This window comes from Peromyscus eremicus, chromosome 1, assembly GCF_949786415.1.
Source record: "Peromyscus eremicus chromosome 1, PerEre_H2_v1, whole genome shotgun sequence".
In the NCBI taxonomy this organism is placed as follows: domain Eukaryota; kingdom Metazoa; phylum Chordata; class Mammalia; order Rodentia; family Cricetidae; genus Peromyscus; species Peromyscus eremicus.
Genome location: NC_081416.1, coordinates 183,642,101 through 183,714,189, shown reverse-complemented (window position 1 = coordinate 183,714,189; position 72,089 = coordinate 183,642,101). Strand labels below are relative to the sequence as shown.

General features: G+C 43.6%; 1 protein-coding gene, 1 non-coding gene and 6 pseudogenes across 2 annotated transcripts; 7 read left to right on the top strand and 1 right to left on the bottom strand.

Moving 5' to 3' along the window:
- Positions 1-9,966: 9,966 nt before the first annotated feature.
- LOC131903285 (phosphopantothenate--cysteine ligase-like) lies at positions 9,967-17,170 on the top strand (annotated as a pseudogene).
- Positions 17,171-21,526: 4,356 nt separating this feature from the next.
- LOC131902637 (small integral membrane protein 30-like) lies at positions 21,527-22,040 on the bottom strand. The gene has a single exon (XM_059253642.1). It carries the CDS (start codon positions 21,894-21,896, stop codon positions 21,717-21,719), a length of 180 nt encoding a protein of 59 aa, XP_059109625.1. The 5' UTR covers positions 21,897-22,040; the 3' UTR covers positions 21,527-21,716.
- Positions 22,041-24,070: 2,030 nt separating this feature from the next.
- LOC131902999 (U1 spliceosomal RNA) lies at positions 24,071-24,234 on the top strand. Its single transcript, XR_009377263.1, has one exon. It is a non-coding gene; the product is annotated as a U1 spliceosomal RNA (small nuclear RNA).
- Positions 24,235-34,226: 9,992 nt separating this feature from the next.
- LOC131903269 (small ribosomal subunit protein uS2B-like) lies at positions 34,227-36,305 on the top strand (annotated as a pseudogene).
- Positions 36,306-39,746: 3,441 nt separating this feature from the next.
- Positions 39,747-41,997, top strand: LOC131903253 (small ribosomal subunit protein uS2B-like; annotated as a pseudogene).
- Positions 41,998-45,147: 3,150 nt separating this feature from the next.
- On the top strand, positions 45,148-50,048 carry LOC131903237 (small ribosomal subunit protein uS2B-like; annotated as a pseudogene).
- Positions 50,049-50,858: 810 nt separating this feature from the next.
- LOC131903221 (small ribosomal subunit protein uS2B-like) lies at positions 50,859-54,907 on the top strand (annotated as a pseudogene).
- An 8,540-nt stretch (positions 54,908-63,447) lies between these two features.
- On the top strand, positions 63,448-70,659 carry LOC131903205 (small ribosomal subunit protein uS2B-like; annotated as a pseudogene).
- Positions 70,660-72,089: the final 1,430 nt, after the last annotated feature.

Below are 72,089 nucleotides of genomic sequence, written 5' to 3'. Positions count from 1 at the left end.
TTTTGGTTTTACTCAATTACTGGGTAAGCCTCAATAAAACATTTTACTATTAGGATAAGAATTTATACTGGCCAGGCGGTGGTGGCACACGCCTTTAATCCCAGCACTCGGGAGGCAGAGCCAGGTGGATCTCTGTGAGTTCGAGGCCAGCCTGGGCTATCAAGTGAGTTCCAGGAAAGGCGCAAAGCTACACAGAGAAACCCTGTCTCGAAAAACCAAAAAAAAAAAAAAAAAAAGAATTTATACTGTATCAAGCTGATAATAGAAAAATAAATAAAAAAATAAATAAATAAGAAAAAAAGGTGTGTTACTTTTGTTTATGTTGCATTTGTTTAACTCTGTGAAGCTGTGTTACTGTGCCTGTGTAAAACACCTGATGGTCTAATAAAGAACTGAATGGCCAATAGCAGGGCAGGAGAAAGGTAGGTGGGGCTGGCAGGCAGAGAGTATGTAAAGAAGGAGAAAACCGGGAAGAGGCAATGTAGCAGCCAGAGAAGGAGGACTTCAGGGGTCAGCCACCAGCTACACAGCAAGTCATGGAGTAAGAATTACAGAAAAGAGAATGGGAAAAGCCCAGAGGTAGATGAAATAATTTAAGTTAAGGAAAGCTGACTAGAAACTAAGCCAAGCTAAGGCTGGGCATTCATAAGTAATAACAAGCCTCCATGTACAATTTACTTGGGAGCTGGGTGGTGGGCCCCCAAAAGAATAAAAACCCCCAACAACACTCTGCCGCTGAGCTACATACCCAAGTGTGGCATATAGCCAAGAATGAACTTGACCACATAATCATCATGCCTCTTAGGATTATGGGTGTATGACACCATGCATTGGGAATTAAAACTAGGCTTCCTATATGTATCCTAGGATGCTGTCCTCTGAGTATAAGAGTTGTTACCATTTTAATCATAGGAGACTCTATTTAGGTAATGATGTTTGTTCCCTCCTAGAACCATGGGATGAGTAAGATCATCTAACCTGACTCCAGCCAATCTAGCCTGTGCCTACCTCCCTGCCAGGTGTGTGTAATTCTTCCCCAGCTGCACCTGATCTTATGGTTGGTACAGAGTTGGTAGAGAATTTAGAGCGTAGAAGGGGCACTCCACCTATAAAGCTATGAGGATGTCTTCGATGTTAAATTGATGCTTTCTGATATGTCTGTGTGGTGGTTTGACTAGGAATGGCCTCCATAGGTTCACACATTTGAATGTTTGGTCATTAGAGAGTGGCACTATTAGAAGGTGTGGCCTTGTTTGAGTAGATGTGGGCTTGTTAGAGAAACTGTCACTCAGGGTGGGCTTTGAGGTTTCAAATGCACAAGTCTGACCCGGTGTCACTCTCTCTTCCTGTTGCCTGCCAATCCAGATGTGGAACTCTCCATTACCAAGTCCATCTGTATGTCACCATGCTTCCTGACATGATGATAATGGACTAAACCTCTGAAACTGTAAGCAAACCCCAATATTTTTTTTAAGAGTTGCCATAGCCTGGTGGTAGTGGTGGTGCAGGCCTTTAATCCCAGCACTCTGGAAGCATAGCCAGGCAGATCTCTGAGTTTGAGATCAGCCTGGTCTACGGAATAAGTTCCAGGACACCCAAGACTACATAGAGAAACCCTTAAAAAACAAAAACAGGGGGTTGGGGATTTAGCTCAGTGGTAGAGCGCTTGCCTAGCAAGCACAAGGCCCTGGGTTCGGTCCTCAGCTCCAGCTCCAAAAAAAAAAAAAAAAGCTGGTCATGGTGACATACACCTTTAATCCTAGCACTCAGAGGCAGGCACATCTCTATGAGTTCAGTGGCAGCCTTGTCTACAAAGAGAGTTCCAGGACAGCCAGGGCTGTTTGTTACACTGAGAAACTCTGTCTTGAAAAATCAAAAAAAAAAAAAAAAAAAGTTGCTTGTGGTGCTATATTGGGTACCCTAATAAAATTTGCCTGAAGATCAGAGAGGAGAACAAACCAGGAGATTAAACATAGAGTCCAGGCAGTTCCTTTGTCTCTCTGACATTTCAGCATTTACCCCAACATCTGGTTCTGGTTTTTTTATTGTAAGACCTATTAGATTTCTAACAACAGTTGTCATGGTCATGGTGTTTCATCATAGCAATAGAGCATTGACCAAGATACACTGTTTTGGGGTTACCTATGATCTGTCAGTAAGCCCAATAAACTCACTGATTTATCAGGTTTGACTTCAGTGTAATCCTTACTCTGGTTCATCATTGGTGTCCTATCTGGGGAATATAGACACCTGTTTCCTTCTCCCTGGGAGAAGTTGAGGCCGGCCATGCTAGCCAAGCACTCAACTAACTTGAGCTACATCTCCACCCCAAACACACACACACACAGCCTTTTGTTTTGGTTCTGGGTGCCTGTTGGTTAGACAGAATCAAACTATATATATATAGTCTTGGAGAGCCTCGAACTTGCTCTGTGCCCAGGCTGGCCTTACACCCATGGCAATCTTTGAGCAGCTGGCTCCCCAGTGCTGGGATTACAAATGCACACCACGAAGCCCAGCATGTGTGCTTTAGTTTTTGGTTTTCTCTTAGAGCAGTGCTGAAGGTCAAACCCAGGGCATTGTTCACGCTGAGCAAACTCTCTCTGCCACTGAGCAGCATACACACCCCCCGCACAGTAAGAACACTGTTTATATGTACAAGCACATGTAGTATGTATGTGTATCTCACATATGTATGTGTAACTCCAGCTCTGATGCCTCTGAGGGCATCTGTATTCATGTGCACAAGCACAAATGGAAACATGATTGGAAAATACAGTATTTAATATATATTAATATAGCATATGTCTCAATCTATTAAAAGAAAGAAAAGAACAGGTGGGAGGGCTGGCAAGATGGTTCAGCAGGTGGGGGCGATTTGGCTACGAAGCTTGACAACCAGAGTTCAATCTCTTGGATGCACACAATGGAAGAGGTGAACCAATCCCACAAGCGACCCTTGGCCTCCACACTCATGCCACACCATGCGCATGCTCACACATACACACGAAATAAATATTTTAGAGGACTGGAGAGCTGGCTTAGTTAAGAGTAATGGCTTGCCCTTCTAGAGGACCAAGGTTCAATTCCCAGGACCAACATGATTGCTCACGACCACCTGTAACTCAAGTTCTAGGAGATCCAACACCCTCTTCTGGCCTTAGCAAGTACCAGGCATGCAAACGGTACACAGGCCAACATGCAGACAAAATATCCAAACACATTAAAAAATGTTAATAAAATTAGAAATAAGAAGAGGCCAGGCAGTGGTGGAGCACGCCTTTAATCCCAGCACTCAGGAGGCAGAGGCAGGAGGATCTCTGTGAGTTTGAGGCCAGCCTGGACTACACAGTAATTTCCAGGACAGGCTTGAAAGCTACACAGAGAAACCCTGTCACGAGAGAGAGAGAGAGAGAGAGAGAGAGAGAGAGAGAGAGAGAGAGAGAGAACCAGATCACTTGTGAGACAGAGGCAGGCATATTTCTGTGAGTTCAAGGCCACCCTGGTCTAAAGAGCAAGTTCTAGGACAGCCAAGTCTGAATAGAGAAACCCTATCTCAAATCCAAAAATAAAAAGACAGAAAAGAAAACTGAAGAGAGGCAGGGAGACAGAAACGGAGAAAAAGCCGGAGCTTACCAGGCGGCGGTGGCACATGCCTTTAATCCCCGCACTCAGGAGGCAGAAGAGCCAAGCTGATCTCTGCAAGTTCGAGGCAGCCTGGTCTACAGAGCAAGATCCAGGACAGGCACCAAGACTACACAGAGAAACCCTGTCTCGAAAAAAAAAAAAAAAAAAAAAACCATAAAAAGCAGTAGATGTATAGGTAAGGCTTCTTCCAGCTGCTTTGAAAGAAAAGCGTCCCGAGTCCTAAGTCCTGTCTTCTCTCTCCCCGCCTGTGGGCTCAGGGCTTTTACCAAATTGATGATTATAAAAACCATCACGTGCTGTTAAGTGCAGACTGATAGCCTAGAATGGGGGTGGGGGGGTGGGGGGCAGGTCCCAGAAAGGAGATTTAACCCAGGTTGTATTTCCTCAAAGGTCACAGCCCAGAAAGCATCGCAAAAGCTCCGTGGCTGCCCGGGTTCCCCCGTTCTCTTACAGACGCCAGAAAGCAGAAATGACCAGAGACCATCTCCAAGGTGAGCCTCAGTGGGGTGGGGCGTGGCAGGTGGTGGTGCTGGGGAAGGGACAGCAGGTTAGACAGAAGATGTATGAGCGTGAGTCTGCACCACCACCACCAGGGTGTAGCTGGAAGTTCCCCCCCTGCTCTTGTGGCCTTGTGGCCCCGCACCTCAGACCCAAAGGAACACACAGAGGCTTATATTAATTACAAACTCTATGTCCTACTATAGGCTCAGGCTCCTTGCTAGCTACATCTTACATCTTAAATTCACCCACTTCTTTTCTTTGACCACAGGTTAATTTTATTTAATCAAACAAATGTAGTATGTCTTTGCATTGTTAACAAAAGCAGTAGAAAAAATATGTAAGACACCCTTAAAATAATACTCCACAACATCAGGCCTTTTGGTTGGACAGGTGGTGTAGGCCAAACACACAAAACTAAAGGCAGCTCCTGGGCTTTCTTCCCTCCCTCCATTTTTCCCCTCCCTCCTTCCTTCCCTGAGTCTCCTATAGCTGAGATCTATGACCTTGATCCTCCTGCCTCCACACTCACGTGTTGTGTTAACTGTCCGGTGCCACCACACCCAGGCTTCTGGCATGTTAGTCAAGCACCAACCAACTCGTGGATGTTTAGGTCTGGCTTTCAAAAGTAGAAGGAATCTGGCAAAGCGTATGCAGAAATTCTAAGGACGGTGAGGCTCCGTAGGAGATGGCTTTTCCTGGGTTCTCACCACTGAACGGTGTGCCGACTGTGTACCACCTCGTCATTTAAAAAAGTAACCAACTAGAGGTGACAAAAATACGCTAAGGTGTTACCAGTTGGCTGAAGGTTCTTTTTTTTCTGAACATAAAAACAGGAAACTAACCCATTTCTATAAATCCATACTTTGCCACATGGCTCGTGGCTTACCGGAATCTTGACATCTTGTTTCTCGTGGCAGCCATCTTGCTTGTCATGGCTTCGACTGGCAGCGTCCACTCTGCTCTGCCTTTCTCCTCCCTTCTCTCTAGTTAGAATGTCCCTCCTAACCCTGTTCTGCCTCACCATTGGCCAAACAGCTTTATTTATCAACCAATCAGAGCAACACATTCACAGCATACAAAAAGGCATTCTCCCATAACCAGGGCTCAGTGTTAGGCAGCCCAGAGCGCAGGTCCCAACCTGCCTCTGTGGAAGCAGAAGGCTGAGCCCTTCATACCTAAGTTGTAATTTCATCGCTGGCAGAACAGAAATTATGGTGCATGTCTTGGGGGGGTCCTTGCCAAGTCCCTGTGTTGTTATTGTTCAGTGAGATTTGCTCTCAGTGTAACCCAGTGAAGACTCCAGCTCACTGTGCAATTGCAACTCTCCATCCTGCTGCCTCTACCCCCTAAGTGCTGGAATCCACAAGCACTCTAGATTTTTGTTTTGTTTGCCTTTGAGACAGGATCTCACTAACTAGCTGATGCTGGCCTGGAATTCACAATGTAGACAAAGCTGGCCTGAAAGTTAGATCACATGGCTCTGCCTTCAGAGACCTGGGATTAAAGGTATGTGTCATCACACTTGACACTGTGTGTGTGTTTTTGAGTCAGGGTCTCTCTTTTCTTGCCTCTGCCTCCAGAATGCTGAGATTCTTGAGGTTATTCTACAATACCCAGATTCCTGTGTTGTTGTTTTCAAAAGTACTGAGCATTGAACTTGGGATCTCTTGGATGCTACTGGTAATCGACAGTTAATTGACAATTAAAGCAGGCCCACGGTGGCACAAACCTGTACCCCAGCACTCAAGGCTGAGGCAGGAGTCACAGGCCAGCCTGGGCTATATAGTGAGGCCCTGTGTCAAAAAGCAAGATGAGGGGCTGGAGAGATGACTCAGCATTTAATAGAGCTTGCAGGGTTTGATTCCCAGCACACACCCATATGGAGGCTCATAACCCTCTGTAAATCCAAGTTCAGGAGATCCACCACCTTTGATGGCCTCCGGAGGCACTCATATACACTCACATATATATAATATATTTTTGGATTTGTATGTGTGTGTTCACATATATATTTATATTATGTGCAAAATATAAATGCACATAAAATAAAAATCTTATCTTTAAAAAGCAAAATGATTACCGTTGGTGGTGGTGGTGGCAGTGGTGGCACACACCTTTAATCCCAGCACTCAGGAGGCAGAGGCAGGCAGATCTCTGTGAGTTTGAGGCCAGCCTGCTTTTACAGAGTGAGTTCCAGGACAGGATCCAAAGCTACACAAAGAATCCCGGTCTCGAAAAAAAAATAAAAAGCAAAATTATAACTGGATGTCAATATGTAAAAGATTACAAATAGATCCATATCTGTCACCATGCACAAAACTCAAGTCCAAGTGGATCAAAGACCTCAACATAAATCCAGTTACTCTGACCCTGATAGAAGAGAAAGTAGGAAGTATTCTTGAACGCATTGGCACAGGAGATCACTTCCTAAATATAACACCAGTAGCACAGACACTGAGAGAAATAATAAATGGGACCTCCTGAAACTGAGAAGCTTTTGCAGAGCAAAGGACACAGTCAGTAAGACAAAAAGACAGCCTACAGAATGGGAAAAGACCTTCATTAACCCCACGTCTGACAGAGGACTGATCTCCAAAGTATATAAAGAACTCAAGAAACTAGACATCAAAATACCGAACAATCTAATTAAAAAATGGGCTAAAGAGCTAAACAGAGAATTCTCAAAAGAAGAATCTCAAATGGCTGAAAGACATTTAAGGAATTGCTCAACATCTTTAGTCATCAGAGAAATGCAAATCAAAACGACTCTGAGATACCACCTTACACCTGTTAGAATGGCTATGATCAAAAACACTAATGACAGTATATGTTGGAGAGGATACAGAGCAAAGGGAACACTCCTCCACTGTTGGTGGGAATGCAAACTTGTACAACCACTGTGGAAATCAATATGGCGGTTTCTCAGAAAATTGGGAATCGATCTACCTCAAGACCCAGCCATACCACTCTTGGGCATATACCCAAGGAATGCCCAATCATACCACAAAGATATATGTTCAACTATGTTCATAGCAGCACTATTCATAATAGCCAAAACCTGGAAACAACCTAGATGCCCATGAACTGAAGAATGGATTAAGAAAATGTGGTACATATACACAATGGAGTACTACTCAGCAGAGAAAAACAATGACAGCATGAAATTTGCAGGCAAATGGATGGAACTAGAAAATATCCTGAGTGAGGTAACCCAGACCCAGAAGGACAAACATGGTATGTACTCACTCATAAGTGGATACTCGATATAAAGCAAAGAACAATCAGACTGCAACCCACAGAACCAGGGAGGCTACATAGCAGGGGGGACCCTAGGATGACTGTGGCTTATAGTAAGTTTTGGTTTTACTCAATTACTGGGCAAGCCTCAATAAAACATTTCACTATTAGGATAAGAATTTATACTGTATCAAGCTGATGATAGAAAAATAAATAAATGAAAATGAAAAAAAAAGAAAAGAAAAGAAACAGACCTGAGAGGCTGGAGAGATGGCTCCATTGTTCAAAGGATCAGAGGTCAATTCCCAGCCCCACATGGTGGCTCACAATCAATACTACAGTTCCAGAGGATCCAACACCCTTTTCTGTCCCACACTCCCAAGCCACATTATGCATGTGCTGACCAGACATATATGCCGGCAAGCAAAACACAGAATACTCTTACCATAAAGTATTCTTTTAAAAAATTTTAAAGCTATTACAAAAAAAAAAAAAAAGATTTGAGTAAAACCAAGTACCCCCGTTGTGTGTGTGTATGTGTGTGTTATTTGTTTGTTTTTGAGACAATCTCATGTAGCCCAAGCCAGTTCCATGCCATCTAAATGAGGATAGCCTTTTAAAAAAAAGTTTTTGTTGTTGTTGGAGAGTTTTGTTCTTTTGTTGTTGTTTTGTTTTTAGAATATTTATTTTTTCAGGCTTTTTTTAAAGGTGGGTTTTTATTCTTGTTGTTCCTGTTTTTCATATAATATGTATGAGTGTTCTGCCTATGTGAGTGTGCAACATATATGCTGTACAACACATATGCAGCACAGGTGGAAATAAGCAGAGGGCTTGGGATCCCCTAGCACTGGAATTGTGAGCCACCATGTGAGTGCTGGAAATCTAACCCTGGTCCTCTGGAAGAGCAGCCAATGGCTCTTAACCTCTAAGCCATCACTCCAGTCCCCCCCCCCCTTTTTTTGTTTTTGTTTGGTTTTTTAAGACAGGGATTCTCTGCATAGTTTAGGTGCCTTTCCTGGATCTCGCTCTACGGACCAGGCTAGCCTCGAACACACAGAGATACACCTGGCTCTGCCTCCCAAGTGCTGGGATTAAAGGCGTGTGCCACCATCGCCTGGCTCCAGTCCCATTTTTTTTTTCACAGTTTTCCTTTAATTAGGACATAGGCACAGAGTGGGATTTTTCTTTTTAATCCCGAATGCGTTTATTGAAGGAGGGAGGAGGTCTTAAATACAGGCTTACAGCACAATGGGAGAACCCCCTCTCGCTACCGATGTTTTACAACAAAATCCTCCTGCCTCTGCCTCCCAAGTGCTGGGATTAAAGCAGTATGCCACCACCGCCCGGCAACTTGGACCACTTTTAAATGGATCTTCTGTAATAATTGTTCCACTGGGTCTCTGGGCACGGCACATAGTACACTTGATTGCTGACGGCCAATTTTCGTATATACAGTATTCACAGGCCCACCTAATCCCATGTTCTGACCTTGTGTACTTCTTGAAGTGAGTTATGTCAGGCAGGAAGCTGGCGGCCTCCTCTTCCCAGTCTGACTCGCGGCACCCTGCGGTGGCGGTGGCGGCAGGGGTAACTCCCACACGGCGCGGCAACCCGCCGACCCCGGCCCCTCTCCACCTCCCTTGGTGCCGCTGCCCACCCTCCGGCCCTCCGGCCTCAGTCAGGACGCGGTATCCAAGGCCGACGCTCGGCTCCCTGCGGCCGGAGGGGCGGAGAGGGGCCGCGGAGGCCGAGGGCAGAGGGCGGCCTCCAGCGCTGAGGACTCCGAATCGATGCCAACAATTCTAACCCTTCAAGTCATGATCCTCCTGTCTCAGCCTCTCAAACAAAGTGTAGTGATATCTTCCTAGAATTCCAGCAGGCTGGAGGCTAAGGCAGGAAGATCAAGAATTTTATTCCCAAAGGCATATAAAGGTGCACACCTTTAAACCCGGGAAGCAAGGGCAAAGGGATCTCTGAGTTCAAGGTCACCCCCTGGTCTTCCAGGACAGTCAGGGCTGTTACACAGAGAAACCTTGTCTGGGAAAAGAAAACAACCCCCTAAAAAACCAAACCAAAACAACAAAAAAAAGTGTACCTGACCAATGCACACTATCATGTCCAAACTCTATTAAACTCAAGGAATGAACCCCCTTTCCCATGAGCTTCTTAAACACATCTGGAAAACATTTTGATTTTGTGCTCTCAATTATTAGACTGTGTTTCGTCTAAACGAACCTTTGCACCACCGTTGGGGGGTTGTTGCTTCTAAGCCATTTTTTGCTTATTTTTCCTATGGATCTTTAGAATTGGCTAAAGCAAAACCCTCCCCGAGCAATAAAGACGACGTGTCTTTCCACTAAACTTTTTCTCCAGCTCAAGAACTAGTCAAACTTGGATTTTCTGAAACCATTTCAGCTGAGGAACCATTATGAACATTATGATACCTTTCCGACGACCATCACCTACCATTTTTGGCCCCCGTGACATCGAGTCTCCCCAGCTGCGCCTCGAGATCTGAGTTTACCTCCAGCTCCTGAAGCGCTCTAGAGAGATGCAAGAGTCGAACAGGTCCTTCGCGCCATGAGCCCTCAAGATCTGGGCACTCAGATGAACACTGCCTCCCAGCTCTTAGGAGAACCCTTCTTGTCCAGTGGCAACAACAACAACAAAAAATTCTCTCTTTTCCACACTTGCTGAAGGAACTGTCATCTGTCTGGTCATAGCCATTACCAAAAGGAACCTCTTTCCCACAAGGCACTGGGGGGGGGGGGGGGACACGACGACTCTCACTGACAGGCTATCTGTACCTTTGCTATGGCACATGCGCATTGAGCAACCCGCAAAGAAGGATAGTTCCTGACTGCTGCCGGAAAGGAAATTAAAAATCAAAGGAAAATCCTCATGTTTCCACAGGTTCTTTGGTTGCCTATGAGACTAGCTGGCATCCCCTGAAAGATACAGATGAAGAGTCTGGCAGCCAGTGGACGCACTGGAACGCACTGGAACTAGGATCACGGAATTCCAAAAGACGTTCTGGGACCCTTACAACAGGGATGTGGAAACCCCCACCCCACCTCCGTCTTTTTAATTGCGGACTAAGAGCCTCAAGTCTGGACTGGTTTTGGTGTGACTGAGCCTGGAGGGCCGCTCCCCCCAGAGCACATCAGACAGTCACTGTTTTTGGAACTTTGTTGGTTGTCTCTTGGGGCAAAGTTCATTTTGGTGTGCCCTTGGTCTTGCGTGTGGCATGTTAATTGTTCTTAGTATTGAGTAAGACGGACGCTATGGGGCAGTCTCCCTTTTCTCCCCTAGACCTTTGCCTAGCATGAGGCACACGCTGGAAGGATGTGTGCAAGCCTCTGCTCACAACAGAATGATTGATTCACAAAAGGATTCAGTGCAGAATGAGCCTCTAACAATGTTTACTTAGCCTCCGGAGGGAACCTCTGATGTTGACCGTGGAAGAATTCCCTGCGGTTCCTGCAGACCCTAGTGTGAGAACCCGGCTGCGAAGGGTATGCGGAGGCTGAGAAGGAAAACAAAACAAAAACAAAAACCCACTTCCACAGATGCTTATCTGTCTGTCTGATGATTGTCCGTGGGCCAGAGAGGCACCAGCGTTGACACTGGGGACTTACAAGGAAAATACACTTGTTATTATTACAACCAATATAATGTTGACAAGTCAAAATACACATCCTTCTGTAACACCACAATGTAGGTATCAGAAGCACTTACAGAGACCAAGCTTTATGTCCTGGGCCACCCTAGAGGCAGTTTGAGAAACCCACCACTATCCATCTTGCCTTATGATGACCACAAATGCTCATCCATTATAGTCACAGAATGAAAGATGAAATCCAGCTACGTTGGAGCTGCAGTAGTTACTTTAACTGGAATGATTTGGGTCTTGAAAAAAAAAAATGAGCGAGAGACACAGAGAGAGAGAGGTGATTCTGGCCTTTGGAAAGTGGAAAACCTGGTGAATCCGACTCTATGCCACAGGAAGGCCCTGATATCTACAAAACTAAGTAGACCATTTGATCAGGACCTAGAGGTGTTAAAAGTTTCCATTTCTGAATTAAAGCAGCAGTGAGATGCCCTTGCAGACATGGTCTTGCAAAATTGAAGAGGCTTAGACAAACTTGTCCTGAGATAGGAAAGTATGTATGACTTTTGGGAGAACCTGTTGTTTCTATGTTAATTGAGCAATAATAATTAGAAAAAAATCTAGCCATGGTTGGAGAAAACCTTATAAAAAATGAGTAAGACAAAGATGTAAATAATAATTAAACCAGTCTCTGTTCTCTTGGTCCCCCTGTCTACTATTCTGCTATCAGCACTGACTGGGCCCTTATTCCTCATTCTGAATTGATTAACTGTGAGGACACTGCATCTTAAAGTATATAAATGAACTATATATATGAACTGATACAATTATGTATCAGTTCAGTAAAATTAATAGTCCTTAGGACCAACGGAACCTTTTAAAGCATGAGTCCAAGATTTGTATCATTCACTAAGACCAGTGGTGAATGTGTCAGGCCCCAGTTCTTAGCACAACTGGCTACATGATGGAAGTACATTCAGGCTGTAAAACTCAGCACATAGACAGTACTACCTACCAAAATGAAAACAAAGACCTAATCCATTAAAGTCCATAGATCTGGGAAATTTTCTAAATGTTCTAATCTTGCTTTGGGGTACTGTAGTTTTGCTTCTAGCTAACTGTTCATGTTAACTAAAGTAGGTCAACCCAGAATATGGTTTTTGTGCTTAAAAGCTCATCCTGAGAAAGGCTTGGTGCTCTACTAGAATCCTGAATACTGGGTGTAGTCATCGCACATCTAATAAACACTTTCCATGTGCTTAAACCCATGTCCAAGCAGAATTCTCTAGTAGATACCACACAGCAGAACCACCATGCCCAGCTCTGATTTTTTTTTTTCTTTTTGAGACATGGTCTCAATGTATAACCCTAGCTGGCCTGAAACTTGCTATGTAGACTCTTGTATAATATTAGAGGGATCAGCCTTAATATTATACATCCCAGGGGCTCAGGAGAGAGAACTACTAACGGCGAGGACTATTTTCAGGAAACAGAATCTCAGCACACCGAGCTCTATAGTCCACTTGCTTTAATTCCTCTGGCATAACATCCTTTATACCCAGCTTCAGTTCTGTTCTCATGTCTAGCTCCTTTCTTGGCTGATTTCTCTCTATATTTGTCTACTGTCCCCTCTAGGTTCTATCTTAATTCCTTCATCTAGTTCTGTCCCTTCTAGGTTCTCATCTATCTAGTTCTTTCCCCTATCAGCTCCTTCCCTGTCTCCTTCTCTCTCATCTGGCTCTTCTTATCTTGTTCTTCCCCATCTGGCTCTTCCTCATCTTCCATCTCGTTCCTCTAGTCCTCTCTTCTAGCCCTTCAATCTAGTTCTTCCCCATCTCAGTTTGTTCCTCTCAAGTTCTTACCCATCTAGTTCTTCCATTCTCTTTTTTCTTCTCCCCCCTGTGCCCTGGAAGTCCCAGTATATAAAGGGAGGGTCCCAGCTAAATTGTGTAAAGCTATTTAATTAATGTCCACCTCACCTGGGCGGTGTCTCCTTGTGGAATTTACCTTAAGTCAGGAGACTTGCCTGTGGGTTATTATCACTGTTAGTCCTCGGAAATTGGGCGACCACCTGGGTGGTGTCTCCTTTAGTCCTTGAAAGTGGCTAGGGGAGATATCTGATTCCAGAGAAAGCCTTTCCTGAGGCTGTTCTCCAAATGCCTGGAATGTGTGTGTCTAGAGAGTGATCAGTCCACATTGTTAGCCCTTCTTAGGGAAAAGTCAATTGGGAAAACTATGAAGGCACACATGATTTTCATAACAGAAGACAGCTGATATATAACAAGCCAAGTAACACCAAAAACTCCTTGGGATTTGGCTTCCTCTGGAGGAATTTCCTGATTCCTCCAGGTAGTGACTTTGCCATAACCAGCTGAGTTCTTATGATATATTCCTGCGGCCCGAAGCAGTAGACCAAGGTTGGCCTCTCACTGACAGATAAATGCCTGCCACTACTTCCCAAGTGCCAGGCTTAAAGGTTTGCCACTACCAAGCCTGGTTCAGAAAAAAAAATTATTATAATTATTTACTAATTGTGTGTATATGTGCTGGTGGTGGAGAGTGCGTACATGGTGTGAGCTCATATGGAAATCTGATAACAACTTGTGGGAGTCCTGGGGGTGGAAATCAGATTATTAGGCTTCGGAGATACTTTTACCTGCTAAGCCTTTACCAGGAGGATCTTTGTGTGTGTGTGTGTATGTCCCAGACCAACCACCACTTCCTCTGTGTCAGAATGGTGCCTTATTACCTGTGTCACCACACCTGGCTTTTCTGGGGTTGGTTGGTTTGTATGTCTGTTTGTTTTCCTTATGGGGGTACTTTTTGGCAAGAGGTTTGAGGAGTCTCATGTAGCTCAGACTGGCTTAGAGTTCCCTATGGAATCCAAGATGACCCTGACATCCTGATCTTCTAAATGTGGGGACACCTAGCCTTCCCAGCTTTCAATTCTTTTGGCTGTACACATAGAAGTGAGCTGGAATTTCTTTTTTTTTCCTAGCTTCTTTGTTTTATTATTTTTTAAAGTGTCTTAATTTATTTATTGAACAAATACAAGTGCCAACCTTGTACAAAGCACTGTTCTACATATTTGAGTATCCTATCACTGAACAAAATAAACTGTAAAAAATGCTTCTCTTATTATAGGAGGTAGGCAGAAAACACACAAAACCAGTATATCATACAGACTTTTTTGTTTTGTTTTGTTTTGTTTTGTTTCTTGACAGGGTTTCTCTGTGTAACTTTGGTGCCTGTTCTGGATCTCGCTCTATAGACCAGGCTGGCCTCGAACTCACAAAGATCCACCTGCCTCTGCCTCCCAAGTGCTGGGATTAAAGGCATGCACCACCACAGCCTGGCAGAATTTTTTTTTAACATAAAAACAGGTTATAATTCAAAAGTCCAGGGTTAATACAGAAGAAACCTATCTTCGTCTGTTCAGAGAGTTATGTTTTACTCAAGTTGTGTAAGTGAGATTCCTATTCATCTTGCCTTCACTGTTTGATTTACGGCAGATATTTTTCTATAGGCTAATCCATGATCTAAAAAGATTTTAGCCTCCCCTCTTGGAAGTACAGCCAACATTTTCTTGCATCAACTTGATACAGTACAAATTCTTATCTTAATAGTGAAATGTTTCACTAAAGCTTGTCCAGTGATTGGGCAAAACCAAAAGTTATTATAAACCACAGTCATCCTATGGGTGAGCTGGAATTTCTTGTTCATTTAGCAATTCTCTTTACCACCTTCTGTGTTTATTTTGTGTGTGTGTGTGTGTGTGTGTGTGTGTGTGTGAGAGAGAGAGAGAGAGAGAGAGAGAGAGAGAGAGAGAGAGAGAGAGAGAGAGAGATTCGAGCATGTGCATGTGCCCAAGTACTTAAAATGGCATGCCTAAAATGGCCTATCTGTGGAGGTCAGAGAACAACTTGCAGATCCTGAGAGGCAGGTATGCTAGGAATAAAGGAGTGGTCTCAGCTTCCTGAGTGCTGGGATTAAAGGTGATAGCCACACTACCTGCTTAGATAAGGGTTACTTTTTTTTTTTTTTTTTTGAGCTGAGGATTGAACCCAGGGCCTTGTACTTGCTAGGCAAGTGCTCCACAACTGAGGTAAATCCCCAACCCCGATAAGGTTTACTTTTTAGAGGAACCACTGATGTGGATAATGGCCCTTCAATCATGTAAATGAAGGCATTTAGTTCAGAAGAGCCCTTTAAGGGTTTAACACAGCTAGATTAAGCTGATGGATATCCAAGGACCTTAGGTAGTTAGTAATAGTTATTTAAAAAGAATGTTCCTGGGTTATGGTGGCACACAATTTAATTCCGGCACTCAGGAGGCAGAGTCAGCCGGATCTCTCTGGCCCCAAGGCCAGCCTGGTCTACAGAGGGAGATCCAGGACAGGCACCAAGACTACACAGAGAAACCCTGTCTCGAAAAAACAAAAACAGAAACAAAATAAAAAAAAATGTCCTATCCCCAATAGACCTCTATTTTGCCTATTACCTTGGCTAAATATTTGTTTCTGTTCCCTTTTGAGACTTGCATTCAATTAGCCCTGGATGGGTTCAAATTCACTGAGTAACCCAGGCTGGCCTTGAACTGTCTCCCAAATGCAGAGATTAGAGATATGTATACCATACCTAGCTCTTTCAGGCATCGCTGTTGGGGGCGGTGGTGGCGCACGCCTTTAATCCCAGCACTCAGAGGCAGAGCCAGGCAGATCGCTGAGTTCAAGGCCAGCCTGGTCTACAGAGCAAGATCCAGGACAGGCACCAAAGCTACACACAGAAATCCTGTCCTAAAAAAAAAAAAAGTCTCCACAGAGTAAGCAATTCTTGAACTTCCGTTCAGGTTCTGCGGCTTGCTTTGCTGCCAGGCTGGGCGCGCGGGGCCAGCAGTTGGTGCTTGTCATGTCAGGAGGCACCAAGGTCCTTTTGGAAGTGCAAGCCGTGCCCTTTCTAGACAACTTCAGCAGTGGGCAAAGCGGGACAGCGCTGGCCAAGGTCTTCCTGGCTCTTGTACCAAGCGCACTCGGCCTTCCCCTATGCCCACCACTTCCCGCCCCAGACATGGCGGTCGGCCCTTCGGCCTTCTGGCCCAACCCAGTCGGGTAAACTGAGTCTAGAGGCCAAAGAGAATGCACTCCCCGGCTTTGCTGCAGCGTTGCAGAGCTACCAAGAGGCAGCTGCTGCCGGCACCTTCCTGGCAGCAGAATTTACCACTTTGACAGCAGGGTGCAGCTCTGGCTCTCAACCCACTAGACTCTTCTGCAATGTTACACCTGGCTTCAGCAGTATCAGCTTTCTATATTCCTGTCTCTGAAATGCCTGAACACAAGATCCACTCATCTGGTGGCCCACTGCAGGTGATGGGCTCTGTTCCAGAGATCTGACCCCCCCATAACCAGTCTTGGGTTGCTTTCCTCTTGATCTGGAGACGGCCTTTCTGCATTCTGTATGAGCTAGGCACTGGGAATACAGAGATAAATAAGTCACTGCCTTCTGTCAAGGACCTCACAATCTAGCAAGGGCCTGGATACAAGCCATAATCACAAATCAGAATGATAAATACTGTAGTGGAGATAAAAAAGCTTTCTCCTCCAGTTAAAGATTGGGCTCCCAAAGCATTTATAGTTTCCTTTAAGCTGGAAACTGACCCCACCATCATAATTAATCATGCTCGGAATGCTTCGGGGGGGGGGGGGTTAATAAGCATCAAGCGGTGGTGTCCAATATATTTGAGTCAATACAGTCCTTTGTGGTTATTGTCACCTGTTGGGCCCCATAAGGCCCCCAGCATGCCGCCCGGTGTAACTTCCTGAGCCTAGCTTGAGTTTGGCGACCTGTCCTGGGACATACCCCAATCTATATAAGTTCACTCCTTATGCAATAAAGTGAGTTTCTGCTTCAACAAGACTCCTGGCCCAGTGTGTTTCTCTCCGGTGGACAGCGGGGTTCTGGGCCACCGACACTCACCATCCAGCTCAGCCCCTGGGAGAGACCGGCTGGACCGATCCTGCCTCCACCCTACCTGTCAGTCAGACCGACAGTCACCAAGACTCAGAAACCAAGTTACTGCTGTCAGAGGATGAAATAGCAAAAGGCATGATGATAGAGGACAAGACAGTAGAAGACCTTTGGCCGCGACACACAGTTTTTATATGTGACAAACACTGAAGGAAATGCCCGTCTCGCATCCAAAACCAGGGTTCTTACCTTGTGGGATGACTCATCCCTAACCGGCTTGAGGGCCAGACAATGGCTCAAACAAGTAAAAAAGATACTTTTCTGAGAGCCAGCCTGGGGCTGCCTGATGGTCTTAGCAACAGCAGCTGAAATATGATCTGGAGATGACCCGGACCAATGAGAGACAGCCATGTCACACCAACTGATGTAAATTCATTAGACCTCCTCCCAGGGTGGGGTGGAGGGTATATAAGGCTTGCTTCTTCGTGCATAAACTGAGCTTGTTGTTTCGACATTCTCCCAGAGTCTGTGTGGTTTGACTCTGCGCCTACTTGGCCCCCGCCCTCAAAGGGAACAACAACAAGGACCCTGCTACATCTGATGCCCTTTGGGGTCTCAATGTAACAGCAGAATAGCAAGACAAAGAAATCTGAAACATGGTTTTTTTTGTGTGTTTTTTTTATATATCTCAAGTCATTTTTTATAAAAACATTATATTTTATCTTAACCAACAATAATTTGAAACCAATTCTCTTAAATGATGGCAAGTATTTGTAACCCACTGAACTCAAATGACCAAAACCCATTGTTATGCCCAGTTCGCCCCCAAAGAAGCCATTGGGAGACTTAGGTACAGAATGCAAAAAGCAAGGTTTATTCAGATGAAGTCAAAGTTCACAAGCCGCGGCAGGGGGCTCGTTCCAAATCTCTCACACACAGCAGGGAGATTGGAAGGAGCGCACCCTTTCTTTGTGAGGCTAGTTCTTAAAGGCACAGACCACATAATTCATCTCTCACAGCCTGCCTCCCTTCTTTCTGGTTCACAACAGTAATTTTTCATGTTATCTTTATTTCTTGTTTGTTAAACAACCATGTCTAGTTTTACGAGCTGTCTCTGGGGTTCGAGAAGTTTGGGATGTTTTATGACCACTTAGCCTCTGCCAAATGGTCATATATTCTGACTCTGTGTTTTTCTAAGTTTCTGTAGCTGATAAAGCCACCTGGAAAAAAGGGGTCTAACTTCTTATCTACACTTAGGAATCCTGGTTTAGGCTCCTCTTTGTCTGTAGGGGATAGAGGAAGGGGGGTTATTGAGGTTTCACACCATGTAAATTTTTATTTTTCCTGTGGAAACAAAAGCATAATTTTCCCAGTATCTTGAACTGGTAATTTAACATTTCTTTTTAAGCAATATCAGGACAGAGAAGGGTTAACAAGAGAAGCTGCTGGCCGGCAGAAGAGACTTTGAAGTTATCACAGTAAAGGAAGGGAGGGGGAGCAGTGGGCATAGAGCATGTCCTTGGCTGCCAGTGTTTCTGAAAAAAAAAGTTTTTGTTAACTCCTCTGACTAAAGTCAGATTCTCTGTTCAGTGTTCACACAGTTTTTGTCAATTGCAGGCAGTCCCCGTTGCCCTGTCCAGAGCTCCTGTCTTTGCCCACCTGTACGGAGAGCACGCACCCCCACCCTCGTGAGAGCAGCCAGCTGGCTGCAGTCCTGATAGCAAGAGAGTTAGGGAGGGACGGAGGTGGCCTTTGTTATGCCTCTCTTTCCTCCTCTTCCTCTAGGAAAATAAGGGAGGTTAGTAGACAAAAACAAATAACATTTACACAGACAATCCAAGAACCGGAACATCAGCACTGAGACGGCCTCATTCACAGCCAGCAAGTTCCTCTTGCAGTATGCAAGCCCCATCTGGCAGGAGCTACCTGTTTATCTCAGTTCAATTGGGGAGTGGGGGGTGGGGAACCCAGTTCCCTCTATTGTGGCTCACACATCCTTCCAGGGGGCTAGGCAAAGTTCTAGTAGAGAAGAAGGGAACTGTCCCATAGTGTCCGTCACAGTCAAGTCAACAATGAGAACAATTAATACATTACACACAAGACCAAGGGCACACGAAAAAACTTTGCCCCAACAAAACAACCAACAAAGCTCCAAGAACAATGACAGCCTGATGTGCTGGGGGGGGGGGGTAACCCTCCAGGCTCAATCACACCAAAAACAATCCAGACTCGAGGATCTCTGTCCTTGATCAAACAGACATCAGGGGGCTTCCACATCCCTGTCAGACATGTACCTTTTTTCTTGTAAGAGAAGAAGAGAGTAGAGTAACAATGATCACAACAAAACATACAAAAAAACCCACAAAATGGCTCTGACAAATTCCCAGGACAAAATACAAAGTGGCACTTCCTCCCACCGTGGGGGAAGATACCCAAAGATGCTCCTAAACCGAATCGTCACCTCTGAGGTGGCTTTAGGGCTCTGGGACGTCTCCCTTCGCCGCCAGGTTCACTGTCCGGACACGTCTGTCCCAGTGAGCCTGCAAAGTACAAATCGATTGACTGGTACAAAACAAAAGTAACAAGACAGAGAGACACAGACAAGACAGAGAGTGCTCTTACTGGTAGATGTCAATAAACCTCTGGACCCTTGGGTGTCAGGCAGGGGGAGTTTGAGAGAAAATCCTCTGCAAGGGCTAGTAAATGTGAAACACACCCATCTCCCTCTGCTTCCTTTAGAACATCTCTAATCACACCATAAAATCTAAAAAAGGCGTCAGGGACATTTTCCCTGTCTCTGAGTAATTTGTTAATATCTTTTCCAACCTTGTTCCAAGTCAAAGGGTGAATTCCTGGTCCATTAATCACTAACCAGGGACATTTCTCCTCCGCATATTGGAAGAATTTTATCAAATCCTTTTTCTTAACTCTTATTCCTCTCTCCCTAAGATTACCTTTCATCTCCTTTAGAAAAACAGCCTCTTTAGATAAATTTTTGCCCACGATCAATGGGACGACACACTTACCTCAAGACTCTCCCGCGTTGCACGAGTGATGCGGTCCGGGCGTCTCTACCCTGATCCTCTCCGGGGGCCCCTTCTGTTGTCCATCATCCGGCAGGTCACCGTGCCTCAAGCCCCACGTTCGGGCGCCACTTGACCTGTCCCTCGGGACAGGTTATTGGGTGAGACCCGAGGAGGCACCTCCTGAAAGATCAATGGGGGCGAGAGAGAAAGGAGACCAGGCGCGTAAAGGAAGACAAAGTCAGAGTTGCGTCAAGGTCTCGTTTATTGACTGGATGTTGAGGCTTATAAGCAGGGCTTCAGGCAGGGAGGGGGAGCAGGGGAAGCACGGAGAGAAGAATGGAAAATTCCTAAGGGAGGGTGAGGTCGTTTTGGTCCCAGGTCCCCTGCAGCTGGCCGACAGGCTCCAGAAAGTTTATCTAATCGTATATCCTGCAGTTAGGCCAGGAACCTCCTGTCAAGACTTGACAAAGTTCAGGACACAGCTGTCTGGAGTCGGTCCCCAACAGGAGCCTATGGTCTTCCTTCATTGGCAAGCTGCCTATGATGACCAGGCTGAGGCTCAGGCTCGTTTTAATATACAGCATAACTTCGCTATTTCTCTTGAGATGCTCACAGGCCGAGGACCATATGTTAACCCTGACACAAAAGACCAAATTGGACAACACACTTATTTACATGCCTTGGGAGACACCATTGCTCTTGGTGCATTGAAGGGATCCCATCACCCTTCAATGGCAACCCTCTGTTCCCCTGTTAACCCGGGAGCAAGGGTATGCCTGCATTTTTCCCCAGAATACCACCACACCAATATGGATACCCTCCAGAGATGTGTGTCCGGAAACAGACCAAGAGACTTTGGACAAAGAAAAAGCTTCAGAGGAGTAATGTATGATTTGCCCCACTACTGTGACATTAGTAAAGGTCACATCATCGCTGGCATGCGACCCTAGACATTAAACAATTGCCTCACCCCCTACAAGGTCATAATACATCACCAGAAGGACTTCGATTGGCGAGATAAAAATGACTGGGGTCCCATCTATGTCCTTGAGATTGAAATTTTTGACTAATCCTTCTCTTTTTTTTTTTTTCACTTATGGCATAATGGATATGTATTTGATACAGTACTCCTCACAAAGGAGATGTTACTCAATTAATATAAAGTTATTTTTTTAACAAATCTTTTCTCCATTTTAGAATTAGACATGTTGAGTACATTTTAGTTAATCTTTTTCTCAGACATAAAAGTTTCAATTTTTGGTTATTTAATATCTAAGTACAATATCAACTAGGGAGATAGAACAACAACAAAAAATACAGAGAAAAAGATTCCCCCAGAATTCAAGAGGCAGTGATTAATACAGCAACAATGTTGATTTACTAGATTCTGAGCAAATACTTCCTTCCTCCAATGCCATGTGCTTTAACAATCTAGAAAGCATGAAGTAATGCTTATGCAAATTTAAGCCCTCTTTGACCCCCTTCCTAAGCAGCAAATACAAACCATAGGCCATATTCTTAGTGCACTCTTTGTTGTAAAAAGTCCCCAGTCCCACCCCACCCCATCTACTCCCATCTTAGGAAAAACAACCAAGTAAATGTGAAATCATCCTCTTAACTGTAACCCTCTTGCTGGGAACAGGAGAGATCAAACCTTGGGTTTGGCCTCAATAGCACAATGGTTTTCAGTCTGGCCAGGGTGAAGTCTAATTCAGAAGAGTCCTCCAGAGTCACATCTGTCCATTTCGCTTTCTGGCGTATATCCCCAAGCAGGCACAAATGCCTGTAACGCTGAGAACCACTCCCAGTAAGAGTGCAATGGCATCTCCAGCTTCTACAGCTTCAACAACAGGCAGAATCAACAGCAGTGAAGTGAGGACTAAGATCGACTGTGTTGACACCGAATTCATGATGTTGGGGTCTGGAGGGCTGAACTTCCCCAAACCAGAGTGTATGTGAAATTCTATCCAATGTGAAACAGTCCCTCTTTGGAGCTCCGGTTGCTGAGGCTAAGAGGTCACCCGTGACAACCCTGACCGGAAAGCAGCCATTACAGGAATCGACTAATCCTTCTCTTGTTCAAATATCTTCTGCAACAAGTTCACCAACAGAAGGCGACCCTACAGGTTTTATTGGCTCTCAGACACCTAGATCAAAGTCCTCCTAGAGAGATAATGCCTACATGGCTCACTGAAGGCTACTGCCTAAAGCCTACCACCCGGACAGCTCTCCAGGATTGATGCTCTTCCAGGGCTGGTAGCCAATGATGGATACGAGCTTGTTTGGCAAGCCAATCTAAGACAGGCACAGTCCTTTATGCTGAGCTCTCCTGAGATGGGGTCAACAAGGTTAGGGCCATGCACCCTAGCTCCCACTGAGCATGTCCTATAAAATAATAAAAAGGGGTGGATATGTGGGACGACTCATCCCTAACGGGCTTGAGAGCCAGACGATGGCTCAAACAAGTAAAAAAGATACTTTCTGAGAGCCAGCCTGGGGCTGCCTGATGGTCTTAGCAACAGCAGCTGAAACATGATCTGGAGATGACCCGGACCAATGAGAGACAGCCATGTCACACCAACTGATGTAAATTCATTAGACCTCCTCCCAGGGTGGGGTGGAGGGTATATAAGGCTTGCCTCTTCCTGAATAAACTGAGCTTGTTGTTTCGACATTCTCCCAGAGTCTGTGCAGTTTGACTCTGCGCCTACTTGGCCCCCGCCCCCAAAGGGAACAACAACAAGGACCCTGCTACATTACCTGATGAATCCTTTGCTAAAGACACAGACAATGAGGAAACAGTGTGCAGGCAAAAAAATAATTGTCATATTTTGTTTCTGACGCAACCACTTGACACACTCCTCCTGATTTGGAAATTGAACAAGAACTGTTTTTCACTTTTTACAAAGCTGACTGCGGGATTTCGTGTTCTTCAGAATGGGTGTAGGGGACTTAAACTGAATATCAGCCTACTGTACAATAGAAGGATCATGGATGCATGAATGGTCATGCTCTGAAGATCAGGTATTTATCAAGTGCCTACCATGTGCCAGGGCCTGTGTGAGCTTTGACAGTTTAAAAGATGAATAAACACGCATCATCCAGGAACATATGTACAAAATTTTAAGTGCAATAAAGTATGAGCCCACAAACTGAAAAAAAAAAAATCATTGTAGGCCGGGTTGTGGTGGCGGAGGCAGCGCACACCTTTAATCCCAGCACTCGGGAGGCAGAGGCAGGCAGATCTCTGTGAGTTCAAGGCCAGCCTGGTCTACAGAGTGAGTTCCAGGACAGGCGCAAAGCTACACAGAGAAACCCTGTCTCGAAAAACAAAACAAACAAAATCGCAGTAGACAGGGTGTGTAGGGTGTGGTGACACACCATTAATCCTAGCACTTGGAGGCAGGAGGATGAGTAGTTCAAGCCAAAGCTAACATATAATTTTGTATATTATTTATATAATAAGATGTAATTTCCTTCTCTAGCATTTGTGAGGGCCTGAATCCAATCCGAGTAATCCCCCCCTACACACAACACACAACAAACACAAACAAAATCCTGATCACAACACAATGGGATTATCTTGTCTCAAGACATGCAGGAAGAGCTGGCTTGGTGGCATACTCTCATAATCCTTGCCTTTGAGTGATAGAGGCAGACAACCCAGAGGTTCTCTGCTCTGTAGCCAAGTTGCAGCCTGAGCTACAGAAGACCCAGGGAGGTGGCTCAATATGTAAAGGCATTTGTTGTCAAGCCTCATGACTTAAGTTCAATGTCCAGAACCCACAGTGTAGAGAAAACTGGGGCACATACATTTGTGCACATACCCACATATTTTTAAATGTAAAAAAAAGAAAGGGGGAATACAGTGTTGGGAAGGTGGTTCAGTGAGTAGAGATATTTTCAGGACAAGCCCAAATCGAATTTCCGGAACTCATACTGAGAGGGAAAAATCAGTAGCCATCTTGAAAGACTCCTCCAAATGTATTTGCTGACCAACAGTTTCAGAAGTGACCAGAAATTGAACTTATAAGGCTGGGTCAGTAAGTCTATGTATCCTGGACTTGGCAAAACAAGACATGGGATACTTACCTGGCAGGGGAGATACCATGATCACGAAGGTGGTTTTCCCAGGGCGAGGCTTATCCATTGCACTCCGGATGTGCTGACCCCTGCGATTTCCCCAAATGCGGGAAACTCGACTGCATAATTTGTGGTAGTGGGGGACTGCGTTCGCGCTCTCCCCTGAAAAAAAAAAAAAGACATGGGGAGCAATGTGCTCCACTGATGAGAAGTTGACCTCAGAGGAGAGTAGGACTGGAACAATAACTCTGAACATATATATCCTGGGTTCAACAAAAGCAGGACATAGGGAGTAAAAACTTATGTCTCTGTAGATACCCTGCATCCTGTTAGCCATCAGTAACCTCATGCTTATAGTTCAGCCAGTAACTTCAAAGAACTACCTCACCAATCACCCCCTTGTCCAATCCCAAGCTGCATGTAAACCTTTCCTATATAAACCTTTTCAAGGGGTTGGGGATTTAGCTCAGTGGTAGAGCACTTGCCTAGCAAGTGCAAGGCCCTGGGTTTGGTCCTCAGCTCTGGGGGGATAAAAATAAAAATAAACCCCTTCAAGTGAGTGCTTGGGTCGTCCTCCTCCACCTGCTGTGTGGGATGTTGGACACGGACCAAGCCCAAGCTTGCTTGTTATCAATAAACCCCTTTGTGTTTTGCATTGGATATTGTTCTGTGGTGGTCTTGCTTGTGGGTCTTGCAACCCAGGCAAACAATACAAAGCGGCAAGGAAGGAGAATATTCCACCAAGTTGTCCACAGACCTTTACGCATACACCATGGCATGCCCCCCAACACACGCACAATAATATTAAGAATTAAAATTAAAGGGCTCGTTCAATGATTAAGAGAATTTGCTGCTATTACAAAGAAAACAGCACCCATGTGATGGCTCACAACTGTCTCTAACTTCTATTCCAATGGATTCAAAATCTGTTCTTGGCATCCACCAGGACAAAACAAATACACATTATCTAAGTTTTTTTAAAAAACAATAAACTTGAGCATTAAAAAAAAATTAAATTAGCTAGAGAAGTCTGTTCCTCAAACAATTCTGAATGTCCGGGGGTCAGCATGGGTAAGTTGAGGGTGAGTGTTTGTGAGACAAGGGCAAGAAAGTGACCTACATGGTTACGGAGAATTGGGTTGATACAGACAGATGAAGAGACAAATTAGATAAAGCTTTTTGAAAATTCTATTATCTATTTATCTTATATAAAAATGAGAACAAATACCTGATTGAAATTGGGGTCTATCAGGAAATGACTTTAAGAGGTCTTCTTTGCTTTTCTTTCTTTTCTTCTTTCTTCTTTTCGAAGCAGGGTTTCTGTTGGAATTCGTGGCCACTGGCCACTCCCCTAGCTAAATGAACAAGCATGCACTAAAAAAACAATTAGACATCCCAGGGCCTTACCTCCAACGTAATCCCTGCACTGCGTGATTGTGTAATTTGCATGCAGCATGATCACGCAATCTATGCGCATGCGTAGCATAACTCAATAAGCCTATGTGTGCATGTGCAGGGGGAAACTATAGAAAGCAGGTCACATGTGTAGAAGCTAGGAGAATAAGAATCTGTGGTCCAGGACTCACTGTTGGCAGGCTGCAGACCTTGTGTGAGATTCCTCTGCTTTAAACTGTTCAAGCCTGGGGAGTACCCTGCAGTTTACCTCTTCATCTTCAAAGTGAGGGGGTGTGTCTTAAAAAGCACATCCTTCAGGGGTTGGGGATTTAGCTCAGTGGTACAGCGCCCAAGGCCCTGGGTTCGGTCCCCAGCTGGGGGGAGGGGGGGGAGCACATCCTTCAAATCTTTGTCTCAGTGGCAGTTCTGATGCAGACTCTCAGAATCCCTCAGTCAAAGTGCTCCTCAATGTGCATATTTTTTTAATATTTATTTATTAATTATGTATACAGTGTTCTATCTGCATGCATGCCTGCACGCCAGAAGAGGGCACCGGATCTCATTATAGATGGTTGTGAGCTACCATGTGGTTGCTGGGAATTGAACTCAGGACCTCTGGAAGAACAGCCAGTGCTCTTAACCTCGGAGCCATCCCTCTAGCCCTCGATGTACATATTTTAAATGTAGAAAACAAGGAAGAAATAGCAAAAGGTTATTAGAGGTGAGAAGATGCTGAGAGGAGTGACTCCCGTTACACGAGAGAAGAATGCCCCAAAACGGGGTGGTGGGGAAGAAGGGTGGGGAAAAAAAATTAAAGATGCGGAAATAAATATAGAGCAAGGGCTTTGTTTTTTAAGGCTTTCTTTTTGGTGTGTGTGTGTGTGTGTGTGTGTGTGTGTGTGTGTGTGTGTGTCTACGCATATGCTTTATTGTATTAAAATCAGAATGAGAAGGTGACTAATATCAGGAAGGAACTGAAAAATCATACCTCTTCTCTGACTGGGGCTTGCAAGGATACTTCCTTCACACATTAACTCTTTGACTCACTGTGAATATCAGGTCAGATTCATTCCAGGGGAGCTTCAGAATCATAAAGCCCTCATCTGGAAGAAACCTTTCCTCAATACACTGTGACATCTGCTGTGGTAAAAGAATAGCATCAACTATCCAGCTCCCTTTCATGCCTTGCACAGACAAGCTCTCCATCAGAGGCATGTGGCTTTTGTTTTAGGCTCCATCCACCCAGGCTAATCTGAACCTCTCTCTTACTACTACTTAGCTGGTGCATCAGTAGGGATTTTTTTTTTTTTTGGCTTTCTGACTTTATTTATTTTTGTTTTTTTCCAGACAAGGTTTCTCTGTGTAACAGCCTTGATTGTCCTGGAACTTGCTCTGTAGACCAGGCTGTCCTCGAAATCACAGAGATCCACCTGCCTCTATTTAAAATTTATTTTATGTTTATGAACGTTTGCCTGTATGTATGTGTGTGTACCACATGCACATGTGGTTCTTGAGGATTCAGAATAGGAGAGCCTTTCCCCTGGAACTGGAGTTAAACATGGGTATAAACTGCCTTGTAAGTGCTGGGAATTGAACCTGGGTCCCTGGAAGAGCAGCTAGTGCTCTTCACTGTTGAGCCATTCTCTATTGCCGTTCTCTGACTACTTTTGGAGAGTCATTATGACATAGAGGAAAATGTGTTGATGTGCTAATATTCAGCACCTTACAATATGACCTTATATGGATATATGGTGTTTGTGGATGTTATTAATTTCAATGAGGTTACATTCACAAAAGCTATTGTCCTTATAGCAACACAGCTCACACCTTAAAGGTGATAAGAGATAGTCTATTGCGATGGGTCAGTGGTTAAGAGCACTGGCTGCTCTTTCATGGGATCCAGGTTTGGTTCTCAGCACCCACATGGTGGCACACAATCAGCTCTAGTTCCAAGGGTTCCTCGAGTGCCAGACACACACATGGTAAACAGACATACAGGCAAAGCACTCATACATATGATATAAAATGTTTTTTTTCCAATTCATTCGAATTCATCTTTTTTTAAATTAATTTATTTATTTTTTAATGTTGAATGCCATTTATTGAAGGAGGGAGGAGGTCTTAAATACAGGCTTACAGCACAACGGGAGAACCCCGGAGGGCAGAAGTTTGCTGCCGATGTTTTACAATCTTGCATCTAAGCTGTTAACGCCCATTATGCAGGGTACACAGACAAGGCACTTCCCTTAAACATTCAGGAGGGTGAAACCTGGGAGGGAATTAGCATAGGGAGGATATCAAGGTCAAGGTCAGCAAGCAAGGCAACTGTTATCCAAAACAGGGGCCAGGGACCTACAGATCCCCCTTTTACTAAAAAATGAGCTTCTGACTTAGGTTGCGTGGGACGTCAGCAGGTTACCTTACCCATCATGGAGACACCTGCCCAGGCCACACAGGTGCTCTGTCTTAAGTTGGTGAATGCCCCCCAGGTATTACCCGTCTCTGAATACTCATTATCATACAGGCTCTATCTTGTGTGAGCTGCAGAGTTAATTGCTGCCAAAGACCTCAAAGTGGCACTGGGCTTGCAATCTGTGTGTTTGACACAGAAAAGACCAACAGAAGTCCTCACCCACCCATAGCCAGTAGGCTAAAGGCAACTGAGCCATTTCCTTCCTGAACGAGCCTAACTGCAAATTGGAGTCCTTGTAAGATGGTATCCCAAAAGCAAATGGAACTTGAGTTTATAAATTTATAATTTTCAAAGCCAATTGAAATGTATATAACTATTGAATTAAATTTATCATGCCCAATAGAATGAAAGATTAATTAACTGTGGTAGCTACTTTTACTGCCAGGGTCTCCACTGTGCTAGCTGTAGTAAGCAATTATGGAATGGTAATCCCAGAAACAGTAGCAACAGTGGCCACCTCTGCTATAACAGCAACAACAGCAGGAGTAATGTTAAATTCTCTTCTGGAGTGTTTGGGCATCCAGTGGCATGGATATAACTCCAGGAACACAACTGCCAAGGCCCATTTTTCTTGATCCCAGCACGACTTAAGCTGGCAGCTCTGCAAAAGAACAACTAAAAACCATAAAGAAAAAATAGGCAGCTCACACAGAGCATAACTAATGGTCTTATAATGGCTACATTTAGGCTCATAAATTTTTTTTTAAATGCATTTATTTATTATGTAAACAGCATATGTGACTGCATGCCAGAAGAAAGCACCAGATCTCATTATAGATGGTTGTGAGCCACCATGTGGTTGCTGGGAATTGAACTCAGGACCTCTGGAAGAGCAGTCAGTGCTCTTAACCTCTGAGCCATCTCTCCAGCCCCTAGGCTCATAAATTTTAAGGTATCTTCAAAGGGGACTAAATGAATTTCAGGAGGCCAGTAAGTGTTGCACAGAGCCACTCCTGAAAAGTAGGAACTACACCAGCTTGAAGAGGATTTTGAAAATGAAAAGGCTTAGCTAGCATGCAACTGTTAACAAATGGAGGTCAGTGACCTTCAGGGTTATCCTTAATCTCCAAGGTGTCTGGGTGACACATTTTCAAACATACTTGAAAAAGCACTTACCATACATTACCTTCTGGAGAATCCAACCGCATGGCTACAGTTCCTAGGCTTATGTTAATGCTTGCCAAAGCTGGCCATATTGGGCTCTCAATCCCCATTGGCATCAGAAGAGGAGAGTTTTTCACGAAGGTCCAATAGGTCTCTGCCATGTTGGGCTTCAGCAGCAGTCACAGGGTGCACTCAGCGCTCAGGAATCCAAAGAGGAACCTCATTGTCCTGAGGAAAGACATAAACAGATCCCCGGGCCCACACCAATACCAGATCGGGTCTCCTCCAAGTGCCTGTAGAAAAATCCTTCCATCGCTCCAGAGGGTGATTTGCAACAGGAGACCTCCAGTGCGTATCTGCAGTGGATACTCCAGCAGAATCCACCAATAAAAAATTTTAAATATATAAAACAAGGGAATTTTTAGAATGGGGAGAGGAATGATGAGTCCTTAGTTCCCCCTTTTTACTTTAGCAAAATATATTTGTTTGGCTTTTTTTTAATAGTTCAAATTTTTCTTTTATTTTTTATTTTTTTAAATTAATTATTTAATTTTTCTATTATCAGCTTGATATAGTAGAAATTCTTACCTTAATAGTGAAATGTTTCATTGAGGCTTGCTCAATAATTGAGTAAAACCAAAACTTATTATAAGCCATAGTCGTCCTAGGGTCCCCCACGCTATATATATATATATATAGTCTCCATGGTTCTGTGGGTTGCAGTCTGATTGTTCTTTGCTTTATATCTAGAATCCACTTATGAGTGAGTACATACCATGTTTGTCCTTCTGGGTTTGAGTTACCTCACTCAGGATGATTTTTTCTAGTTCCACCCATTTGCCTGCTAATTTCATGCTGTCATTGTTTTCTCTGCTGAGTAATACTCCGTTGTTACCTTCTGGAGAATCCAACCGCATGGCTACAGTTCCTAGGCTTATGTTAATGCTTGCCAAAGCTGGCCATATTGAGCTCTCAATCCCCATTGGCATCAGAAGAGGAGAGTTTTTCACGAAGGTCCAATAGGTCTCTGCCATGTTGGGCTTCAGCAGCAGTCACATTTTCTTTATCCATTCTTCAGTTGACAGGCATCTAGGTTGTTTCCAGGTTCTGGCTATTATGAATAATGCTGCTATGAACATAGTTGAGCATGTATCTCTGTGGTATGACTGAGCATTCTCTGGGTATATGCCCAAGAGTGGTATGGCTGGGTCTTGAGGTAGGTCGATTCCCAATTTTCTGAGAAACCACCATACTGATTTCCACAGTGGTTGTACAAGTTTGCACTCCCACCAACAATGGAGGAGTGTTCCCTTTGCTCTGCATCCTCTCTAACATTGACTGTCATTAGTATTTTTGATCATAGTCATTCTGACAGGTGTAAGGTAGTATCTCAGAGTCGTTTTGATTTGCATTTCTCTGATGATTAAGGATGTTGAGCATTTCTTTAAATGTCTTTCCCATTTGAGAATCTTCTTTTGAGAATTCTCTGTTTAGCTCTTTAGACCATTTTTAAATTGGATTGTTCAGTATTTTGATGTCTAGTTTCTTGAGTTCTTTATATACTTTGGAGATCAGTCATCTGTCAGAGGTGGGGTTGGTGAAGGTCTTTTCCCATTCTGTAGGCTGTCTTTTTGTCTTACTGATCGTGTCTTTTGCCCTATGAAAGCTTCTCAGTTTCAAGAGGTCCATTTATTAATTGTTGTTCTCAGTGTCTGTGCTACTGGTGTTATATTTAGGAAGTAATCTCCTGTGCCAATGCGTTCAAGAGTACTTCCTACTTTCTCTTCTATCAAGTTCAGTGTAACTGGATTTATGTTGAGGTCTTTGATCCACTTGGACTTGAGTTTTGTGCATGGTGACAGATATGGACCTATTTGTAATCTTCTACATGTTGACATCCAGTTATGCCAGAACCATTTGTTGAAGATACTTTCTTTTTTCCATTGTATACTTTTGGCTTCTTTGTCAAAAACCAGGTGTTTATATGTGCATGAATTAATGTCAGTGTCTTCAATTCAATTCCATTTGTCTGTATGTTGGTTTTTATGCCAGTACCAAGCTGTTTTTATTACTATAGCTCTATAGTAGAGCTTGAGGTCAGGGATGATGATGCCTCCAGAGGTTGGTTTATTATACAGGATTCTTTTTAGTTATCCTGTGTTTTTTGTTTTTCTGTATGAAGTTGAGTATTGTTCTTTCCAGGTCTGTGAATAATTGGGATTTTGATGGGGATTGCATTGAATCTGTAGATTGCTTTTGGTAAGATTGCCGTTTTTACTTTTTTTTTTTTTTTTTTTTTTTTTGGTTTTTCGAGACAGGGTTTCTCTGCGTAGCTTTGCACCTTTCCTGGGACTCACTTGGTAGCCCAGGCTGGCCTCGAACTCACAGAGATCTGCCTGGCTCTGCCTCCCGAGTGCTGGGATTAAAGGCGTGCGCCACCACCGCCCGGCTCCGTTTTTACTATGTTAATCCTACCTATCCATGAGCATGGAAGATCCTTCCATTTTCTGATATCTTCTTCAATTTCTTTCTTTAGAGACTTAAAGTTCTTATCAAACAGGTCTTTCACTTTAGTTAGTGTTATCCCAAGGTATATTATAATATTTGTGGCTATTGTAAAGGGTGATGTATCTCTGATTTCTTTCTCATCCCTTTTATCATTTGTATGTAGGAGGGCTACTTATTTTTTTTATTTGATATGTATCCGGCTACTATACTGAAGGAGTTTATCAGCTGTAGGAGTTCCCTGGTAAAATTTTTGGGGTCACTTAGGTATACTATCATATCATCTGTAAATAGTGAAAGTTTGACTTCTTCCTTTCCAATTTGTATCCCCTTGATCTCCTTTTGTTGTCTTACTGTTCTTGCTAGATTTTCAAGTACTATATTGAATAAATATGGAGAGAGTGGACAACTTTGTCTTGTTCCTGATTTTAGTGGAATCGCTTTGAGTTTCTCTGCGTTTAATTTGATGGTGGCTGTTGGCTTGCTGTAATTGCCTTTATTATATTTAGGAAAGTTCCTTGTATTCCTTATCTCTCTAAGACCTTTATCATGAAGGGGTGTTGGATTTTGTCAAAGGCTTTTTCAGCATCTAGTGAGATGATCATGTGGATTTTTCTTTCAGTTTGTTCATATGGTGTATTACATTGACAAATTTTCGTATGTTAAACTATCCTTGCATCCCTGAGATGAAACCTACTTGGTCATGGTGGATAATTTTTTTGATGTGTTCTTGAATTAGGTTTGCCAATATTTTATTGAGTATTTTTGCATCAATGTTCATGAGGGAGATTGGTCTGTAATTCTATTTCTTCGTTGCATCTTTGTGTAGTTTGGGTACCAGGGTAACTGTAGCCTAATAAAAAAGAGTTTGGCAATGTTCCTTCTGTTTCTGTTATTAGGAAGAATTTGAAGAGTGCTAGAATTAGCTCTTCTTTGAAAATCTGGTAGAATTCTCCACCCCGCACTGATTATTCTCTCATTCTTATAGTCTTAATATAGGTAGAAGTAAAATGTGTGCCTGGTGTGGTAGCACACACAATTAATCCTAGATTAACATCAGGGAGCAGATCTATGAGTTTGACATAGCCAGAGGGGTCACATAGGAAAACTTTGATTTAAAACGAAAAAAAAAAATTAATGAAAATTTTGTTTGTTTATCCATAGCCCCTCTTAAGTCCTGAACTAAGTCCTACGCATATAACTTATGGTTGTGTAGACTTTCTGGGACTCCCAACAATAGGAGGGTTTGTCTCTGACTCTTGCCTGTGCACGGAACCCTTTTCCTCCTGCTGGGTTGCCTCATCCAGGGGTGACAGGGGGGTTTGTGGCCAGTCTTACTGTGTCCTGTTAGGCCATGTTCTGGGATATCCCTGGGAAGCCTGTTGTTTCTTTCCATTCTTCCTTTAATTGAAGGTGAACAGGGCAGGGGTTGATCTGAGGTAGAGGGGACAGGAGGGCAGGGACTGGGACAAGTGGAGGGAAAACTGAGGTCTTGGTGTAATGTATGAGAGAAGAATAAAGGTTAAGAAGAATATATTTTATTTGTTTTTGTGTAACAAGATCTTGTGTGGTCTAGCCTACCTAGCCTAGCCTTGGACTCCTCCTTCTCCTGACTTCTCTTCCCAAATGGGAGGATGATAAGTGTAGGACAAAAGCCTGGCTCAAGCCACTGGGTGGTGCACACCTGTAATCCCAGCACTCGGGAGGCAGAGGCAAGTGGATCTCTGTGAGTTCGAGGCCAGCCTGAGCTACAGAATGAATTCCAGGACAGGCTCCAAAGCTACACAGAGAAACCCTGTCTCGAAGAAAAAAAAAAAAGCCTGGCTCTATAAGACAAAACCTTTAATAGAACTATAAAAAAAATGTTTTTAGGTTTTTGAAATGTTTATGTGTGTGAATGTTTTTGTATGCATGTATTTATATACAAGCATGGTGCTAGCAGGTGCAAAACAAAGCATCACATGCCATGGAAGTGGAGTTATAGATGGTTGCTAGGGGCTGGAGAGTTGGTTCAGAGCTTAAGAACACTGGCTGCTCTTCCAGAGGTCCTCAGTTCAATTCCCAGCCAATACAGAGTGGCTCACAACCATATAATGAGATCTGGTGCCCTCTTCTGGCCTGCAGGCATACATGCAGGCAGGATACTGTATACATAATAAATAAATAAATCTTCAAAAAAATAATAGCCAGGCGGTGATGGCGCACGCCTTTAATCCCAGCACTCGGGAGGCAGAGCCAGGCGGATCTCTGTGAGTTCGAGGCCAGCCTGGACTACCAAGTGAGTCCCAGGAAAGGCGCAAAGCTACACAGAGAAACCCTGTCTCGAAAAACAAATAATAATAATAATAATAATAATAATAATAATAATAATAATAATAAATGATTGCTAGCCATCATGTTACTCCTGGAAACCAAACTTGGAATGTCTGAAAGAAAAACCATTGTTCTTAAATACTGAACCATCTTCCCAGCCACCCCCAACCTTTAAAAAATACAAATGGTTCCCACCAACCCTCTCCTGAATGCACACTGCTGTGGAACCAGTACATAGATAGATAGATAGATAGATAGATAGATAGATAGATAGATAGATAGATAGATAGATAGATAGACAGATAGATAGATGATTGTCAGTGACATTGTTCTTGAATCCCCTTGTACTTAAAGGGAAACTCATGCAATGTCCAGAGCCCTTGATGTCCTACAGATGGACAAGGACATCCTCAAATTCCTTGCTGCACTTAGGTGGCACCAGCCTACACTTCCAGATGGAGCAGTTCATCTCCAAAAGGAAGACTGATGGTGTCTACAGGATAAATCTGAAGAGGACCCAGCAGAAGCTGTGGCTAGCAGCTTAAGCTACTGTTGCCACTGAGAACCCTGCTGCTGTCAGCATCTCTAGGAACACGGGACCAGAGAGGTCTGCTAAAGTTTGCTGCTGCCTCTGGAGCCACTCCAACTGCTGGCTGGGTCCCAACCTGGCCCTTCACTGATGAGCTCCCAGCAGCCTTCTGGGAGCCATGCTTCTGGGGGTGACTCATCCCAGGGCTGACCACCAGCCCCTCACAGAGACCTCTTTTTGTTGTTGTTTTGTTTTGTTTTGCAATTGTAATAATTTTTAAGTTCATAATTCAGTGGCATGAATTACATTTAAGATATTAATTATGCTCATGATATACATTAATTACACTCATGATATTTATTACATTTGTGGTATTCATTGATTACATTTGCAGTATTCATTCAATAACTATATTTATGATATTCATTAATTACCTTAATCATATTGACTTATTACATTCATGATATCATGTCCTGACACTACTGTCCATTTGTGGGCCTTTTCCATCACACAAAACAGAGATTCTGTACTTAGGAAATCATGGTTCTATATTCCTTTCTTCTCAATCTTGAGATAACATCTAATCTCTCTGTCTCTATGAATTTGTATATTCTATGTATTTCATGTAATACAATTCTATAGTATTTGTCCTTTTTTTAAATGTAAAAATATTTTATGTATAACTGCAGAAGAAAAATACACAGAAAGCTTGAACATAAAAACAGGTTATAATTCAGATGTCCAGGGTTATTTGAAACTGGAAAATATTTTCTCTGTAGAAGACAGTAAAAATGATAGCATGTCCCAATAAGCCCTTTTAAGCCAAATAATAGCTGAATTATACATATAAATGTTATTACATATGAATATTGATTAGCTCCTCACAGAGGCCTCTTATGTCAACCTGCCCACCATTGTCCAGTGTAACACATCTCCTCGTCCAGGCCATGTAGATATTACCATCCCATACAACAAGAGAGTTCCCTTGGTGGGTCTGATGGATTGCATGCTGGCCCAGGAAGCTCTCTGCTTGCTTGGCACCATTTCCCATGAGCACCCACGGGAAGCTATGGCTGAACTCTTCTTCTACAGACACCAGGAGGAAATAAAGAAGGAAGAGGAGGCTGCTGCTGAGAGAAGGCTGTGACCAAGGACAGCTTTGGAGGGTCGGACCCAAGGCCAGTTCCACAGATAAAAACTTTTCTGCACTTATCACAGTTTCCTAGAAATGATAAAGCTGAAAATACTTTTATTCCATTCCTGTCATTCCATATGGTTTTGGGAGGATCTGTGTCTCCAGAAGAAGGGGCCTGTGGGCAGGTAGTGGACCTTGGAATGAGGCAGGGTGGGATAGGAGATAAGGTTCCAATAGTAGACAGGATCATTCATTTACAGTTTCCCCTAATGCCTGCATCCAGCTCAAGGTGAGATACCTGATTTTATACCCTGCCTTTGTATTCTGGATACTGAGCCATCAAAGTGCTACATTTCAAATCCTGGAGACAAGGCCACACTCCCTGGAGGCAGCCTTTAATCTGCTGAGGCAGAGGCAGATGTATCTCTACATTCCAGCTCAGCCAGTCCTCCATAGTGAAGCGTCTGGAAATACAGCTGATTATCTGATGGCATTGTCCAATCTCCATGTATGTGGGAGGTGGAGTCCAGGGAGGAGAATATTCCACAAAGTTGTCCTCTGACCTCCACGTATACGCTGTGGTATCCACACAATATTAATAATTAAAGTTAAAGGATTGAGTGAGGGTTCAATGATTAAGAGTATTTGTTGCTCTTACAAAGGAAGCAGAACACAAATGGGGGCTCACAAGTATATGTACTTTTTGTTGCCATGGATTCAACATCTTTCATGTCCTGCACAGGCAACAAGGACCTATGCATGTGCTACACAGATGGACATGAAGACAAAATACGTATATACATAATGGAAGTTGGTTTTTTTAAGATAATACAATTTAGCCTTTAAAAAACTAAATTTAACTAAAGGAGACGTCTGCTCCCAAAGCAATCCTCAGTGTCCAGGGGTCAGCATGGGGAAGGAGAGGGTGAGTGTTTGTGAGACAAGGGCAAGAAAGTGACCTACAAAATCAGACCTTGTTATCCATTCTATAAGGCTGACAGACTAACCAGAATTTCATGGTTAAGGAGAATTAGGTTGATACAGATGAAGAGCCAAATTAGATGAAGCTTTTTGAAAATTCTACCCCGGTCACACTAGCAAACTTAGCCTGAAAGGTTCCAAACATACGGGTCACCTGGCACCACCCGCTCTGAGGCAGCTGCACAGGCCAAGCATACCATGGCACACAGTAACCGGGAAGGGACAGGGGATGGCTATTTTTTTTTCCTTTGATTTTTTTGAGACAGGCTTTCTCTATGTAACAGATTCGATTGTCCTAGAACTCTCAGTAGACCAAAATGGCTTCTGATTCACAGAGATCCCTCTGCCTACCGAGTGCTGGTATTAAAGACATGTGACAACCTTCATTAATTCACCTTTATTTACCTGTACGTGTGTCTTTGAGTGACTGTGTAAGCTTTTACTTACCTCATGTGTGCTACTTTGTTTTTTACAAGTTCTGAATTAATTTTAATTGGCAGAAATTAAGTCATTTGTATTTTTTTATTTTTTTAATTTTATAATTAATTTAATTATACATATCAGCCACAGATTCCCCCTAAACCCCCAAACCCAACCCCACCCCTCCCCGTGCTATTTTTTTAATTGCTTTCAAAAGCTATTTATGAACCACTAATCTGTGTCTGAACTCATGTAAGTTTGTCTGTCAAGTAAAACTTCAAATGTGGTCTACAGCCTGGAGTGTGCCACATGCATTTAATCTCAACACTGGAGACAGAGGCAGGGAGATAGCAGTCAGTCGATTGGGGGCCAGCCTGGTCTACATAGTGAATTCCTGGACAGCCAGAAACACATGGTGAGACCTCTCTCAAAATGAATGAAAGTGCCGTCCTAGACTCTCTCTACCTTCCTCCCAACAATCTAAAAGTTAAAAGTATCAACAGACAGGAATGGAGGCCCAAGGAGAGATTTTTCCACATTGCTGTGACCTGCACGTCTGATGTTTCCACTCTTGGTTTTTTCTTTGTTGTGTTTTTAACACCCTTTGTTCTGTAACTACTAAACCATCTTTTAGTGGCTTCCATGTTGAACATGTCCTTCATGCCATCTTGATTCTTGTTCCCAGGCCATGGTCACTCTTGTTTGGCTCAAGAAGAAGCTGTTAGCCAGTGGTGGTGACACATCTTTAATTCCAGCACTTGGGAGGCTGAGAAAGTTGGATCTCTGTGAGTTGGAGACCAGCCTGGTCTATGGTGAACTGCTGAACAGCCAGAGCTATGCAGTGGGTAAAAAAAAGTCTCAAAAAGAAAAGAAAAAATTCTTTGTTGTTATTTGAGAAGGAACCTTAAACTCATACAGAGTCTCCTTCCTCAGCCAAAAATAAATACTTATTCCCTGTGAGATAAGAGCTATATTTCATCCCAACTCTCTTTTCTTTTTTTTCTTTTTTTTTTTTTTTTTTTTTTTGCTTCTTGTGGAACTTCCTCTTTAGACTAGGCTGGCCTCAAACTCAAATATCCTCCTTCCTCTACACCTCCTGCAAAAGGAGATTAAGCTAGGTGGCCCACGCCTTTAATCCCAGCACTCCAGATGCAGAGGCAGGCAGATCTCTGTGAGTTCAGGTCAGCCTGGGCTACAGAGTGAGTTCCAGTACAGGCTCCAAAGCTATACAGAGAAACCCTGTCTCGAGAAAAGAGAAAGGAAGGAAGGAAGGAAGGAAGGAAGGAAGGAAGGAAGGAAGGAAGGAAGGAAGAAAGTAAGAAAGGAAGAGAAAAAAGAAAAAGGGAATTAAAAGCCTGTGTCATCACCACCACCCCACCCTGCCCAGGTCATTCCCTCGTCTCTACAGTCTTACAATAAATAGAAGTAGAGTTTGTGCCTGGTGTAGTGGCACACAGTATTTATTAATCCTAGCTTAAACACAGTGGGCAGCCTGGGTGGTGGTGGTGCACACCTTCAATCCCAGCACTAAGGAGGCAGAGGCAGTTGGATCTCTGTGAGTTCTTGGCCAGCCTGGTCTACACAGCAAGTTCCAGGAGGGGCTTCAAAGCTACATGGAGAAACCATGTCTTGAAAAAAAAAAAAAAGCAGTGGGCAGATCTTCTTCCAGATTGACACCACCCAGGGGATCACATAGGAAAACCCGATTTCACACACACACTCACAAAAATGGGAATTTTGTTTATCCATAGCCCCTGTTTGGGTCTGAACTAGGTCCTACGCATATGACTTGTGGTTGTGTAGACTTTCTGGGACTCCCAACAATAGGAGGGGGTTGTCTCTGACTCTTGCCTGTGCACGGAACCCTTTTCCTCCTGCTGGTTGCCTCATCCAGGGGTGACAGGAGGGTTTGTGGCCAGTCTTACTGTGTTCTGTTAGGCCATGTTCTGGGGTATCCCTGGGAAGCCTGCTGTTTCTTCCCATTCTTCCTTTAATTGAAGGTGAACAGGGGAGGGGTTGATCTGAGGTAGAGGGGACAAGAGGGCAGGGACTGGGACAAATGGAGGGAGGGAAAATTGAGGTCTGGATGTAATGTATGACAGAAGAATAAAGGTTAGAGGATTGTATTACTTGTTTATAACAAGATCTTGTGTAGCCTAGCCTTGGACTCCTCATTCTCATGACTTTGCCTCTCCATTCTTAGGATTAGAAGTGTAGTCCAAAAAGCCTGGCTCTTTGAAACAAAACATTTAAAAGAATTATTTAAAAAAAAAAGTTTAGATTTTTAAAAAGTTTTTATTTTATTTGTATGAGTGTTTTGTCTGCGTGTATTTGTGTACAAGCCTGGTGCTTGCAGAGGTCAAAGAAGGCATCACATTCCTGAAAGTGAAGTTATAGATAATTGCTAGGGACTGGAGAGGTGGCTCAGAGTTTAAGAGCACTGGCTGCTTTTCAGGAGGTTCAATTCCCATCAACACATGGTGACTCACAACAATCTACAATGAGGTCTAGTGCCCTCTTCTGGCCGATAGGCATGCATGTAGGCAGGATACTGTAAACGTAATAAATAAATTTTAAAAAAATAATAATAAATGTTCGCTAGCCACCAAGTTACCTCAGGGAACCAAACATGGGACATCTGCATGAGAAACCATTATTCTTAAACACTGAATCATCTCCCCAGCCCCAACCTTTAAAAAATACGAATGGTTCCCCCAAACCCCCGGTTGCACACTGCTGGGGAACCAGTCCATATGTTATGTACGGTGATCGTCAGTGACATTGTTCTTCATTCCCCTTGTACTTAAAGGGGAACTCATACAATGTCCAGAGCCCTTGATGTCCTACAGATGGACGAGGACGTCCTCAAATTCCTTGTTGCACTTAGGTGGCACCAGCCTACACTTCCAGATGGAGCAGTTCATCTCCAAAAGGAAGACTGATGGTGTCTACAGGATAAATCTGAAGAGGACCCAGCAGAGGCTGTGGCTAGCAGCTTAAGCTACTGTTTCCACTGAGAACCCTGCTGCTGTCAGCATCTCCAGGAACACAGGACCAGAGAGGTCTGCTAAAGTTTGCTGCTGCCTCTGGAGCCACTCCAACTGCTGGCTGGGTCCCAGCCTGGCCCTTCACTGATGAGATGCCAGCAGCCTTCTGGGAGCCATGCTTCTGGGGGTGACTCATCCCAGGGCTGACCACCAGCCCCTCACAGAGGCATCTTCTTTTGTTTTGGTTTGGTTTGTTTTTTTGCAATTGTAATCATTTTTAAGTACATAATTCAGTGGCATGAATTACATTCAAGATATTAATTATACTCATGATATTAATTACATTTGTGGTATTCATTGATTACATTTGCAGTATTCATTCAATAACTATATTTATGATATTCATTAATTACATTAATTATATTGATTTATTACATTCATGATATCAAATCCTGACACTACTGTCCGTTTGTGGGGCTTTTCCATCACACTAAACAGAGATTCTGTACTTAGAACATCATTGCTCTATATTCCTTTCTTCTCAATCTTGAGATAACATCTATTCTTTGTCTCTATGAATTTGTATATTCTATGTATTTCATGTAATACAATTCTATAGTATTTGTCCTTTTTTAAAATGTAAAAACAGCCGGGCGTTGGTGGTGCACGCCTTTAATCCCAGCACTCGGGAGGCAGAACCAGGTGGAACTCTGTGAGTTCGAGGCCAGCCTGGGCTACCAAGTGAGTTCTAGGAAAGGTGCAAAGCTACACAGAGAAACCCTGTCTCGAAAAACCAAAAAAAAAAAAAAATGTAAAAACATTTTATGTATAACTGCAGGAGAAAATACACAGAAAGCTTGAACATAAAAACAGATTATAATTCAGATGTCCAGGGTTATTTGAAATTGGAAAATATTTTCTCTGTAGAAGACAGTAAAAATGATAGCATGTCCCAATAAGCCCTTTTAAGCCAAATAATAGCTGAATTATACATATAAGTGTCATTACATATAAATTATACATATGAATATTGATTAGCTCCTCACAGAGGCCTCTTATGTCAGCCTGCCCACCATTGTTCTGTGTAATACATCTCCTCATCCAGGCCATGTAGATACTACCATCCCATATAACAAGAGAGTTCCCTTGGTGGGTCTGATGGATTGCATGCTGGCCCAGGACGCTCTCTGCTTGCTTGGCAACATTTCCCATGAGCACCCACGGGAAGCTATGGCTGAACTCTTCTTCTACAGACACCAGGAGGAAATAAAGAAGGAAGAGGAGGCTGCTGCTGAGAGAAGGCTGTGACCAAGGACAGCTTTGGAGGGTCGGACCCAAGGCCAGTTCCACAGATAAAAACTTTTCTGCACTTATCACAGTTTCCTAGAAATGATAAAGATGAAAATACTTTTATTCCATTCCTGTCGTTCCATATGGTTTTGGTGAGGATCTGTGTCTCCAGAAGAAGGGGCCTGTGGGCAGGTAGAGGACCTTGGAATGAGGCAGGGTGGGATAAGAGATAAGGTTGCAATAGTAGACAGGATCATTCATTTACAGTTTCCCCTAATGCCTGCATCCAGCTCAAGGTGAGATACTTGATTTTATAACCTGCCTTTGTATTCTGGAAACTGAGCCATCAAAGTGCTACATTTCAAATCCTGGAGACATGCCACACTCCCTGGAGGCAGCCTTTAATCTGCTGAGGCAGAGGCAGGTGTATCTCTACATTCCAGCTCAGCCAGTCCTCCATAGTGAAGCATCTGGAAATACAGCTGAATATCTGATAGCATTGCCCTATTTCCTTGTATGTGGAAGGTGGAGTCCAGGGAGGAGAATATTCCACAAAGTTGTCCTCTGACCTCCAAACATACCCTATGGTATCCACACACGCGCAATAATATTAATAATTAAAGTTAAAGGATTGAGTGAGGGTTCAATGCTTTAGAGTATTTGTTGCTCTTACCAAGGAAGCAGAACACAAATGGTGGCTCACAACTACATGTACCTTTTGTTGCCATGGATTCAACATCTTTCATGTCCTGCACAGCAACAAGGACCTATGCATGTGCTGCACAGATGGACATGAAGACAAAACACGTATATACATAATGGAAGTTTTTTTTTTTGAGATAATACAATTTAGCCTTTAAAAAACTAAATTTAACTAAGGAAGACATCTGCTCCCAAAGCAATCCTCAGTGTCCAGGGGTCAGCATGGGGAAGGAGAGGGTGAGTGTTTGTGAGACAAGGGCAAGAAAGTGACCTACAAAATCAGACCTTGTTATCCATTCTATAAGGCTGACAGACTGACCAGAATTTCATGGTTAAGGAGAATTAGGTTGATACAGATGAAGAGCCAAATTAGATGAAGCTTTTTGAAAATTCTACCCCGGTCACACTAGCAAACTTAGCCTGAAAGGTTCCAAACATACGGGTCACCTGGCACCACCCGCTCTGAGGCAGCTGCACAGGCCAAGCATACCATGGCACACAGTAACCGGGAAGGGACAGGGGATGGCTATTTTTTTTTCCTTTGATTTTTTTGAGACAGGCTTTCTCTATGTAACAGATTCGATTGTCCTAGAACTCTCAGTAGACCAGAATGGCTTCTGATTCACAGAGATCCCTCTGCCTCTGCCTACCGAGTGCTGGTATTAAAGACATGTGACAACCTTGATTAATTCACTTTTATTTACCTGTACGTGTGTCTTTGAGTGACTATGTAAGCTTTTTATGTACCTCATGTGTGCTACATTGTTTTTTACAAGTTCTGAATTAATTTTAATTGGCAGAAATTAAGTCATTTGGTTTTTTTTATTTTTTAATTTTATAATTAATTTAATTATACATATCAGCCACAGATTCCCCCTAAACCCCAAACCCAACCCAACCCCTCCCCGTGCTATTTTTTAATTGCTTTCAAAAGCTATTTATGAACCACTAATCTGTGTCTGAACTCATGTAAGTTTGTCTGTCAAGTAAAACTTCAAATGTGGTCTACAGCCTGGAGTGTGCCACATGCATTTAATCTCAACACTGGAGACAGAGGCAGGGAGATAGCAGTCGATTAGGGGCCAGCCTGGTCTACATAGTGAATTCCTGGACAGCCAGAAACACATGGTGAGACCTCTCTCAAAATGAATGAAAGTGCCGTCCTAGACTCTCTCTACCTTCCTCCCAACAATCTAAAAGTTAAAAATATCAACAGACAGGAATGGAGGCCCAAGGAGAGATTTTTCCACATTGCTGTGACCTGCAATGTGGATGTCTGATGTTTCCACTCTTGGTTTTTTTGTTTGTTGTGTTTTTAACACCCTTTGTTCTGTAACTACTAAACCATCTTTTAGTGGCTTCCATGTTGAACATGTCCTTCATGCCATCTTGAATCTTGTTCCCAGGCCATGGTCACTCTTGTTTGGGTAAGAGGAAGGTGTTAGCCAGTGTTTGTAAGGCACACCTTTAATCACAGCCCTTGGGAGGCTGAAAGAGTTGGGTCTCTGTGGGTTCCAGGCCAGTCTGGTCTATAGTGAACTGCTGAACAGCCAGAGTTATCCAGTGCGTGAAACAATGTCAAAGAAAGAAAGAAAGAAAGAAAGAAAGAAAGAAAGAAAGAAAGAAAGAAAGAAAGAAAGAAAGAAAGAAAGAAAGAAAGAAAGAAAGAAAATAAAAAATTCTTTGTTGTTTTTTGAGAAGGAACCTTAAAGTCATACAGAGTCTCCTTCTCCTGCCTCAGCCAAAAATAAATACTTATTCCCTGTGAGATAAGAGCTATATTTCATCCCAACTCTTTTTTTTTCTTTTCTTTTCTTTTTTCTTTTTTTTTTTTTTTTTTTTCCTCTTGTGGAACTTCCTCTTTAGACTAGGCTGGCCACAAACTCAGATATCCTCCTTCCTCTACACCTCCTGCAAAAGGGGATTAAGCCAGGTGGGCCACGCCTTTAATCCCAACACTGGGAGGCAGAGGCAGGCATATTTCTGTGAGTTCGAGGCCAGCCTGGTCTACACAGCAAGTTCCAGGAGGGGCTTCAAAGCTACATGGAGAAACCATGTCTTGAAAAAAAAAAAAAAGCAGTGGGCAGATCTTCTTCCAGATTGACACCACCCAGGGGATCACATAGGAAAACCCGATTTCACACACACACTCACAAAAATGGGAATTTTGTTTATCCATAGCCCCTGTTTGGGTCTGAACTAGGTCCTACGCATATGACTTGTGGTTGTGTAGACTTTCTGGGACTCCCAACAATAGGAGGGGGTTGTCTCTGACTCTTGCCTGTGCACGGAACCCTTTTCCTCCTGCTGGTTGCCTCATCCAGAGGTGACAGGAGGGTTTGTGGCCAGTCTTACTGTGTCCTGTTAGGCCATGTTCTGGGGTATCCCTGGGAAGCCTGCTGTTTCTTCCCATTCTTCCTTTAATTGAAGGTGAACAGGGGAGGGGTTGATCTGAGGTAGAGGGGACAGGAGGGCAGGGACTGGGACAAATGGAGGGAGGGAAAATTGAGGTCTGGATGTAATGTATGACAGAAGAATAAAGGTTAGAGGATTGTATTACTTGTTTACAACAAGATCATGTGTAGCCTTGGACTCCTCATTCTCATGACTTTGCCTCTCCATTCTTAGGATTAGAAGTGTAGTCCAAAAAGCCTGGCTTTTGAAACAAAACATTTAAAAGAATTATTAAAAAAAAAGTTTAGATTTTTAAAAAGGTTTTATTTTATTTGTATGAGTGTTTTGTCTGCATGTATTTGTGTACAAGCCTGGTGCTTGCAGAGGTCAAAGAAGGCATCACATTCCTGAAAGTGAAGTTATAGATAATTGCTAGGGACTGGAGAGGTGGCTCAGAGTTTAAGAGCACTGGCTGCTTTTCAGGAGGTTCAATTCCCATCAACACATGGTGACTCACAACAATCTACAATGAGGTCTAGTGCCCTCTTCTGGCCGATAGGCATGCATGTAGGCAGGATACTGTAAACGTAATAAATAAATCTTAAAAAAATAATAATAAATGTTTGCTAGCCACCAAGTTACCTCAGGGAACCAAACATGGGACATCTGCATGAGAAACCATTATTCTTAAACACTGAACCATCTCCCCAGCCCCAACCTTTAAAAAATACGAATGGTTCCCCCAAACCCCCGGTTGCACACTGCTGGGGAACCAGTCCATATGTTATGTACGGTGATCGTCAGTGACATTGTTCTTCATTCCCCTTGTACTTAAAGGGGAACTCATACAATGTCCAGAGCCCTTGATGTCCTACAGATGGACGAGGACGTCCTCAAATTCCTTGTTGCACTTAGGTGGCACCAGCCTACACTTCCTGATGGAGCAGTTCATCTCCAAAAGGAAGACTGATGGTGTCTACAGGATAAATCTGAAGAGGACCCAGCAGAGGCTGTGGCTAGCAGCTTAAGCTACTGTTGCCACTGAGAACCCTGCTGCTGTCAGCATCTCCAGGAACACGGGACCAGAGAGGTCGGCTAAAGTATGCTGCTGCCTCTGGAGCCACTCCAACTGCTGGCTGGGTCCCAGCCTGGCCCTTCACTGATGAGATGCCAGCAGCCTTCTGGGAGCCATGCTTCTGGGGGTGACTCATCCCAGAGCTGACCACCAGCCCCTCACAGAGGCATCTTCTTTTGTTTTGTTTTGTTTTGTTTTTTTGCAATTGTAATCATTTTTAAGTTCATAATTCAGTGGCATAAATTACATTCAAGATATTAATTACACTCATGATATTAATTACATTTGTGGTATTCATTGATTACATTTGCAGTATTCATTCAATAACTATATTTATGATATTCATTAATTACATTAATTATATTGATTTATTACATTCATGATATCATGTCCTGACACTACTGTCCGTTTGTGGGGCTTTTCCATCACACTAAACAGAGATTCTGTACTTAGGACATCATTGCTCTATATTCCTTTCTTCTCAATCTTGAGATAACGTCTATTCTTTGTCTCTATGAATTTGTATATTCTATGTATTTCATGTAATACAATTCTATAGTATTTGTCCTTTTTTAAAATGTAAAAACAGCCGGGCGTTGGTGGTGCACGCCTTTAATCCCAGCACTCGGGAGGCAGAACCAGGTGGATCTCTGTGAGTTCGAGGCCAGCCTGAGCTACCAAGTGAATTCTAGGAAAGGCCAAAGCTACACAGAGAAACCCTGTCTCGAAAAACCAAAAAAAAAAAATGTAAAAACATTTTATGTATAACTGCAGGAGAAAATACACAGAAAGCTTGAACATAAAAACAGGTTATCATTCAGATGTCCAGGGTTATTTGAAATTGGAAAATATTTTCTCTGTAGAAGACAGTAAAAATGATAGCATGTCCCAATAAGCCCTTTTAAGCCAAATAATAGCTGAATTATACATATAAGTGTCATTACATATAAATTATACATATGAATATTGATTAGCTCCTCACAGAGGCCTCTTTCGTCAACCTGCCCACCATTGTTCTGTGTAATACATCTCCTCATCCAGGCCATGTAGATACTACCATCCCATATAACAAGAGAGTTCCCTTGGTGAGTCTGATGGATTGAATGCTGGCCCAGGAAGCTCTCTGCTTGCTTGGCATCATTTCCCATGAGCACCCACGGGAAGCTATGGCTGAACTCTTCTTCTACAGACACCAGGAGGAAATAAGGAAGGAAGAGGAGGCTGCTGCTGAGAGAAGGCTATGACCAAGGACAGCTTTGGAGGGTGGGACCCAAGGCCAGTTCCACAGATAAAAACTTTTCTGCACTTATCACAGTTTCCTAGAAATGATAAAGCTGAAAATACTTTTATTCCATTCCTGTCGTTCCATATGGTTTTGGGAGGATCTGTGTCTCCAGAAGAAGGGGCCTGTGGGCAGGTAGAGGACCTTGGAATGAGGCAGGGTGGGATAGGAGATAAGGTTCCAATAGTAGACAGGATCATTCATTTACAGTTTCCCCTAATGCCTGCATCCAGCTCAAGGTGAGATACTTGATTTTATACCCTGCCTTTGTATTCTGGAAACTGAGCCATCAAAGTGCTACATTTCAAATCCTGGAGACATGCCACACTCCCTGGAGGCAGCCTTTAATCTGCTGAGGCAGAGGCAGGTGTATCTCTACATTCCAGCTCAGCCAGTCCTCCATAGTGAAGCATCTGGAAATACAGCTGAATATCTGATGGCATTGCCCTATTTCCTTGTATGTGGGAGGTGGAGGCCAGGGAGGAGAATATTCCACAAAGTTGTCCTCTGACCTCCACGCATACCCTATGGTATCCACACACTGCAATAATATTAATAATTAAAGTTAAAGGAATGTGTGAGAGTTCAATGATTAAGAGTATTTGTTGCTCTTACAAAGGAAGCAGAACACAAATGGGGGCTCACAACTACATGTACCTTTTGTTGCCATGGATTCAACATCTTTCATGTCCTGCACAGGCAACAAGGACCTATGCATGTGCTACACAGATGGACATGAAGACAAAACACCAAAACACGTATATACATAATGGAAGTTGGTTTTTTTAAGATAATACAATTTAGCCTTTAAAAAACTAAATTTAACTAAGGAAGACATCTGCTCCCAGAGCAATCCTCAGTGTCCAGGGGTCAGCATGGGGAAGGAGAGGGTGAGTGTTTGTGAGACAAGGGCAAAAAAGTGACCTACAAAATCAGACCTTGTTATCCATTCTATAAGGCTGACAGACTGACCAGAATTTCATGGTTACGGAGAATTAGCTTGGTACAGATGAAGAGCCAAATTAGATGAAGCTTTTTGAAAATTCTACCCCGGTCACACTAGCAAACTTAGCCTGAAAGGTTCCAAACATACGGGTCACCTGGCACCACCCGCTCTGAGGCAGCTGCAGAGGCCAAGCATACCATGGCACACAGTAACCGGGAAGGGACAGGGGATGGCTATTTTTTTTTTCCTTTGATTTTTTTTGAGACAGGCTTTCTCTATGTAACAGATTCGATTGTCCTAGAACTCTCAGTAGACCAGAATGGCTTCTGGTTCACAGAGATCCCTCTGCCTCTGCCTACCGAGTGCTGGTATTAAAGACATGTGACAACCTTGATTAATTCACTTTTATTTACCTGTACGTGTGTCTTTGAGTGACTATGTAAGCTTTTTATGTACCTCATGTGTGCTACATTGTTTTTTACAAGTTCTGAATTAATTTTAATTGGCAGAAATTAAGTCATTTGGTTTTTTTTTAATTTTATAATTAATTTAATTATACATATCAGCCACAGATTCCCCCTAAACCCCCAAACCCAACCCCACCCCTCCCCGTTCTATTTTTTAATTGCTTTCAAAAGCTATTTATGAACCACTAATCTGTGTCTGAACTCATGTAAGTTTGTCTGTCAAGTAAAACTTCAAATGTGGTCTACAGCCTGGAGTGTGCCACATGCATTTAATCTCAACACTGGAGACAGAGGCAGGGAGATAGCAGTCGATTAGGGGCCAGCCTGGTCTACATAGTGAATTCCTGGACAGCCAGAAACACATGGTGAGACCTCTCTCAAAATGAAAGAAAGTGCCGTCCTAGACTCTCTCTACCTTCCTCCCAACAATCTAAAAGTTAAAAATATCAACAGACAGGAATGGAGGCCCAAGGAGAGATTTTTCCACATTGCTGTGACCTGCACGTCTGATGTTTCCACTCTTGGTTTTTTCTTTGTTGTGTTTTTAACACCCTTTGTTCTGTAACCACTAAACTATCTTTTAGTGGCTTCCATGTTGAACATGTCCTTCATGCCATCTTGATTCTTGTTCCCAGGCCATGGTCACTCTTGTTTGGCTCAAGAAGAAGCTGTTAGCCAGTGGTGGTGACACATCTTTAATTCCAGCACTTGGGAGGCTGAGAAAGTTGGATCTCTGTGAGTTGGAGACCAGCCTGGTCTATAGTGAACTGCTGAACAGCCAGAGCTATGCAGTGGGTAAAAAAAAGTCTCAAAAAGAAAAGAAAAAATTCTTTGTTGTTATTTGAGAATGAACCTTAAACTCATACAGTCTCCTTCCTCAGCCAAAAATAAATACTTATTCCCTGTGAGATAAGAGCTATATTTCATCCCAACTCTCTTTTCTTTTCTTTTCTTTTCTTTTTTTTTTTTTTTTTTTTTTTTGCTTCTTGTGGAACTTCCTCTTTAGACTAGGCTGGCCTCAAACTCAAATATCCTCCTTCCTCTACACCTCCTGCAAAAGGGGATTATGCTAGGTGGCCCACGCCTTTAATCCCAGCACTCCAGAGGCAGAGGCAGGCAGATCTCTGTGAGTTCAGGTCAGCCTGGGCTACAGAGTGAGTTCCAGTACAGGCTCCAAAGCTATACAGAGAAACCCTGTCTCGAGAAAAGAGAAAGGAAGGAAGGAAGGAAGGAAGGAAGGAAGGAAGGAAGGAAGGAAGGAAGGAAGGAAGGAAGAAGAAAGGAAGGAAGCAAGTAAGAAAGGAAGAGAAAAAAGAAAAAGGGAATTAAAAGCCTGTGTCATCACCACCACCCCACCCTGCCCAGGTCATTCCCTCGTCTCTACAGTCTTACAATAAATAGAAGTAGAGTTTGTGCCTGGTGTAGTGGCACACAGTATTTATTAATCCTAGCTTAAACACAGTGGGCAGCCTGGGTGGTGGTGGTGCACACCTTCAATCCCAGCACTAAGGAGGCAGAGGCAGTTGGATCTCTGTGAGTTCTTGGCCAGCCTGGTCTACACAGCAAGTTCCAGGAGGGGCTTCAAAGCTACATGGAGAAACCTTGTCTTGAAAAAAAAGCAGTGGGCAGATCTTCTTCCAGATTGACACCACCCAGGGGATCACATAGGAAAACCCGATTTCACACACACACTCACAAAAATGGGAATTTTGTTTGTTTATCCATAGCCCCTCTTAAGTCCTGAACTAGGTCCTATGCATGTAACTTATGGTTGTGTAGACTTTCTGGGACTCCCAACAATAGGAGGGGGTTGTCTCTGACTCTTGCCTGTGCACGGAACCCTTTTCCTCCTGCTGGGTTGCCTCATCCAGGGGTGACAGGAGGGTTTGTGGCCAGTCTTACTGTGTCCTGTTAGGCCATGTTCTGGGGTATCCCTGGGAAGCCTGCTGTTTCTTCCCATTCTTCCTTCCTTTGAAGGTGAACAGGGGAGGGGTTGATCTGAGGTAGAGGGGACAAGAGGGCAGGGACTGGGACAAATGGAGGGAGGGAAAATTGAGGTCTGGATGTAATGTATGACAGAAGAATAAAGGTTAGAGGATTGTATTACTTGTTTACAACAAGATCATGTGTAGCCTTGGACTCCTCATTCTCATGACTTTGCCTCTCCATTCTTAGGATTAGAAGTGTAGTCCAAAAAGCCTGGCTTTTGAAACAAAACATTTAAAAGAATTATTTAAAAAAAAGTTTAGATTTTTAAAAAGGTTTTATTTTATTTGTATGAGTGTTTTGTCTGCATGTATTTGTGTACAAGCCTGGTGCTTGCAGAGGTCAAAGAAGGCATCACATTCCTGAAAGTGAAGTTATAGATAATTGCTAGGGACTGGAGAGGTGGCTCAGAGTTTAAGAGCACTGGCTGCTTTTCAGGAGGTTCAATTCCCATCAACACATGGTGACTCACAACAATCTACAATGAGGTCTAGTGCCCTCTTCTGGCCGATAGGCATGCATGTAGGCAGGATACTGTAAACGTAATAAATAAATCTTAAAAAAATAATAATAAATGTTTGCTAGCCACCAAGTTACCTCAGGGAACCAAACATGGGACATCTGCATGAGAAACCATTATTCTTAAACACTGAACCATCTCCCCAGCCCCAACCTTTAAAAAATACGAATGGTTCCCCCAAACCCCCGGTTGCACACTGCTGGGGAACCAGTCCATATGTTATGTACGGTGATCGTCAGTGACATTGTTCTTCATTCCCCTTGTACTTAAAGGGGAACTCATACAATGTCCAGAGCCCTTGATGTCCTACAGATGGACGAGGACGTCCTCAAATTCCTTGCTGCACTTAGGTGGCACCAGCCTACACTTCCTGATGGAGCAGTTCATCTCCAAAAAGAAGACTGATGGTGTCTACATGATAAATCTGAAGAGGACCCAGCAGAGGCTGTGGCTAGCAGCTTAAGCTACTGTTGCCACTGAGAACCCTGCTGCTGTCAGCATCTCCAGGAACACGGGACCAGAGAGGTCTGCTAAAGTTTGCTGCTGCCTCTGGAGACACTCCAACTGCTGGCTGGGTCCCAGTCTGGACCTTCACTGATGAGATCCCAGCCGCCTTCTGGGAGCCATGCTCCTGGGGTGACTCATCCCAGGGCTGACCACCAGCCCCTCACAGAGACCTCTTCTTTTGTCCTCCCGAGTTCTGGGATTAAAGGCGTGCGCCACCACCGCCCGGCTTGTTTTGGTTTGGTTTGGTTTGGTTTTTTTGCAATTGTAATCATTTTTAAGTTCATAATTCAGTGGCATGAATTACATTCAAGATATTAATTACACTCATGATATTAATTACATTTGTGGTATTCATTGACACATTTGCAGTATTCATTCAATAACTATATGATATTCATTAATTACGTTAATTATATTGATTTATTACATTCATGACATCATGTCCTGACACTACTGTCCATTTGTGGGGCTTTTCCATCACACTAAACAGAGAATCTATACTTAGGAAATCATTGCTCTATATTCCTTTCTTCTCAATCTTGAGATTACATCTAATCTCCCTGTCTCTATGAATTTGTATATTCTATATATTTCATGTAATACAACTCTATAGTTTTTGTCCTTCTTTAAATGTAAAAATATTTTATGTATAACTGCAGGAGAAAATACACAGAAAGCTTGAACATAAAAACAGGTTATCATTCAGATGTCCAGGGTTATTTGAAATTGGAAAATATTTTCTCTGTAGAAGATAGTAAAACTGATAGTATGTCCCAATAAGCCCTTTTAAGCCAAATAATAGCTGCATTATACATATAAATGTTATTACTTATAAACTACACATATAAATATTGATTAGCTCCTCACAGAGGCCACTTATGTCAACCTGCCCACCATTGTCCAGTGTAACACATCTCCTCATCCAGGCCATGTAGATATTTCCATCCCATATAACAAGAGAGTTCCCTTGGTGGGTCTGATGGATTGAATGCTGGCCCAGGAAGCTCTCTGCTTGCTTGGCACCATTTCCCATGAGCACCCACGGGAAGCTATGGCTGAACTCTTCTTCTACAGACACCAGGAGGAAATAAAGAAGGAAGAGGAGGCTGCTGCTGAGAGAAGGCTGTGACCAAGGACAGCTTTGGAGGGTGGGACCCAAGGCCAGTTCCACAGATAAAAACTTTTCTGCACTTATCACAGTTTCCTAGAAATGATAAAGCTGAAAATACTTTTATTCCATTCCTGTCGCTCCATATGGTTTTGGTGAGGATCTGTGTCTCCAGAAGAAGGGGCCTGTGGGCAGGTAGAGGACCTTGGAATGAGGCAGGGTGGGATAGGAGATAAGGTTCCAATAGTAGACAGGATCATTCATTTACAGTTTCCCCTAATGCCTGCATCCAGCTCAAGGTGAGATACTTGATTTTATACCCTGCCTTTGTATTCTGGAAACTGAGCCATCAAAGTGCTACATTTCAAATCCTGGAGACATGCCACACTCCCTGGAGGCAGCCTTTAATCTGCTGAGGCAGAGGCAGGTGTATCTCTACATTCCAGCTCAGCCAGGACTCCATAGTGAACCATCTGGAAATACAGCTGATTATCTGATGGCATTGCCCTATTTCCTTGTATGTGGAAGGTGGAGTCCAGGGAGGAGAATATTCCACAAAGTTGTCCTCTGACCTCCACGTATACGCTGTGGTATCCACACACAATATTAATAATTAAAGTTAAAGGATTGCGTGAGGGTTCCATGCTTAAGAGTATTTGTTGCTCTTACAAAGGAAGCTGAACACAAATGGTGGCTCACAACTACATGTACCTTTTGTTGCAATGGATTCATCATCTTTCATGTCCTGCACAGGCAACAAGGACCTATGCATGTGCTACACAGATGGACATGAAGACAAAACACATATATACATAATGGAAGTTGGTTTTTTTAAGCTAATACAATTTAGCCTTTAAAAACCTAAATTTAACTAAAGAAGACCTCTGCTCCCAAAGCAATCCTCAGTGTCCAAGGGTCAGCATGGGGAAGGAGAGGGTGAGTGTTTGTGAGACAAGGGCAAGAAAGTGACCTACAAAATCAGACCTTGTTATCCATTCTATAAGGCAGAGAGACTGACCAGAATTTCATGGTTACGGAGAATTAGGTTGATAGAGATGAAGAGCCAAATTAGATGAAGCTTTTTGAAAAGTCTACCCCGGTCACACTAGCAAACTTAGCCTGAAAGGTTCCAAACATACGGGTAACCTGGCACCACCCGCTCTGAGGCAGCTGCACAGGCCAAGCATACCATGGCACACAGTAACAGGAAGGGACAGGGGATTGCTATTTTTTTTTTCCTTTGATTTTTTTTGAGACAGGCTTTCTCTATGTAACAGATTCAGATGTTCTAGAACTCTCAGTAGACCAGAATGGCTTCTGATTCACAGAGATCCCTCTGCCTCTGCCTACCGAGTGCTAGTATTAAAGACATGTGACAACCTTGATTAATTCACTTTTATTTACCTGTATGTGTGTGTTTGAGTGACTGTGTAAGCTTTTACATACCTCATGTGTGCTACTTTGTTTTTTACAAGTTCTGAATTAATTTTAATTGGCAGAAATTAAGTCATTTGTATTTTTTTATTTTTTTAAATTTTATAATTAATTTAATTTTACATATCAGCCATAGATTCCCCCCAAACGCCCCCACCCCTTTTTGTGCTGTTTTTTAATTGCTTTCAAAAGCTATTTATGAACCACTAATCTGTGTCTGAACTCATGTAAGTTTGTCTGTCAAGTAAAACTTCAAATGTGGTCTACAGCCTGGAGTGTGCCACATGCATTTAATCTCAACACTGGAGACAGAGGCAGGGAGATAGCAGTCAGTCGATTAGGGGCCAGCCTGGTCTACATAGCGAGTTCCTGGACAGCCAGAAACACATGGTCAGACCCTCTCTCAAAATGAATGAAAGTGCCATCCTAGACTCTCTCTACCTTCCTCCCAACAATCTAAAAGTTAAAAGTATCAACAGACAGGAATTGAGATTTTTCCACTTTGCTGTGACCTGCACGTCTGATGTTTCCACTCTTGGATTTTGTTTGTTGTGTTTTTAACACCCTTTGTTCTGTAACCACTAAACCATCTTTTAGTGGCGTCCATGTTTAACATGACCTTCATGCCATCTTGATTCTTGTTCCCAGGACATGGCCACTCTTGTTTGGGTAAGAGGAAGGTGTTAGCCAGTGATGGTAAGGCACATCTTTGTTTTTTTGTTTTTTTGGTTTTTTTTTTTTTTTTTGGTTTTTCGAGACAGGGTTTCTCTGTGTAGCTTTGCACCTTTCCTGGGACTCACTTGGTAGCCCAGGCTGGCCTCGAACTCACAGAGATCCGCCTGGCTCTGCCTCCCAAGTGCTGGATTAAAGGCGTGCGCCACCACCGCCCTAGGGAGGCTGAAAGAGTTGGGTCTCTGTGGGTTCCAGGCCAGCCTGGTCTATACAGTAAACTACTGAACAGCTGAGCTATCCAGTGCGTGAAACAATGTCTCAAAAAAAAGAAAGAAAGAAAGAAAGAAAGAAAGAAAGAAAGAAAGAAAGAAAGAAAGAAAGAAGGAAAGAAAAAAATCTATGTTGTTTTTTGAGAATGAATCTTAAAGTCATACAGAGTCTCCTTCTCCTGCCTCAGCCAAAAATAAATACTTATTCCCTGTGAGATAAGAGCTATATTTCATCCCAACTCTCTTTTTTTTTTTTTCCCTCTTGTGTAACTTCCTCTTTAGACTAGGCTGGCCTCAAACTCAGATATCCTTTTTCCTCTAGACCTCCTGCAAAAGGGGATTAAGCCAGGTGGCTCACGCCTTTAATTCTAGCACTCAGGAGGCAAAGGCCTTGGCCAGCCTGGTCTACGCAGCAAGTTCCAAAAGGGGCTTCAAAGCTACATGGAGAAACTCTGTCTTGAAAAAAAAAGCAGTGGGCAGATCTTCTTCCAGATTGACACCACCCAGGGTATCACATAGGAAAACCCGATTTCACACACACACACTCACAAATAGGAATTTTGTTTGTTTATCCATAGCCCCTGTTTGGGTCTGAACTAGGTCCTATGCATGTAACTTATGGTTGTGTAGACTTTCTGGGACTCCCAACAATAGGAGGGGGTTGTCTCTGACTCTTGCCTGTGCACGGAACCCTTTTCCTCCTGCTGGTTGCCTCATCCAGGGGTGACAGGAGGGTTTGTGGCCAGTCTTACTGTGTCCTGTTAGGCCATGTTCTGGGGTATCCCTGGGAAGCCTGCTGTTTCTTCCCATTCTTCCTTTAATTGAAGGTGAACAGGGGAGGGGTTGATCTGAGGTAGAGGGGACAGGAGGGCAGGGACTGGGACAAGTGGAGGGAGGGAAAATTGAGGTCTGGATGTAATGTATGACAGAAAAATAAAGGTTAGAGGATTGTATTACTTGTTTACAACAAGATCTTGTGTAGCCTAGCCTTGAACTCCTCATTCTCATGACTTTGCCTCTCCATTCTTAGGATTAGAAGTGTAGTCCAAAAAGCCTGGCTCTTGAAACAAAACATTTAAAACAATTATTTAAATAAAAAAGTTTAGATTTTTAAAAAGGTTTTATTTTATTTGTATGAGTGTTTTGTCTGCGTGTATTTGTGTACAAGCCTGGTGCTTGCAGAGGTCAAAGAAGGCATCACATTCCTGAAAGTGAAGTTATAGATAATTGCTAGGGACTGGAGAGGTGGCTCAGAGTTTAAGAGCACTGGCTGCTTTTCAGGAGGTTCAATTCCCATCAACACATGGTGACTCACAACAATCTACAATGATCTAGTGCCCTCTTCTGGCCGATAGGCATACATGTAGGCAGGATACTGTATACGTAATAAATAAATCTTTTAAAAATAATAATAATAAATGTTTGCTAGCCACCAAGTTGCCTCAGGGAACCAAACATGGGACATCTGCATGAGAAACCATTATTCTTAAACACTGAATCATCTCCCCAGTCACCCCCAACCTTTAAAAAATACGAATGGTCTTCCCGAGTGGCTGGTCCCCAGGGATGGGGTTGGGGGCAAGTTAGGGGACTCACCTGTGCTTCAGAAGGGAAGTCCGGGGCAAGATGGGAGCTGGGAGCTGGGGGCCGGCCTCTAAGTCTCAGGAAGAGGCTTGGGGCTCAGGCGGATGAGGGTGGGGGCAGGGCGTGGAGACTGCAGGGTCTGCCAGGGGTCTTGGAGAAGGGGATCCTTCCCGGTGGGGCTAGAAGGGAACCTGCCCGGTGACCAGAACCTGGGCCCAAGTTGGGCAGGTCTTCCCTGGAGTGGCTGGTGCCCAGGGATGGGGTCGGGGGCAAGCTAGGGCACTCACCTGTGCTTCAGAAGGGAAGTCAGGGGCAAGATGGGAGCTGGGGGCCGGCTTCTAAGTCTCAGGAAGAGGCTTGGGGCTCAGGCGGATGGGCGTGGGGGCAGGGCGTGGAGACTGCAGGGTCTGCCAGGGGTCTTGGAGAAGGAGATCCTTCCTGGTGGGGCTAGAAGGGAACCTGCCCGGTGACCAGAACCTGGGGCCAAGTTGGGCAGATCTTCCCCAGAGTGGCTGGTGCCCAGGGATGGGGTCGGGGGCAAGCTAGGGCACTCACCTGTGCTTCAGAAGGGAAGTCAGGGGCAAGATGGGAGCTGGGGGCCGGCCTCTAAGTCTCAGGAAGAGGCTTGGGGTTCAGGCGGATGGGGGTGGGGGCAGGGCGTGGAGACTGCAGGGTCTGCCAGGGGTCTTGGAGAAGGGGATCCTTCCCGGTGGGGCTAGAAGGGAACCTGCCCAGTGACCAGAACCTGGGGCCGGGAACTTGGCCCCAGGTTCTGGCCCCCGACCCCATCCCTGGGCACCAGCCACTCCGGGGAAGACCTGCCCAACTTGGCCCCAGGTTCTGGTCACCGGGCAGGTTCCCTTCTAGCCCCACCAGGAAGGATCTCCTTCTCCAAGACCCCTGGCAGACCCTGCAGTCTCCACGCCCTGCCCCCATGCCCATCCGCCTGAGCCCCAAGCCTCTTCCTGAGACTTAGAGGCTGGCCCCCAGCTCCCATCTTGCCCCGGATTTCCCATCTGGAGGAGAGAGAGAGAGAGAGAGAGAGAGAGAGAGAGAGAGAGAGAGGAGAGCACCCATCCTCTCCCGGACTTCCCTTCTGAACAAGAGCTCCCATCCTGCCCCGGACTTCCAATTTGGACAAGAGAGCTCCCATCTGGACAAGAGAGAGAGACTTCCTGAATCTGTCAGCTCTGTCTGAACCAAGTGTGCGGATAAGGCCAAGAACGAACCACAAGGAGATGGGCAGACGTCAAGGCAGAAACACATACAACAAAATGAATAGCAATACACCATCACCAGGCCCTAGCCCTCCTCCAACACCTAGACCTGAACATCAGAAATTGGAAGAAGCAGAAGAAAATAGCCTTATGAATGTCATCATGAAGAAGCTAGAGGCTCGTGTAGAGGAAAAGACAAAAAAATGTGAAGAACGCTGTAAACAACTAGAGGAAAGGGCAAACAAATTAGAAGAAGTCAAAAAAGTACTGGAAGAGAACAATAAAATACTGAAAGAAAATCAAGAAAAATCAATGAAACAAATGAAGGAAACAGTCCAAGACCTGAAAAGGGAAATAGAAAAAATGAAGAAGACACAAACAGAGGGAATGCTGGAAATAGAAAATCTGAGAAAACGATTGGGAACTTCAGATGCAAGTATAATCAACAGAATGCAAGAGATGGAAGAGAGAATCTCTAGCGTTGAAGATACAATAGAAGAAATAGATTCATCAGTCAAAGAAAACACTAAAGTCAACAAAGTCACGAACCAAAATGTCCAAGAAATTTGGGACACCATGAAAAGACCAAACCTACGAATAATAGGGGTAGAAGAAGGAGAAGAATACCAACTCAAGGGCACAGAAAATATATTCAAGAAGATCATAGAAGAAAACTTTCCCAACTTAAAGAAGGAAATGCCTATGAAGATACAGGAAGCCTATAGAACACCAAACAGACTAGACCCCCAAAAAAAGTCCCCTCGCCACATAATAATTAAACAATTAAACGTACAGAATAAAGAAAGAATATTAAGAGCAGCAAAGGAAAAAGGCCAAGTGACATATAAAGGCAAACCTATCAGAATAACACCCGATTTCTCAATGGAGACTTTGAAAGCCAGAAGGTCCTGGATAGATGTAATGCAGACACTAAGAGACCATGGATGTCAGCCTAGACTAATATACCCAGCAAAACTTTCAATCATCATAGATGGAGTGAACAAGACATTCCATGACAAAGCCAGATTTAAACAATATTTATCCACAAACCCAGCCCTACAGAAAGCACTAGAAGGAAAATTCCAACCTAAGGAAGTCAGATACACCCTTGAAAACACAGGCAATAGATAAAGCCACAGCAGTAAACCCCAACGAAGAAAAGTACACACACATCACCACCAAAAAATAACAGGAATGAACAATCACTGGACATTAATATCCCTCAATATCAATGGACTTAATTCACCTATAAAAAGACATAGGCTTACAGAATGGATATGAAAGCAGGACCCATCTTTCTGCTGCATACAAGAAACACATCTCAAATTCAAAGATAGACACTACCTAAAAATAAAAGGCTGGGAAAAGACTTTCCAATCAAACGGTCTTAAAAAACAAGCAGGTGTAGCCATCCTGATATCCAGCAAAATAGACTTCAAACTAAAATCAATCAAAAGAGATCAAGAAGGGCGTTACATACTCATCACAGAAAAGATCCACCAAGATGAAGTCTCAATTCTGAACATTTATGCCCCAAACACAAGGGCACCCACATATGTAAAAGAAACATTATTAAAGCTTAAATCACATATAAAACCCCACACATTAATTGTGGGAGACCTCAACACCCCACTTTCACCACTGGACAGATCCCCCAAATCGAAACTTAACAGAGAAATAAAGGACTTAATTGATGTCATGACTCAAATGGACTTAATCAACATCTACAGAACATTCCATCCTAACAAAAAAGAATATACCTTCTTCTCAGCACCCCATGGAACCTTCTCTAAAATCGACCACACACTTGGTCACAAAACAAATCTAAACAGATACAAAACAATTGGAATAACCTCCTGTGCTCTATCAGACCACCATGGTCTAAAGTTGGATTTCAACAACAACAAAAACTACAGAAAACCTACAATCTCATGGAAACTGAATAATACCCAAGTGAATCACCAATGGGTTAAGGAAGAAATAAAGAAAGAAATTAAAGACTTCCTAGAGATCAACGAAAATGAAGACACCACATATCCAAACCTATGGGACACTATGAAAGCAGTACTAAGAGGGAAATTCATAGCACTAAATGCCCACATAAATAAGCTGGAGAAATCTCACACTAGTGACTTAACAGCACACCTGAAAGTTCTAGAACAGGAAGAAGCAAAGTCTCCCAGGAAAAATAGATGCCAGGAAATTATCAAAGTGAAAGCTGAAATCAATAAAATAGAAACAAAGAGAACAATACAAAAAATTAATGAAACAAAGAGTTGGTTCTTTGAGAAAATCAACAAGATAGACAAGCCCTTATCCAAACTAGCCAAAAGACAGAGAGAGAGCATCCAAATCAACAAAATCAGAAATGAAAAGGGGGACATAACAACAGACATTGAGGAAATCCAGAGAATCATCAGGTCATACTTCAAAAACCTCTATTCCACAAAACTGGAAAACCTAAAAGAAATGGATAATTTTCTGGATAGGTACCACATACCTAAATTAAATCAAGACCAGATAAACTATTTAAATAGTCCAATAACCCCTAACGAAATAGAAACAGTCATTAAAAGTCTCCCAAGCAAAAAAAGCCCAGGACCAGATGGTTTCAGTGCAGAATTCTACCAGATCTTCAAAGAAGAGTTAATACCAATACTCTCTAAATTGTTCCATACAATAGAAACAGAAGGAACATTACCAAACTCCTTCTATGAGGCTACAATTACCCTGATTCCCAAACCAAACAAGGATACAACAAAGAAAGAGAACTACAGACCGATCTCCCTCATGAACATTGATGCAAAAATACTCAATAAAATGCTGGCAAACAGACTCCAAGAACACATCAAAACAATTATCCACCATGATCAAGTAGGATTCATTCCAGGGATGCAAGGATGGTTCAACATATGAAAGTCTGTCAATGTGATACACCATATAAACAAACTCAAAGAAAAAAACCACATGATCATCTCACTAGATGCTGAAAAGGCATTTGACAAAATCCAACACCCCTTCATGATAAAGGTCTTGGAGCGATCAGGAATACAGGGAACATACCTAAACATAATAAAGGCAATTTACAGCAAGCCAACAGCCAACATCAAATTAAATGGAGAGAAACTCAAAGCAATTCCACTAAAATCAGGAACGAGGCAAGGCTGTCCGCTCTCCCCATACTTATTCAATATAGTACTTGAAGTTCTAGCCAGAGCAATAAGACAACATAAGGAGATTAAGGGGATACAAATTGGAAAGGAAGAAGTCAAGCTTTCCCTATTTGCAGATGACATGATAGTATACTTGAGCAACCCCAAAGATTCCACCAAGGAACTGATACAACTTATAAACACCTTCAGCAACATAGCAGGATACAAGATCAACTCAAAAAAATCAGTAGCCCTCCTATATACAATGGACAAAAAAGCGGAGAAGGAAATCAGAGATACATCACCCTTTACTATAGCCACAAATGACATAAAATACCTTGGGGTAACACTAACCAAGCAAGTGAAGGACCTATATGACAAGAACTTTAAGTCCCTGAAAAAAGAAATTGAAGAAGATGTCAGAAAATGGAAAGATCTCCCATGCTCATGGATAGGCAGAACTAACATAGTAAAAATGGCAATCTTACCAAAAGCAATCTACAGATTCAATGCAATCCCCATCAAAATACCAACACAATTCTTCACAGACCTGGGAAGAATAATACTCAACTTCATATGGAAAAACAAAAAACCCAGGATAGCCAAAAGAATCCTGTACAATAAAACAACCTCTGGAGGCATCACGATCCCTGACTTCAAGCTGTACTATAGAGCTACAGTAATAAAAACAGCTTGGTACTGGCATAAAAACCGACTTGTGGACCAATGGAAACGAATTGAAGACCCTGATATTAATCCGCACACCTACGAACAAATAATTTTTGACAAAGAAGCCAAAAGTGCACAATGGAAAAAAGAAAGCATCTTCAACAAATGGTGCTGGCAAAACTGGATATCAACATGTAGAAGGCTGCAAATAGATGCATATCTATCACCGTGCACAAAACTTAAGTCCAAGTGGATCAAGGACCTCAACATAAATCCAGCTACTCTGAACCTGCTAGAAGAGAAAGTAGGAAGTAGTCTTGAACGCATTGGCATAGGAGACCACTTTCTAAATAGAACACCAGTAGCACAGACACTGAGAGAAACAATCAATCAATGGGACCTCTTGAAACTGAGAAGCTTTTGTAGGGCAAAGGATACAGTCAACAAAGCAAAGCGACAGCCTACAGAATGGGAAAAGATCTTCACCAATCCCACGTCTGACAGAGGACTGATATCCAGAATATATAAGGAACTCAAGAAATTAGACATCAAAATGCCCAGCAGTCCAATTAAGAAATGGGCTATAGAACTAAACAGAGAATTCTCAACAGAGGAAACTCAAATGGCTGAAAGACATTTAAGGAATTGCTCAACATCCCTAATCATCAGGGAAATGCAAATCAAAACAACTCTGAGATACCACCTTACACCTGTCAGAATGGCTAAGATCAAAAACACTGAAGACACCTTATGCTGGAGAGGATGTGGAGCTAGGGGACCTCTCCTCCACTGCTGGTGGGAATGCAAGCTTGTACAACCACTTTGGAAATCAATATGGCGCTTTCTTAGAAAATTGGGAATCCATCTCCCCCAAGATCCAGCTATACCACTCTTGGGCATATACCCAAGGAATGCTCAACCACACCACAAGAGCACTTGTTCAGCTATGTTCATATCAGCATTGTTTGTAATAGCCAGAACATGGAAAGAACCTAGATGCCCTTCAACTGAAGAATGGATAAACAAAATGTGGTACATATACACAATGGAATACTACTCAGCAGAGAAAAACAATGACATCATGAGGTTTGCAGACAAATGGATGGATCTAGAAAAAATCATCCTGAGTGAGGTATCCCAGACTCAGAAAGACAAACATGGTATGTACTCACTCATAACAGGATACTAGATGTGGAACAAGGATGACTGGATTGCTACTCACATCACCAGGCAGGCTACCTGGAAAACAGGACCCCAAGAAAGACACAGGGATCGCCCAATGACAGAGAAATGGAATGAGATCTACATGAACAGCCTGGACATGAGTGGGGGTAGTGAAGGGCGAGGGTCGAGGGAAAGAGAGCTTGGGTGAGTGGGAGATCCCAGCTGGATCAACAACAGAGAGGGAGAACAAGGAATAGGAGACCATGGTAAATGAAGACCACATGAGAATAGGAAGAAACAAAGTGCTAGAGAGGCCCACAGAAATCCACAAAGATACCCCCACAACAGACTGCTGGCAATGGTCTAGAGACAGTCCGAATTGACCTACTCTGGTGATGGGATGGCCAAACACCCTAATTGTCGTGCTAGAAACCTCATCCAACTACTGAGGGATCTGGATGCAGAGATCCATGACTAGGCCCCAGGTGGATCTCTGGGAGTCCAATTAGCGAGAATGAGGAGGGTTTATATGAGAGAGAATTGTTGAGACCAAGGTCGGATAAAGCACAGAGAAAAATAGCCAAACAAACGGAAACACATGAAATATGAACCAATGGCTGAGGGGTCACCAACTGGATCAGGCCCTCTGAGTGGGTGAGACAGTTGATTGGCCTGATCTGTTTGGGAGGCATCCAGGCAGTGGCACCGGGTCCTGTGCTCATTGCATGAGTCGGCTGTTTGAAACCTGGGGCCTATGCAGGGTCCCTTGGCTCGGCCTGGGAGGAGGGGACTGGACCTACCTGGACTGAGTCCACCAGGTTGATCTCAGTCTGTGGGGAAGGCTTTGCCCTGGAGGAGATTGGAATGGGGGGCAGGCTGGGGGGAAGGTGAGGGGGGTGGGAGGGGGGAGAACAAGGGAATCTGTGGCTGATATGTAGAACTGAATTGTATTGCAAAATAAAAATTAAAAAAAAAATACGAATGGTTCCCCCAAACCCCCGGTTGCACACTGCTGGGGAACCAGTCCATATGTTATGTACGGTGATCGTCAGTGACATTGTTCTTCATTCCCCTTGTACTTAAAGGGGAACTCATACAATGTCCAGAGCCCTTGATGTCCTACAGATGGACGAGGACGTCCTCAAATTCCTTGCTGCACTTAGGTGGCACCAGCCTACACTTCCTGATGGAGCAGTTCATCTCCAAAAGGAAGACTGATGGTGTCTACAGGATAAATCTGAAGAGGACCCAGCAGAGGCTGTGGCTAGCAGCTTAAGCTACTGTTTCCACTGAGAACCCTGCTGCTGTCAGCATCTCCAGGAACACTGGACCAGAGAGGTCTGCTAAAGTTTGCTGCTGCCTCTGGAGCCACTCCAACTGCTGACTGGGTCCCAACCTGGCCCTTCACTGATGAGATCCCAGCCGCCTTCTGGGAGCCATGCTTCTGGGGGTGACTCATCCCAGGGCTGACCACCAACCCCTCACAGAGGCCTCTTCTTTTGTTTTGTTTTGTTTTGATTTGGTTTGGTTTTTTTGCAATGGTAATCATTTTTAAGTTCATAATTCAGTGGCATGAATTACATTCAAGATATTAATTACACTCATAATATTAATTACATTTGTGGTATTCATTGATTACATTTGCAGTATTCATTCAATAACTATATTTATGATATTCATTAATTACATTAATTATATCGATTTATTACATTCATGATATCATGTCCTGACACTACTGTCCGTTTGTGGGGCTTTTCCATCACACAAAACAGAGATTCTGTACTTAGGACATCATGGTTCTATATTCCTTTCTTCTCAATCTTGAGATAACATCTAATCTCTCTGTGTCTATGAATTCGTATATTCTATATATTTCATATAATACAATTCTATAGTTTTTGTCCTTTTTTTAAATGTAAAAACATTTTATGTATAACTGCAAGAGAAAAATACACAGAAAGCTTGAACATAAAAACAGATTATAGCCGGGCAGTGGTGGCACACGCATTTAATCCCAGCACTCGGGAGGCAGAGCCAGGCGGGTCTCTGCGAGTTCGAGGACAGCCTGGGCTACAAAGTGAGTTCCAGGAAAAGGCTCAAAGCTACACAGAGAAACCCTGTCTCGAAAAACAAAAAACAAAAAAAAAAAGTTATAATTCAGATGTCCAGGGTTATTTGAAATTGGAAAATATTTTCTCTATAGAAGACAGTAAAAATGATAGCAGGACCCAATAAGCCCTTTTAAGCCAAATAATAGCTGAATTATACATATAAATGTTATTACATATGAATATTGATTAGCTCCCCACAGAGGCCTCTTATGTCAACCTGCCCACCATTGTCCAGTGTAACACATCTCCTCCTCGGGGCCATGTAGATATTACCAACCCATACAACAAGAGAGTTCCCTTGGTGGGTCTGATGGATTGAATGCTGGCCCAGGAAGCTCTCTGCTTGCTTGGCACCATTTCCCATGAGCACCCACGGGAAGCTATGGCTGAACTCTTCTTCTACAGACACCAGGAGGAAATAAGGAAGGAAGAGGAGGCTGCTGCTGAGAGAAGGCTGTGACCAAGGACAGCTTTGGAGGGTCGGACCCAAGGCCAGTTCCACAGATAAAAACTTTTCTGCACTTATCACAGTTTCCTAGAAATGATAAAGCTGAAAATACTTTTATTCCATTCCTGTCGTTCCATATGGTTTTGGGAGGACCTGTGTCTCCAGAAGAAGGGGCCTGTGGGCAGGTAGAGGACCTTGGAATGAGGCAGGGTGGGATAGGAGATAAGGTTCCAATAGTAGACAGGATCATTCATTTACAGTTTCCCCTAATGCCTGCATCCAGCTCAAGGTGAGATACTTGATTTTATACCCTGCCTTTGTATTCTGGAAACTGAGCCATCAAAGTGCTACATTTCAAATCCTGGAGACCAGGCCACACTCCCTGGAGGCAGCCTTTAATCTGCTGAGGCAGAGGCAGGTGTATCTCTACATTCCAGCTCAGCCAGGACTCCATAGTGAAGCATCTGCAAATACAGCTGATTATCTGATGGCACTGCCCTACATCCTGGTATGTGGGAGGTGGAGGCAGAAGGATCAGGAGTTCAAGGTCATCTTATCTCAAACCTAAATTATATCCTTCCTTTTTCCTTTTTTTTTTAATTCCCTTTTTGTCTTTATTTTTCTCTTTTTTGGAGGTTGGGGGTATGGTGGTTGATCTTGAACTCACTATGTAAGTGAAGGTGACCTTGAGCTTCTGATCCTCCAGTCTGCATCTCCAGAGGGGTGGGCTTACAGGTTATCCACCACTCCTGGTTTTTTGTAGTTGTTGTTTTTGTTTGTTTGTTTGTTTGTTTTGGTTATTGAGACAGGGTTTCTCTGTGTAGCTTTGGAGCCTTTCCTGGAACTCACTCTGTAGCCCAGGCTGGCCTCGAACTCACAGAGCTCCACCTGGCTCTGCCTCATGAGCACTGGGATTAAAGACATGCACCGCCACCGCCACCGCCACCACCACGCGGCTACTCCTGGTTTTTTTAGGTGCTGGATTTTAAATCCAGTTCCTGCTACATGTTTGCTGCTTGTTAGGCAAGCAGGACGTTCATGGAACCATTGTCTTCCCTGCTCCCCACCCTAGATACCTATTTTTTTTTTTTTTGTCTATTTGGAGTGTTTCTCCACAGACATCTTTGCCCTGTGAAGCCACACAATGGGGGCTTTGTGGCTCTGTTACTCCATATCCCCAAGTCTGTGTCGATATCTTTATTATTTTATTATTATTTTTTTGTTTTGTTTGTTCTTGTATTTTGTTCCTTCAAGAGAGGGCTTCTCTGTGTAGCCCTGGCCATCCTGGAACTCACTCTGTAGACCAGGCTGGCCTCAAACTCAGAGATCCATCAGCCTCCCAGGTGCTGGGATTAAAGGCATCTTCCTACTCCTAATGGTCTGAGGGTCCTGTTTTAATTCTCTATATTTGACTATACTTTCCAATTCACCCTCAGCATTCATGTGCTATTGTTTTTAAGTCAATAGGCTAAGTAAACTCATGGAATCCCAGCCATGAAATCCAGAGAAAGAGGCTGACACCCAAGGCTGGAGGGGAGAAAGGACCTGTCCAGTCTTCAATCCATTCAAGGTTTACAGGTGGGAATGGCCTGGAGTTCTGTAAAAAAACAGCACCTAAAACCAAACCCTTTCCTTTTGCCTGAGCTTGTGACTTCTCTCTAGAGCTCTGAGGGTGAGTGTTCCTACATCCCTACTTAGAGCTTCCACACGAAGCTTTCTTCTGATTTCAGCCTGGATTGGAGGACTCTTCTCTCTCAAATCTCCAATTCTCCAGTAGGTATTCAACTTTATTTTTCCCAGTGTTGGGGCGGAACCCAAAGACCTTAAATGTGATCAAGAATATTTTAGTCTGTTTTATCAATCCCATGTTGGCTTGACCTCATTCACTGAGTAACCAAGACTAGTCTTGAACATATGATTCCACCATTTCCCACCTCTCAATGGCTGGAATTACAGGTCTGTGTGCCAGTGGGCCTACACTATATAGATTCATACATTGGGTATGGAGCCTTGGCTGGCCTCATAGAAATGGTCTTCCTGTCTCTACTATCTCAAGTGATGGGACTGCATGCATGTGGTACCATGCACAGCCAAAAATGTGAATACATGTTACATATGTTTGTGTGAATATGGGCGCATGTGTAGAGGTCAGAAGATAACATGCAATTGGTTCTCTACATTTGGCTACCAGGCATTGAATTCAGGTCATTATGAGGCTAATCCAAAACCCAGTTGTTCTAGATGGGCCCAGCACAAGCCTGAGATCCCAGGACACTGGCTCCTGAGGCAGACCTACTTGGGTATGTTATGAAACACCCTTAAATACCACTCAGACTGTAACATTGGATCTGGCAAGGTGCTAAAGATTCTCTTTTGATTCTAAGAATTTAACTTACACCTTCCCATTCAGCCAGACTCCATGCTCTCAATGGTGGCTTTCAAAGAGGGTCCTATTTTCTTTACAAAAATAGTGTAGGTCTGGCGTGATGAACCAAGCCTTTGAGCAAAGCCCTGGAGGAGCACAGGCAGGCAGATCTGAGGTGCAGCTGAATTTAGACATCTGGAAAAGTAGCAAATGATCATAAACCCTGAGCCATCTCTCCATGCTGATAAATAAAACAATTCTTGGGGGGGGGGCTAAGATCTGGAGATGCAGACCAAGGGAAGAAATAGCCAATGAGTTTGTGCATATTGGATCTTTAAGAAAAAACAGTACTAGAAGAATAACTCAGAGGTTAAGAATACTGGCTGTTCTCCTAGAGGTCCTGAGTTCAATTCCCAGCAACCACATGGTGGCGCACAACCTTCTATAATGGCACCTGATGCTCTCTTCTGGCGTGCAGGCATATATAAAATACATACATAAATCTTCAAAAAAATTAGAATGTGATGGCTGTGCCTAAGTGGTACAGACCTTTCACCAGAGCATTCAGCAGAGAAGGCAGAGGCAGGCAGGTCTTTCCAAAGCCAGTTTTATGCTACCCACCCAGAGCTTCAACCTGAGAGAAACACTGCCTGAAAAATTTTAAATGCATTAGCAAAGAAAGATGACTCAGCAGTAGAAATCAGGAAATGAGGGTGTGTGTAAGACATTTGGGGTGTAGCTCTGCAATATAGTCTATGTTTAGCATGTGCTGGGGTTCTGAGTTCACACGTAAAAACAAAGTTATCCAAGTTTTAGGTCTCAGGGTGGAGGGAGGAAAAGGATGCAGCCTCAGAGGGAGCTTTGGTCACTGAGAATGCCTTCCAATGACAAGGTTCCAGAAGTCCTACCTAGAGAAGGAAAATTGTACCAGCCTACACCATCCAGGCCAGCAAGATTCACTAGCTGACTGTGGGGTGTCTCATGGTGAAGCTAGAGGGTCATGAGATGAGAGTCTCCAAGTGTTAACCCAGTGAGATCCCATGTCAAAATAAAATTGAACGCTAAAGCTGCTTCCACACTCCTGCCTAGAATTCTTGGAGCTGTGAGTTCAATATTCTATCCCAGAAGTTGATGAAATAATCTTTTCCCTTTAGACACGGTCTTAACAAAAATGTGCTTTTCATTTCCAGGTAAAAAGGACAAGAGCTCAGGCAGAGACTCAGCCTTGGAGGCACTTTCTGTTGTCAGGACCCAGAAGTGCTTTCACAGCTGAGTGCCCCTGACTGAGGGAGGGCTTCCAGGAACATGGAGTCGTGCGCCCCTTGCTGTCATTCCAGGGCATCGCTGGTAAATCAGCCATTGAGACAGAGGGCAGCTTTTTTTTTTTAAAGATTTGTTTATTTATTACATATACGGCATGTTTGCCTGCAGGCCAGAAGAGGGCACCAGATCTCATTACAGATGATTGTGAGCCACCATGCGGTTGCTGCGAATTGAACTCAGGACCTCTGTAAAAGCAGCCAGTGCTCTTAACCTCTGAGCCATCTCTCCAGCTCCAGAAGGCAGCCTTGATACTGTCTCTGGGGTGAGGTCTAGATCCAAGGTTGGGATGGTCCCTGGGGATAGAGCTTGCTCAGAAGACATGTTTAAGGGTTACTGTGTCCCAGGAATGTTCTCCCACGGGAGGTCCTTTCACTTCAATTTTGAACAAAGTGGAACTGGACTGTAGGGTCTTATGCCTGCCTTGTTGGTGAGCATAGAGATACCAATGAGCAAGTTGGGGCGGGGCTCTGGTGTGAGCCACCCCTGAAGACACTTGGCTGCCTGGAGCTGTATTTTCAAGCTGGGAGGATATTTTTGTTGATGTAGAAAACATCTCTGAGGCTTGAACTTCACAATCTGAGGCAAAAGGTCACTCCTCCCGTTCTTTGAAAACTTTTGGCATTCTTGTACAAGGCTCTTCCGTCAAGCAGATGGGTCTAGCCAGAGGAACAAGTGGGAAGGAAGTGCCCTCTGTGCTTCCCAAGGGAGAGGGCTTCCCTCTTGCGGGTCACTGCCCTCAAAAGCAGCAGCCTGGCAGTCAATAAGTTCCAGCTCAGGACTAGTCTGTGTTCACACAATCACAAGTCTTCAGCAAAGAAGGGAATGAGGGACAGAACTAGCCTGTGCGCCATGATTTTCCTGTGTTGCTTTTTGTTGTTGTTTTAATCTTTTTGGCTGCTCACAACTGTCTACAGCTTCAGTTCTAGGGGACTCAACACTCTCACACAGACAGACATGCAGGCAAAACAATGCACACACATACAAAAAAACTTACAAGGATACTGAAGTGTAGCTCTCCAAATTAATGGCTTCAGGTGGGCGTGTGGGATGGGAAGGACTCAGTTCTATTTAAGGGCAGGCCAGTGGGAGTTTGACCACTCTTCAGAGAGAATATGATAACACAAATTGGACTTTTTAATTTTATTTTTTGATGCTTTGTTGGGGGTCTCAAGGGTGAGGGGCTGACATGAAAGAATCGGGAAGTGAGTGCAATTAGGGTGATGATGTGAAATTCACAGAAAATGAATAAAAAATATATTGAAATAAGAAAAAGTGTGGGCTCTACCTGTGAGGACACACCTTTCATTTCAGGACCGAGGAAGGGAGGGAGGCAGAGACAGGTTGAACTAGGAGGTCAAGTCACGTCTGGTTGCCAAGAAAATTTTAGGCTTCCCACCTTCAGCTTTATGGCATGGTGATGCCCCCTCTCAAGAACCTAACATGTCATTAATGGAAGAAAGGGATGTCTCAGTGGTAGAAAAATGGGAGATCCTTCCCCATTTGGGGGTGTCCCTCAGCATTAGCCTGTATCTATCACATGCCATCTCCAGGGTATTCACACTCAGCACCAACATTAACAGGATTTAGATCAGGATGGAAGAAGGGATAGAATGCAGCCTCAGAAGGGCCTTTGGTCAAAGACACCCCCAGGTTAGGGTCCTCTGCCTGCCAATGGAAAGGTTTCTGGAGTGCTATTTTGAAAAGGATAATTGTACCAGGTTATGCCATCTAGGTCAGTAAGAGATATTAGTGACTGAGGGATGTGCCACGGAGAGGCTTGAAGGTCACTAGGAGAAAGTCATCTGAGTTAACGTCCATAGCTAGACCCAAGTCAAAATGAAATGGCACACAAAAGCTTGTGCCAGATGAGTGCATATTGTTCAGGGATCTCTGAGTTCAAGATTATGTCCCAGAAGTGGTTGTAAGGATCTGTGCTAATTGGACCCATCTTAACAAAAATATTCTCGTCATTTTTCAGGTGCTGCAGTCATGAGGAACAAGAGCTCAGCCAGGAACACTCCCCCTTGCTGGAACTTTCTGTTATCAGGACCCAGAAGTGCTGACCCAGCTGAGTGCCTCTGACTGAAAGAAAACTGCCAGGAATGTGGAGACGTGCGCCACCTGCCGGCCCTCCAGGACATTGCTGGTGAAACAGCCTCAGGCAGGAGGCCTCTTTGGGGAGACTGCCCACATGTCTGGGGTGCAGTCTACATCCAAGGAAGCCATGGAGCAGGGCGTGCCTATGGGGTGTTTGCGGTGGGGTCTCAGTTCTGCACCTCTTCTGAAGGCTCTTGGCTCTCTGGTGCTCTTCTTGGGAAGGAGCCTGGCTCAGGCTGTGATTTCAAGCTGGGAGGATGTTTCTGTTGCTTTGGAAAACACCTCTGAGGACTGGATTTCACAATCTGAGGCAAAATGTCACTCTTGAAGAGCTGTGAACGCTTTTTTTCCTTCCTGTCAAAAAATCAAGCAGATGGGTCTGGCCAGTGGATCCTGTCAGGATGTGGCCCTCAAGTGGGAAGTGCCCTCTGTGCTGCCCACAAGAGAAAGTGATTCCAGTGGGCGGTGGTGACGCACGCCTTTAATCACTGCCCACCAGAGGCAGAGCTAGGCAGATCTCTTTGAGTTCGAGGCCAGCCTGGACTACAGAGTGAGTTCTAGGAAAGGCACAGAGCTACACAGAGAAACCCTGTCTCCAAAAACCAAAAAGAAAAAAGGGGAAAAAAAAAAAAAGAAAAACTGATTCCATCTTGAGTCTCACCCTGCTTGAAAGCAGCAGCCTGGAGGCCAATAATGGCAATCAATAAGTTCCAGCTTAGCACATGTCTGTATGTACAATATTACAAGTCTTCATCAAGGCCCAGTTATTAGACCTGACTGGCCTGTGGCCCCAACCCTTTTTTGGTTGTGGATTTATAGATTTATAGAGACTCACAGACTGATACTGGGACAAGAAGAGCTGACAACATTACAGTCATTTATAGTGACTTCTAGGCATTAAACTCAGGTCACGGGGTGGCTGTCATGACCTCTACTAGCCTTGTTGACAGTATTGTGAAACACAAGGTGGGTGTCCCTGAGCTCTGCAGCCTGGACCCACCTCCTCATGTTGGGGCTCAGATTGTACAGGTTTACCGCCAATCTACAAAATTCAGTGTTTTTGGTGTCTTGTTACAGTTTTATTCATTTTTAGTATGTTGGAGATTCCATGCCCACATGTACATATGTGCAGAAAATGCACCCTAGGTTTTTCCAAAAGTCATATCAGGGCATTGGAGCTCCTGGAAATGAAGTTCTGGTTTGTGGTGATGTACCACCTGGGTTCCAGGATTCCTAGGTTTATGGAAAAAAAAGTAAGTGCTGTAGGCCATGGGGTTATCTCCTAGTCCCCAGGTTTTCTGTCACTTGGGTTTTTTTTCTGCTTCTTATGTTGTTATTTTCCTTGTCCTCTATGGCCACACTGGACTTGGTCACCTGGTGATCCTCCTGCCTCAGT

Bases quoted from the DNA above. Each gene is read 5' to 3' on its own strand.
- LOC131902637 (XM_059253642.1), bottom strand. From the start codon at position 21,896: ATGAATTCGGTGTCAACACAGTCGATCTTAGTCCTCACTTCACTGCTG.